This window comes from Stegostoma tigrinum, chromosome 4 (genome assembly GCF_030684315.1).
Source record: "Stegostoma tigrinum isolate sSteTig4 chromosome 4, sSteTig4.hap1, whole genome shotgun sequence".
Lineage (NCBI taxonomy): Eukaryota > Metazoa > Chordata > Chondrichthyes > Orectolobiformes > Stegostomatidae > Stegostoma > Stegostoma tigrinum.
Window position 1 is genome coordinate 59,575,858 of NC_081357.1, and position 72,089 is coordinate 59,647,946.

General features: G+C 40.7%; 1 long non-coding RNA gene across 2 annotated transcripts; it reads right to left on the reverse strand.

Moving 5' to 3' along the window:
• Positions 1-12,838: 12,838 nt before the first annotated feature.
• Positions 12,839-51,801, reverse strand: LOC125452910 (uncharacterized). Of its 2 annotated transcripts, none has more exons than XR_009445719.1 (4): positions 51,399-51,801; positions 43,977-44,064; positions 40,271-40,367; positions 12,839-13,374 (listed from the first exon to the last, which is right to left on the reverse strand). It is a non-coding gene; the product is annotated as an uncharacterized LOC125452910 (long non-coding RNA). The 2 variants fall into 2 exon arrangements; XR_007247630.2 differs by lacking the exon at positions 51,399-51,801 and adding an exon at positions 50,570-50,670.
• Between the last annotated feature and the right edge of the window lie 20,288 nt (positions 51,802-72,089).

Below are 72,089 nucleotides of genomic sequence, written 5' to 3' on the forward strand. Positions count from 1 at the left end.
GAGAAAACCAGTGTCACAGAACTTTAATAACTTTCATGTAGAGGAGTGACTTTGGCAGTGGTGAGGGAAATGCGGTCAATTTTAATTGCTGAATAATAAACAACTCGCAAAGATGGACGGGGGCTGAATTATGTTTTTTAAAAAAATTGAAAGTAGAAATTTGCTAATTGTCGAGAAGGCTGAAAAACTGACAGGTGTCTTCCTTAATAGGAGCAATTCAGGCACACCAATATAGAAGACACAATCTGTTAGAAAAACGTACAAATGCTCAAGTGAAAATGACCCAAAAATGTAACATCATGTATCAACTGACTTTGTGCAAATTGCATTAAAGCTTCTAACTACGAGTACACACAATATGGCTGGTACATCATAAAGCTTCTAAAATATAGCTTGAAGAAATTGTCCCAAGTACATAAAAGTCACTGAGCATTATACTCAAGGACACATACTATAATTTTGTTTTTCCAAAGTAATGATAAATCTCCCTTAGAACATAGAACATAGAACATAGAACAGTACAGCACAGAACAGGCCCTTCAGCCCACAATGTTGTGCCGACCATTGATCCTCATGGATGCACCCTCAAATTTCTGTGACCATATGCATGTCCAGCAGTCTCTTAAATGACCCCAATGACCTTGCTTCCACAACTGCTGCTGGCAACGCATTCCATGCTCTCACAACTCTCTGCGTAAAGAACCTGCCTCTGACATCCCCTCTATACTTTCCACCAACCAGCTTAAAACTATGACCCCTCGTGCTAGCCATTTCTGCCCTGGGAAATAGTCTCTGGCTATCGACTCTATCTATGCCTCTCATTATCTTGTATACCTCAATTAGGTCCCCTCTGCTCCTCCTTTTCTCCAATGAAAAGAGACCGAGCTCAGTCAACCTCTCTTCATAAGATAAGCCCTCCAGTCCAGGCAGCATCCTGGTAAACCTCCTCTGAACCCTCTCCAAAGCATCCACATCTTTCCTATAATAGGGCGCCCAGAACTGGACGCAGTATTCCAAGTGCGGCCTAACCAAAGTTTTATAGAGCTGCAACAAGATCTCACGACTCTTAAACTCAATCCCCCTGTTAATGAAAGCCAAAACACCATATGCTTTCTTAACAACCCTGTCCACTTGGGTGGCCATTTTAAGGGATCTATGTATCTGCACACCAAGATCCCTCTGTTCCTCCACGCTGCCAAGAATCCTATCCTTAATCCTGTACTCAGCTTTCAAATTCGACCTTCCAAAATGCATCACCTCGCATTTATCCAGGTTGAACTCCATCTGCCACCTCTCAGCCCATCTCTGCATCCTGTCAATGTCCCGCTGCAGCCTACAACAGCCCTCTACACTGTCAACGACACCTCCGACCTTTGTGTCGTCTGCAAACTTGCTGACCCATCCTTCAATTCCCTCGTCCAAGTCATTAATAAAAATTACAAACAGTAGAGGCCCAAGGACAGAGCCCTGTGGAACCCCACTCACCACTGACTTCCAGGCAGAATATTTTCCTTCTACTACCACTCGCTGTCTTCTGTTGGCCAGCCAATTCTGTATCCAAGCAGCTAAGTTCCCCTGTATCCCATTCCTCCTGACCTTCTGAATGAGCCTTCCATGGGGAACCTTATCAAATGCCTTACTGAAGTCCATATACACCACATCCACAGCTTGACCCTCATCAACCTTACTAGTCACATCCTCAAAAAACTCGATAAGGTTTGTAAGGCATGACCTACCCCTCACAAAGCCGTGTTGACTGTATTTGATCAAGCCATGCTCTTCCAGATGGTCATAAATCTTATCCCTCAGAATCCTTTCTAACACCTTGCAGACGACAGACGTGAGACTTACCGGTCTATAATTGCCGGGGATTTCCCTATTTCCTTTCTTGAAGAGAGGAATTACATTTGCCTCTCTCCAGTCCTCAGGTACGACTCCAGTGGAGAGCGAGGATGCAAAGATCTTCGCAAGTGGCGAAGCAATTGCATTTCTCGCTTCCCAAAGCAGCCGAGGACAAATCTGATCCGGGCCTGGCGACTTGTCAATCTTAATGTTTGACAAAATTTTCAGTACATCAGCTTCCTCTATCTCTATCCATTCCAGCATGCACACCTGCTCTTCAAAGGTTTCATTCACTACACAGGTCGTTTCTTTCGTAAAGACAGAAGCAAAAAACTCATTTAGGGCTTCCCCTACCTCCTCAGGCTCCACACACAAGTTCCCTATGCTATCCCTGATCGGCCCTACTCTTTCTTTGACCATTCTCTTATTCCTCACGTAAGTGTAAAATGCCTTTGTGTTTTCCCGGATTCCTTCTGCCAAGCCTTTCTCGTGCCCTCTCCTGGCTCTCCTCAGACCATTTTTGAGCTCCTTCCTTGCCTGCATGTAATGTTTCACATTCTAAAGCCTGTGAATTTCAGTTGATAATACAACTCAGTATTACTCATTGGCTATTTTAGAAATGTAGAAAATAGGATCGGGAGTAAACAATTTGGGCCTTTGAGCCTGCCTCAACACTGAATAAGATCATGGCTCGTCACCCATCTCACTACTCTGTTCCTATTTTCTCCCCATACTTTCCGATCCCTTTGGCCTAAGAACTATTTTTAACTCCTCCTTGAAAACATTCAATGTTTTGGCCTTAACTGCTTTCTGTCACAAAGGTGGCCGCAGGCTCAACATTCTCTTTGTGAAGAAATTTCTCCTCATCTCAGTCTTGAATGGGCTATCCATATTCTTAGGCTGTGATCCCTTGTTCTAGACTTCCTGGTCATCAGGAACATCCCCCCTGTGTTTACTCCATCAAACCTCTTTAGAATTTTATAACTTTCTCTGAAATCCCCTTCAATCTTCTGAACTCCAGTGAATATAATCATCACTGTATCAATTTCTCATCTAATGTCAGTACTACCATGCTGGGAATTAGTTTGATAAAACTTTGTTGCAATCTCTATACAGCCAGAACATCCTTCCTCACATGAAGGGGATCAAAATGCCATACAATAATCTAGATATGGTCTCACAAAGGCCTGGAAAATTGCAGCACAACATCCCTGATCCTGTAGTAGAATCTGCTCGCTATGAAGACCAACATATGCTTGCCTTCTTCCTTACCTGCTACACGTACATGTTTATCTCCAGCAACTGGTGCACAAGGATGCCGAAGTTTCATTACAGCTCTCCCATTCCTAACCTATTGTCATTCAGATCATTTGCCTTCTTGCTTTTGCTACCAAAGTGGATAATCTCACATTTATTCACATAATAGTTCATTTGCCATGCGTTTGCCTGCTCAACTTGTTTTGCAGCAGGACAGAATAGTCTTTGTTGTTCAAAATTTCTTCACTGCTGAGGGATCCTGTGTTTTGCCCAAGGGGTTCAAAACCTATTCGTTCTGCAATTTGCAAACTTTCAAATGATGCTTAGCCTAGCTCCCAAGATAACACTTTGTCCTTCTAATAATACTGTATGCAGCCAGTCCAACAATTTGCACAGACAAGTAAACACAGCTCAAATATTTATCAACCTGACCAACATGCAATGAAAATTGAATTGTTTTCCTGCCCCTGCCTTGTACAAAAATGCGCATAATTGAATTTCAATATCATTCAAAAAACTCTGCATGGATGACTGCACATTTTCTTTTCAAGTTGGAGTGGAGGTAACATGTCCTTTAAAAAAAATAATTTCCAAAGCTAACTGCAGATATGTACAGAACTCTTTTAGGGATTGTTGTATCATACTATGTCCTCTTTGTGTACTTGCAGCATTTAATGTTGAAAGATTTGGAATGATTTATAACCTTGACTGATTGTAGCTCATCCTCAGATGTTGACAATGACCTGTTATGGAAGAAGGTAGATTCATAGAGGTCGAAAGCACAGATAAATGCCTTTAGGCCTATTGAATCATGTTGCAGCTATATGGGACGTTGGTTCGGCTGCTTTTGGAGTAATGCAAGCAATTCTGGTCTCCCTGCTATAGGAAGGATGTTGTGAAACTAGAAGGGGTTCAGAAAAGATTTATGAGGATGTTGCCAGGGTTGGAGGGTTTGAGCTACAGGGGGAGGCTGAATTGGCTGGGGTTGTTTTTTCTGGAACATTGGAGGCTGAGCGGTGACCTTATCGAGGTTTGTAAAATCATGGGGGGCATGGATAGGGTGAATAGATATAGTCTTTTCCCTGGGGTAGGGGAGTTCAAAACTAGAGGGCATAGTTTTAAGGTGAGAGGGGGCTGTATAAAAGAGACTTAAGGGGCAGCCTTTTCGTGCAGTGGGTGGTGCATATATGGAATGAGCTGCCAGAGGAAGTGGTGGAGGCTGATATGATTACAACATTTAAAAAGGCATCTGGATGGGTATATGACTAGGAAGAATTTAAAGGGATATGAGCTAAATGCTGGAAAATGAGACTAGATTTAAATAGGCTATCAGGTTGACATGGACAAGTTGGACCAAGGGATCTGTTTCTGTGCTGTATATCTCTATGACTCTATGAGTCTGCTTCCATCAAAAACAAACAACTAATTATTCTACTTCCATTTTCCAGCACTTGGTTGATAGTCTTGTATGCCTTGGCAAGTACTTAAATGTTACGAGATCTTCTGCCTCTAACATCCATACAGGTAGTGAGACCCATCACTTTCTGGGTGAAAACATTTTTTGCCACATCTCTTTTAACTCTACTGTTCCTTACCTAAATCTATTCCCTCCTGATCATTGATCGCTCAATCAAGGGGGCAAATATCTTCCTGACTACCTTATCTATGCCCATCAGTCTCCTCTGCTCCAAGGAGAACAACCCCACTCTATCTAATCTCTCTTCATTAAGTAAAACTGTTCAACCCAGGTAACCTCCTCTGCACTCTGTAGTGCTAACACAACTTTCCTATAATGTGAGTTATAGAATTGTGCGAAATACTTTAGCTGTGGCCTTATCAGTGTTTGTACATAACCTCCCTCCTTTTAAACTACATGGTTTAGCTAAAAAGGCCAGTATCCCATGTGCCTTCTTAACTACTTTATCTACCTGTCCTAATAACTTAAGGAACAGGTATATATGCGTGGTAATGTCCCTCTGATAGTTGGTGCTTCCCAAGGTCCTACCATTTATCATTAATTATTTTGCCTTGTTTGTCCTGCCCCAAGTGTCTTACCTCACACTTAATCAGATTGAATTCCATTTGCCACTGATCTGCCAGTCTATAGCCTCCTCTAATCCAAGGCTACCCTCCTCACTTTTTACCTCACCACTAATTTTCCATCATAAGACCATAAGATATAGGAAAAGGAATAAGCTGTGCACCCCCTCATGTCTGCTCCACCAGTGTTTGTATTAATAATAATTGTGTGATCTTGTCATATTGATGGAGTTTCATGATCACAATGCTGGATCAGTAAACTGACATTGTCTTTAAATAAAACAAAAATGGATATGGTCCTCAGTGGCAGGTTCCTTCCTGAAGGATATTACTGAACCAGATGTGTTTTTATGAGAAATAATAATAGCTCATGGTCACCTTGATGAGGCTGCTTTCCAGTTGCAGATTTTATTAACGGAATTTAAATTTCACTAGATGCCTCAGCAAGTTCTGAACAAATATCACCAAAGAGTTGGGTTACTATGCCAGAACATCACAAAACCACCATCTCTCCTGAATTGTATCAATTTACTTTTATCATGTTATGTTAGTTTTATTCATTCAGAGGCTATATGTGCCATGGGCTAGGCTGTAATTTATTGCTCTGGGAAGTTAGTATACTCTCAATGCTGTTAAGGAATGAATTTCAGGATTTTGACACAGTGAAAGTGAAGGAATGGTAACAATTTATTTCCACGTCAGATGGTGTGTGGCTAAATAGGAACTTATTGATGCTGATGTTCCCAGGCATCAGTTAGCCTTGTCTACTGGGCGGTTTCTTACTTGAACGTTGCTCTGTGCTAGTGTGCATTGGTGATGGAGGAAGTAAGTGTTAAAGTGTTAAATGAGGTGCCAAGCAAGCAGCTTACATTGACCTGATGGTGTCAAGCTTCTTGAATTTTTCTGGAACTGCACTCAGTCAGGCACACTGGGATTATTCCATCCCACTCCAGGATAGGCTTAGGGAAGTCAGGAGGTGCGTTACTCACCACAAAATTCTCTCTGACCTGACACATCCAGTTCAGGTTCTGCTCAATGGTTACCCTCAAGATGTTTTTCATGGGACAGTCAGCAATGGTAAAGCAAGTCAAGGGGTGATGATTAGATTCTCTCTTTCTCTTGATCTCTGAGGCATTGTTCATAATTTCTAAATTTTGTAGGAAACTGGATAGCTAGTGCTTAACACAGTTTCCCCACTCAGCAATACCAGGTGGCACCGTCACTCAGTGGTTAGCACTGTGCCTTACAGCACCAGGTAGCCAGGTTTGATTCCACTCTCAGATGACTGTCTGTGTGGAGTTTACACATTCTCCCCCTTTCTGTGTGGGTTTCCTCTGAGTCCTCTGGTTTGCTCCCACAGTCCAAAGATGCGTATGTTTGGTGGATTGACCATGCTAAAGTTGCCCATAGTGTCCAGGGATGCTCAGGTTTGGTTTGATAAAGCCATGGGAAATGCAGGGTTACAAGTAAAGGGTGGGGGGAGGTGGATCTGAGTGATGGTCTTCAGATCATGATCGGCTGAATGGCTTGCTTCCACATTGTAGGGATTTTATTGATCTACCATGCCTATTTTACAAATCTTCCAGATTGATATGGGGATCCAGATTCATCACTGTTTTCATTTTGATTGCATGAGAACAATAATATCCAACTGAGACAGCTCATAAGATATATTCATTTCAAACACTAACACTGTTTCTCGCTTCACAGATGAGAGTCAGACCTGCTGAGTATCTGCATTGATTTTACATCCAGATTCTTCTCCTTTAAATTACAGAAGTAGCAGGAAGTGAAAAAAGAGTTAGGAGGACATGGACAGAACAATTGGATTGTCATGGCATACTCAAATACTGTACACAATGACAGACACCTCCACTGTTTTCAGAACTGACCCAAACAGCCAATTTCCTCAGCTTCTGCTGCCAATCAGGAAACATTTATGAGGCGCTCAAGCTTATGAAGTAAGGTATGCTAAACATGCCACATTACCTATGGAAAAACCTGGGCTAAAAGTTAAGAGCCAAGTTTAAATTGCGTCAGCTTGTCTAAATAAGGCAGGGACCACTTTAAAATTACATGGCCCTCTTCATAACCCTGTCTGCACTCTTGCAATGTTTGTGTAGGCCCTGAGAAAGGTGGCTCAGATGCATACTTGTTCCAGAGGGATATAACAGTAAAATAATGGTACGACCAGACTCTGGATAAATTTTCCCAATTTATTATGCTTCCAGACAGAATACCCTAAAAACTTCAAATTCGCAGATGGGTTACCCTCCTTATTCAAATGTCCTCCTTTGTTGATTGCAACAAGACTCATTAAAACGAATTATCTCCAATTCTCTCAGAGCAAAACAATTTATGTTTAAATAGAATAGACTATTTAATCTGTTCCTTGATTTAACTAAGAGTAAAGTTCTAAATTACTAAATGCAAGATTAAATGAACAGATAAACACAAATAGAAAATGAGAAGTGAGACCAAGAAAAGAAAAAGTTAGCAGATATATTAATCAGTCTATGGGTTGTTTGCAGAACATTGATAGTGAGCAGTCAGTTTTGAGATTCTTGGCTTCGCAGGTTAATCAAGATTATCTTGTTCTGTTGACTTGCTTGCTGACTGGTCTCCTGGACTCAGAGTTGATGAGTCGTTTATCTGCTGGGACGACTGCTATGTAGTTCTTGAACTATGATTTTTGCTTTATATTAGCTCTTGAACCCAAGCTAGTACACAGAAACACCTCAGCTCACAAACACTTCCAACTCCTACCATTTCTGAAATAGGTTCTTGATCTGAAACCTCAGGTTTCCTGCTCCTCTGATGCTGCTTGGCCTGCTGTGTTCATCCAGCTCTACACCATGTTATCGCTAAATCCTACCATTGTGTTTCTTGAAAACAGGAACATGCCTCTTGGCCACATTGTTGTCTTTTCCCCCATCAACTTCACAGTTGGGGATACTCACAGGAGATTACAGTACAATTTGAGCTGCATTTCATACTTTGAATATTTCTTGACACCTGCAGATATACAATTCACGTGTTCCTCTTCAGGCTGTCACCAAACTTACATCAACAGTTAACTGTAGGCTGTCCCTGCTCTTTCCAAAAAAAACACGTTGTAAGTAAAAGTTTCAATATATTCATTGGTAATCTAGTTTGTCTGACACACAGTCACGACACCAGGAAGAGGTGAATAACAGGGGAACAACCTGAGCATTTTTTGTTCAGTGGAGAATTGAGAATAAGCCCCTATGTAGCCCACTTTGCGAACTAATACTGTTTAGGTCAAAAAGAAAATCCCAGCTGACAGTGCAGTGAAGTAGTAAATATGTGAAAAATGTCTTTATTGTCAATTGCAATGTCACTGTAATTGCAATATTCAAAATAAACATTGTCTCTTTTGATTCCCATTTACTTCAAATCTTGACTGTGGATAAGTACTGTCAAAAGTTTTCAAAGCTAACAGTAAGAAGTGGATAAATTCTTGAAACAAATGGAATGTAAGCGATACAACAGGCTTAGCTTTACATAGCTGTAGCAACAAGCTGTCAAAGCAAGGAACTGCAAATGATACTTGACTTGGACAACTGACTTAGAACCCTAATCTCATGACCAAATAATTCTACCCTTACATGAAGTGGAGGAATTTGAAAATGATATCTCAACAACATTAAAAGTTGGTACATTCTTTCCCTTTGTCATTCATTAGCATGCTGTTTTATTCTTCAATTGCTAGTTTTTTGTGACTACAGTGATAAATTTCTATTTAACATTTTTGACTCTCTATAATGTGAGATTTAAGGAAATAAAGATTGCTCATTTTACTGCATAAAAAAGTTGCAATGAACACTGCATCTAATCCAAAACAAAATCAACATGTGCCTTATCAGTAAGTAATGGTTCCAACCTGTCTACTCTTCCCTGTCTACAATGGTGAACAAGCAATTCAAGTGGTTTTAGGAATCTATGTAATCCATTTAGCATTTAGAACAGGGTTAGGCTTAATCAAAATACTTAGGGCTGAATTTTCCTCAATAATCTTATCATATTTGATGTTTCACAACCAGTTTGACAGCACACTTCAGATGTTCCTTTTCTCCCCCCAGTCTTAATAGTACCTGTGTTAATTATTGCTGTGCTCTTTTTAAACTTATTTAAACCCTCTAATGTTGAATACCTGCATTTCAGTTTCATGCTGGTGTTAGGTTTTCCTCAACTAATTGCTTCTTATTCTGGGATATTATCCTCTTATTATCTAGCAGGCATTTATTTCAATTAATTTCCCTATTGGGATTGCAAATAATAATAGCCCCACCTTTGCTACACACAACTGTTACAGTTCTGGGTTAAGATAACAAAGTGTGAAGCTGGATGAACACAGCAGGCCAAGCAGCATCTCAGAAGCACAAAAGCTGATGTTTCGGGCCTAGACCCTTCATCCTAGGCCCGAAACATCAGCTTTTGTGCTCTTTGAGATTCTGCTTGGCCTGCTGTGTTCATCCAGCTTCACATTTTGTTATCTTGGATTCTCCAGCATCTGCAGTTCCCATTATCTCTGTTACAGTTCTGGAATTCTCTCACATTCAAGTTTAGAATTATTGTTTCTGTAAACAACCATATTCTGTAAAGAACCTTGGTCATTAGACATCCACTTCTGAGGCTTGATCCTGAACTGGGCCCTGAATTTTCACATTGATAGCAACTGGGGTTAAGAGAGGAGGCACAGGGATTAGTACACATTGTGGGTATTAAGATTCATAGATACTGTGCATGGATGAGAGGAATGAGTGCTGTTTTTTGCTTGCTCATGGCATAATTATGTAAGAAGTCCTACAGCCTATCTTGATGTAAGGCATGCCTTGTTCCTTTTATGCTTTGCACAAGTGGAAGAGTGAGTTTCTCACTAGGCAGTAGTGAGTTACCAATTCAGGGGAATTGTTGTTTGTGAACTGCCCTGTTAACAGCCCAACTTGCCTGATCAGTATCAGCTTTCTGTCCTACCAAACTGACCAAACCAGCGAAACATCAAGAAAATGTGACATGGGACCCGGAACAGGTATCTTGCGAGTTCAGCTCACCCCTTGCACAAATGATTTCCATCTTAGACACTGGAATCCAATATTTCAGGGCTTTCCAACATCTCAGGGCACCAGCCACATGTTCCCTACATCCGCAGACATTGGCATTAGATAGATGGCTGGCTCGAAAATTCTTCATGTTGCATCTCTATCATACACACAGGACTAGGCCAGGCTCTTCACTTGGTGTCATAGTGCACAGTCATGCTGTGCCTACTTCATAGCACCCTGCCTTGCATTTCCTTTTTCCACTTTCCCCTAAAGCCAGGGTGTCCTATTAATTCTGTGTTGCTTTGCTGCTTCGCACAGATATTAAAGAAGGATGTTCAAGTCAAGGGAGATTGCCTTTGCTTGGAGGTCCCAGCTCAGTAAGTCAAGGCCAGCCTCGAATACAAGTCCAGGGGCTTGGAAACGGTCACTCAGGGCAGTTAGAATCAAGATGCTCTCCACATAATAGTGAGGTGCTGAATATCAGACAGGAACAACCTGTATTAAATCTTTCTGTCCTCTTGGAGGCTAATTTCCTCCTGGAATGAGGGACAGAGAGAAGAGAATTAGATAATGAGGGAGATAAAAGTGGGTGGAACAGCAAATTATTTTTGCTGTCGTTGGGGAGGTGTCTGGAGCAAGTGAGTAGGCAAAGCAGAGAGTCTGCAGGGTTCATGGTGTGGGTGGCTGGTGTAGGTAACAGCAACTGAGGGAATGTATTATAGGCATTAGTGAGAGTGGTATAGCAGAAGATATGATGGGAGGTGAGTGCAGCAGCAGAGATTGAGTGAGTGTGAAGTATCAGAGAGAAGATACTTTTGCTGATGGGTTAAATTTGGATTTTGACCTTCTTCCTTCAATGTAGGGCATTCCCCCAGCTGGCTGAGACTGCACTGACCTGACAGCTTTGGCTGAGGTTGGCATGGCCTCTACTACTGGTGCTGGAGGAAGAGGAAGTCCCACTTCTACATCTCCCTGTCCAGCAGCCCCACCAGGTCCCTGCTCACAAAGCACTGATTTGTCTATTTGCCATGTCCAGAGAAAATATCAGGAACAATGCAGGGCAGATCCCCAACTGAAAGCTCTTCTCTTGGGTTCACAACAAGCTTTTGTTGATGGTATAGGTGTGATGGATGTCAGTGATTTCCAGGATATCCAGAGAGTGACAAATGTTCTTGGAATGGCATATGCTAAGATGGGGCTGGAAGAGGATGTGAGGGTTGCCATGGAGTTGCGGTAGGTAATTAATGTGGTGCATTTGGTAAGGTAAGGCACAAGAACTCGCCAGGTTTTGCAGTGAGAAAACTTCCAGAATACTTGTTATAATTTGGTTTTGGCAAAAAAGCTTGAGCCCTCTGTATTTTTTTACTGATATGCAATTATTGACGCACTTCTACCCTTTGAAAGTGATGATAAAATTGCCTGATCTGTTTGTCATTATTGTATGACAATTAAAAGGCAATTACCTGGATTTAATGAATGCTGGTCAATTAATCACAAACTGACTGAAAGAATGTAGAAGGATAACAGGTTGGCACAACATCGAGGGCGGAAAGGTCCTGTGCTGTGCTGTACTGTTCTATGTTTCTATGTTCTATGTTCTAATGTAGGGGACAGCTGGGAAACAATCTTTCCCTAGTAATTTTCAACTCTGAATATGATAACACAATAGCAGTGATTGAGGAAAGCTTTTAATAAGTTTTGATTGCATAACAGCTGCTGATGTAGAAATTTGAGTTCAATTATAGTTAAATGTGTTAAAAATGCATCCCTAATAATCATTGTACTAATATATTCATATAACAGCCAATACCTTCTCCCATTTCTGTTATATTTTTACATGTTTGCTGTAAAATTATGACCAGGATGGCTTTGTTAAAATGACTCATCATGGGTTAAAGTAAAACTTTGTTTGACAGGATATAAAAATAGAAATTACTTCTGGAGTGAATTTCTGGCACAGGCCAATTCGTTAAAATATTGGAACTTGGATAGGTAAGCTAATTAGGTGGACAATCTAATTAAAGATTGAGGAAAATTCATGAAGCTTATAGATAGTGGCTGTGCCAGAAAGATTCCGACAGATTGCTCCTTGTAAATGGAAACTGGATTCGAATCTATTGTTTCGGGATTTCAGTAACAAGATCACTGCTCGGTTTTTGTTGAGACAGTTACAAAAGGAACTTAGTATGTAAATAAATTGTTTTGTGGACTAGAGGACTTGAGTTCAATCCTATTAGGGCAACGTGTGAAATGGAATTCAATAAATATTTTAGTTCGTGAGCTAGCTGTTGATGATGAAAGCCTCCAAATTGTCATTAAAAAAATGTTTCACTAGAGTCCGTCACGGAGGACTCTACTGGCACTGACCAGCCTGATTTAAATGTGACTCTTGATTCAGGAATTCCCACCAAATTAGCAGCAGAACACTGCCTGCAAAATTACTTAACTTGCAGAAAAGTGGTAGAATGAGGATCAACCACCCAGTCCATTTCAGCGAAAGTGTTGCAATTGTAGTTTGTGAACAAGTAATCCAAATGTTGAAGAAGTAGTTAATCCTTTAACTGAAAACAATATTATGAACTGTTCATAAGCCAAAAAAATTATCATTATTTTTGTGTAAGATTGACCTTAAGAGCAATTTTTTGGAATAAAATCAGAAAAAGCTAGAAACGTTCAAGTGGTCTGGCAGCATCTGTGATGACACAATGAGAGTGAACATTTCTGCTTTGTGTCATTTCATTAGAATTTTTTTTAAAGTACATGGCCACAGCACGCAACTTCACCCATGACCGCTGTATGCTATGAAATCAAGTAAATGATTCTCTCACCTAAAATGTTCAAGTCTGTTTAAAGACAGTAGGTATACCAAATATGGTCCCCTAGGTTTTAGGAATTAAGAGTTGAGGTATAAAATGATGTCCAAGCCAGATCCTGTTTTCAGTTCTGAGGAAGAGTCACCGGATCCGAAATGTTAATTCTATTTTTTTCTTCACAGATGTTTCTAGACTTGCTGAGCTTTTCAAGCAACTTCTGTTTTTGTTCCTGTTTTCAAATTCTCTTACCAGTGGTTACTGTTAATTCAAAGTTCCTTTTCTTCTATCGCTCCCTGGGAGTGTTGCTTGCCAAATCGTGACTAAACCAGAGAATCAAATAGCTTCTGGGCCGGTATCTGAGTCAAAAAAAAGAGTAGAAATGTGTTTTAATTTGCTTTGGTTAAAATTCTTAACTTTGTTGCTGTCCAGGCTGCATGGTCTGCTGTTTATTTCCAGCGTTTTCTGATTTGAACTAACTTCAGATTGTCTCCTTTATTTTAATGCTTGGGTCAATTAAAGAAATTTGTTCAATAAATGAACGAAATTATTCCCCAAAACTGCAATTCAGAGTATCATTTCCATTTAGAAACAAACCTATTATATCCTAGGCATTGAAGAACAATTGATTATGAATTTTGTTTTTGAGAATTCATGAGGCAAAAGATAATTATTATCACTGAATAATTCAGACTGTCCAAGCTGAAACATGACTGACTGGTGAAATCAGTAGTGATAAGTCTATTCAATTCTCAATTTTCAAATCAACAATGACAGTAATTCAAGGTGGAGGTACATATTAAATATCTTTCTAAACAGTAATTGTAAAATCAAAGAGGACTAGGTAGAGCTCAACGTTGCTTATGACTATTATGATTTCAGCTGATGTTAACAACAGACAAGTTAAATGTAGGAGTAAAATCTGACATTTTTTTTCTGATATAGTGATCATTCACAGAAACATAAGCAAACAAGGCTGCAGATTTGGATTATAACAATAAAATATTTCACAAAATAAATAAAAATGAAATAAACCAAACAAAGACAGTTAAATATAACGAGGTTTTAAAAATTTGAAAGCACAACACAAAACCAAAATCCATTCATTTTGAAAACCATCATTTTACATTTACTCAAATACGAGAGAAATTTTCCTTCCCCTTCAAATCTATGGGTTTGAGTTAATTACTTCTCATAAGTTACAGTCCTGAAAACTGTGAAATGTTTTTATTTGAGTATTCACATAACTGGGATCTTAGGCTTTCTCAGTCTTTTAATAACCTGCAGGTTTCCAACTAAACACTCTGAGTCTGAAGTTCCACGGATTACATTTCTTTGCTTTTTTTCAGTTGCTCTGAAAATTTTCCATTTTCTTGGAGAGGCCACATAAGAAGAACTTGCATTCAAATTGAATCAGATATCTATTCAAATTGCCCAAATGCTTCCAATTTCTAGATTTTCTCTGACCTAAAATTAATCCTTGTTTATTCTATACTCTCTACTCTAAAATAGAGTCATAGAGATGTGCAGAATGGAAACAGATCCTTTGATGCAACTTGTCAATGCCGACCAGATATCCTAAATAAACCTCGTCCCACTTGCCAGCGTTTGGCCCATATCCCTCTAAATCTTTCCTATCCACATACCCATCCAGATGCCTTTTAAATGTTGTAATTGTACCAGGCCCCACCACTCCTTCTGGCAGCTTATTCCATACATGTACCACCCTCTGTGTGAAAAAGTTGCCCCTTAGGCCCCTTTTAAATCTTTCCCCTCTCATCTTAAACCTACGGCCTCTAGTTTTGGACTCCTCCACCTCAGGGAAACAACTGTGTCTATTCACCCTATCCATGCAATTCATGATTTTATAAATGTCTATAAGGTCCCACTGGAACCTTCGATGCTCAAGGGAAAATAACCCCAGCCTATTCAACCTATCCCTGTAGCTCAAAACATCCAAGCCCGGCAACATTCTTGTTAATCTATTTTGAACACTTTCAGGTTTCACAACATCTTTCCTATAGCAGGAAGACCAGAACCACACGCAGTATTCCAAAAGTAGCCAAACCAATGCCCTGTACAGCTACAACATGACCTCCCAACTCCTATACTCAATGCACTGACCAATAAAGACAAGCGTACAAAATGCCTTCTTCACTATCCTATCTATCTGTGTCTCCACTTTCAAGGAACTATGTACCTGCACTCCATCTTTCAATGTTTTCTCTCCCCTGTTGCAAATTCCTATAATACGAAGAAACTTTCTTTGAAATTGCAGGAGACACTTATTGATTAATAATAATGACTCCAGAAGGAATGATCTATTAAATTTTCAACTTCATGTAAATCAGCTCCCATATGCTACTAATTTGAAATAACAAAAATTAAAAATGACATTAATATAGTTATATAAGTCACATACCTTTCATCGTACAACCCAGATATATATTTGTGACCAAGGTAATTAACAATTTCACTAGCTTATAGTGGAGTTTACCTGTATCGTTATTTTATATAAAAATTATCCATACTTTGCTAAAAATTGATAGTGCATTAATTAGATTTGTGTTGGACTTGGCAAATGAGTTAACTGATCTGTGAGGATAGCAGAGTTCACAATGACAATTAATTATCTTTATCTTATTTTCAATTTAATTAAGCTATTGTTTCTCCTTTTTTTCTTGCTGGAATGCAATATGGATTATAAGAATCAAATATTTAATAACTGAGAAAATTAACATGAACTAATGAAAAAAATGCAGAAAATCTAGGGTAAATGGGATATACTTTCTATTTCACAATAAAATATCACATGTTTTCAAGTACTGGGCATAGAGACTTGTGCAGCCATTAAGTAGCCAGCATCATTCTCCATCCACTTAAACGAATTTTTATTATTGGACAGAAAATCACGCAAGCTGTCTAACAGGCATTTGCTTCCTGCAAGCATGGCTCCCTACTGGGCATTTTGTATTGTGGAAAAAGCTCCAAGATGCTTCTTTTAACAGCTATTTAACATGAATTATCATATTGTTTCATTGAAGTTTTGCCCTCCAGAAAATGAAAATATAGACATGGGCAAAAAAATGCCAGTAATGAAACATACAAATATCTGCCTGAATGATGTATATACACTATTAAATAATGTGAGGGTAAACCATCACATTTATGCTGATCATGTTGTATGACTCACTATGTAAAATAGAATTCCCCTAATGCTTAGTGGTTGTGGAGATGAAAGTGGCCCTTAGGTTCATTGTGGAATAAAGAGATGAGAAAATCTCAAAGGACAGGGGAATTCGTAGCACTCCGCAATAAAAATTTTACATTTTTTTTGTGTGGTACTTGTTTTTAAAATAGATATTAAAATGTTATAATGTTTCAAAGTGTTGCACAGCTCAATGATTGTTACGCCAGCAAATGCAAACTCCATTCGTTGGCAACAACAGCTCACAAATAGTAATGAGATGAAAAACTATTTGCTGATGGAAGAAATTTAGCGATGACAGTAAGAGCACTCCTTGAACTTCACTGGGCAGCTCCAAAGGATTGTTAGCATTCATTAAAACAGACTGGGAGATTGGTGTTTAAGTCTTCTTTTCCTGAAGAATGGCATCTCCAAAGTGCAGCTTATGACATTGCACAGAGGTACCAGCTTAAGTTAGGTCCTTAAATCTCAGAATAAGCAAAAATACAGACCCACATGTGACAAGCACAGAGATGAATGTTAAAACCAAAAGAACTGCGGATGCTGTAAATCAGGAACAAAAACAAAGTTGCTGGAAAAGCTCTGTTCTGAGGAAGGGTACTGAGCTTTTCCAGCAACTTTGTTTTTGTTGTGACAGAGATGAATATCACTGCTGAAACAAAGCAGAAGAAAATTAAATTTATGTTGAAGTTCCTTAGCACCAAATGAATGAAGGCATCTGCAGCACCCTCTATCACAATGTTAGATGAAATTAGTTTTCAAGCACAAAACTGGTGTCAAACTTTGAATGTTCCTGATTATGTGCAGTTAAGCATTGTGCTACAAAGTGAATTTACTAACTGTATCAGTGAGGAATTGTAACACATTTTCTTAAAACTTACCACAAAACCAAATATTCTGCAATTGGTTTCAAAAATTCTTTTTGCTCAGCTATGCTTACATTCTTGTGTATGGTTGCTATTCTCTCTGGGTGGTGTTGCAATTTTTCACACAATATTAACCCTACCAGTAACTGGAGAAGATTTACAAGACAACCATGAGATTAAATCACTTTAATGGCATGTTTCCAGTATTCGCTAGGTTATTCCACTGTAGGCATGAAGCTGTTAATTTCCAACGTCTCGACAAAAAGCCATAAAAAGAACATCATCCATAGATCGCTAAGAAGTTAGACTTTATATCAAACTGTCAAACTACACTTTTGAATAGACTGGCAATAAATATCTTCTGGCTGTGTACCAGATTTCCAAATTGATGGGAAGAAGGATGACTTTTAAATATTTTTATATCCACAGTGATAGTTCATGGTCATTTTTCACCGTTTTTTATTGAATTTCCCTTCTGACTGAGAATCAAGAATCCAGTTCTCCATTTTGATATGAAATAACTACCAGAATAGTCCAGGTATGTGGGAATGAGCTCAGTGGTAAGGATGATGGTGGGAAATCAACTTGAAGACATTGAATTGGAAACTCAAACTCTTCATGTTGTTTCCACACATTCCCAACATCGACTGACACGATGGTGGTACATCACAATTGGAAAGCTATTAAAGTAATTCATTGACTGAATTATTCAAAGAATTTTCAATTTTGCAAACAATATTTGGGGAAGTACAGGGTTTCAGAGTCTAGTCTGGTAAAATGAGGTGGCAAGCAAATGAAATCTCAGTGCTGCCTTCATCTGGAAGCCATTGAGAGAGCCAACATCTTTTTCCAGGTTATGGAAGTCGTGGAGCATGGATTTGGGCAATCAGACATAGTGGCAAGAGGAAAGGTGCTGGCACTGCCGCATCTGTATGGAGGCACCTGAGCAGAAGAAATAGGTTTGGTGAGAAAGGTGTATGTTTAATTAGATGGCCATGGAAACTGAGAAAGCCTGTCTTCCCTGGGTTTCATTCATTACAGATTCAAAATCCCATTGAAGAGCAAGGGCAGAGAAAGGAAGCAAGGTCCAGACAAAGACAATGAGAGATTGGCAATCTCAAGGTTAACAGAGGGCCTAGGTCAGGGTGGGTTGAGGAAAAATGGAACAAAGGGCAAAATGGCCTACCTTCTCAATTCAGAAAAGGATACTCTGCAGAGTGAATCCACCTTTGAAAACTCAGTTACCTTCAAATATCTGACAACGTTGTCTCTGTCATGGTGACAGATCATAACACTAAAGCACTGATAGACGTATCGTTATCCACTGGGAACAGCAGCATATTTTGAGCCTTGATATTCTCAGCATTGTACCAAATATTAACCTTTATTTTAGGAATATGTACAGTATCCCAATTTAGCTACCTTGCAAGCCAATGTGAATATTAAGCATGGGTCATGTTTCTGTACTAGAACAACTTCGCTAGGTTATTCCACTGTAGGCATGAAGCCTATCTACAAGTAAACAAATATAAATCTTTATCATATAACACAAAATTCGAATCCCCTTATAAATTACTACTACACACACACAACACACACACACACACACACACGCACACACGCACACATGCACACACACACAATAAAGTGAAAAGTGTAGTTAAAAACAGGAAAGTCAGTTCAGTTGTCTTTCGTTCAATGACAAAATGATCCACCTTTGGTGAGCCAGACCCTTGATGTTTTATTGTTTTTCTCTGTAAGCTTACACTGACTTTAAGAAGTATAGAGTGACCAATCCACTTGAAAATTTACTTTCATGCATCAATTCAGAAGATACTGATCACAGCAATGGCTGCAGGAAAGGTAATTGGTTTGACACAAGTTTAAATTGAGTTTTGCTTTACTGCAGAGAACGGTCACCTTCTGTTGGGGAGAACAACAGTATGCACTTCTGTAGTTTTCACACACTATATCTGTGACTCTGTAACTTGTTTCCAGTTCCAAACTGTTCAGTCAGCTAAGAACTAATCTGCTTCACTTGTAAAGAACTCTATAGCTACTGTCAGAATTTTGAAGGATAAGAGGAGATATAATTGCTAAAGAGAATTGACAAAATAGATGTGGAAAGGATGTTTCCTCAAGAGGGGCAATCAAGAATGAGAGGTTATGCTTTTAGGACATGCACTAACAGGTATAACACAGGGAAGAGGAGAAATTTCTTCTCTCAAATGATTGTGAATTTGAGGAACTCAGCACCCCAGAGTCCAGTGGGTGCGAGGACAATGAATTAATTTAAGGAGTAGATATACAGATTTTTAATCAGCAATGGGCTGAAGAATTATGAGGTACTGGCAAGAGAGGAGTTGTAACCAAAATGCAGTTCGCCATCGTTATATTAAATGGTGGGGGAGCCTTGAAGGGCCTACTTCTGCCCCTAGTTCTATTGTTCTTTTGCTCATGATCATTTGTTTGTTGTAAAAATCTTTAGCCACAAAAAGCAAAACTCTCAAAAAGTATTGAATATTTTTGTTGTGAAATTATGCAGCCATCCTAGTAAATCCCTGTTTTAAAAACAGTGTTTCTCCTTAAAGTCCACAATCTTTAAAGACACAAAACAGAATGGTTCTTATAATACATCATTTTTAATTCATTCAGTATTTTGTAAAAAATGACTGCTACAGCCAAAGAACGACTGTAGATGTAAATGTAATGACTGTTGCACAGAGTGCCATTTGAACCCATGGAATTTCACACCTGAACTGAGGGACATTTCAGAAAGAATGGTTGAAAAAGATGAGCTAACAAAAGATTGACTATCCCCTACCTCCTCCGTCTCACACCGCAGTAGGAAGCTATCTCCTACAGGCACAGATATCACACAGTGTGGATTTGGAGCAACATAGCAGGCCAGGCAGCATCGGAGGAGCAGGAAAGTTGACGTTTTGGGTTGGCGCCATTCTTCAGAAATGGGGTGGGAGAAGGGAGCTCAGAGAGGAGTGGTGGGGCTAGGGAAGATAGGTGGGATGGTGATAGGTGAGTGCAGGTAGGCAGCGGTGGGGATTGGTCAGTGAGGTAGGAGAGGCGACAGGTAGGAGACAAGATGGACTGATGGTGTCAGGTCAAGGAAGTGGGGTTGAGAGGGAGTGTTGGTCATGGAATGAGGCCAGAGTGGGGAGATTTTGAAACAAGTAAATTCCACATTGAGACCATTGGGTTGCAGGGTCCCAAAACGGAAAATGAGGTGCTGCTCCTTCTGTTTCCAGGTGGCATCATTGTGACACTGGAGGAGGCACAGGGTGGACGTGTCATCCAGGGAGTGGGAGGGGGAGTTGAAATGGTTCATGACTGGAAGGTGTTGTTGTTTATCATGAACCGAAAGTAGGTGCTCTACAAAGCAGCCTCCGAGCCTCTACTTAGTCTCACCACTGTAGAGGAGGCCACAGCGGATACAGTAGGCCACGCTGGCAGATGTGCAAGTGAACCTCTGTCACATTTGTGTTTTTCCCATCCAGGGTTTAAACAATTAACAGGATTAAAAACTGTCTGATTCCTGGTCTGTGAAAAAAGCCATTTGCACCTCCGCACTGCAGGTTAAAGAATGAAAAGGATAGTCTTGAGGCATGTGTATTGTCATCCAGTCTCTATTGAAAAGTACCAAGGCAAAAGAATTTCAATCGACATGTAAAATCATTGAATCTTGAAATTGACTACTCAATTACCATGCTATCAACACTATAAAATGTAATAGCTGTTCTTCATGAACAACTTAAAAACTGATCTTTTTAAAACTTTATCTTTTTTTAATTTTGATTTTTAGACTAAATTTTTGTTTCTCTTGTGAGAGTATGGGCATTCAATTATCCTCTTGCCTTCACATTTAGTAAAAATGAAGCTTCATCTTTGTTAAATCAAGAAAGCCTGGTTAAATTGATTCCTTTCAAAAGATGAATTCTTTAAGGCTGTCAGAAAGATATCTTAGGATAGACTAATTTGTTACAACCACTGAAGAGGGCAGGTGATTAAAAAATAGAAGGCTGTTCATCCTTCCTTACACAGGAGCTTAATGATTTGGGATATCCCGCCTGGAATCAAATTCGGGAACCTTGTTTGGGAACAGAATGTAACAGTTCCAAAGACTATTTTATAAAGAGGCCATGTGAGCCATGATGGACGATGAGCTGAGCTTCACAGCATGTGTTGACTAAAACTTGGCACTTACACTAAAGATCACCATGGTCCAAAGGCTTAACATCTCCAGATCTTGACAAGCAGATACATGTGGGGCCTTTGCTGATAATTGATTCTCAAGATGATGGCCAATGCTTATTGAAGAATAAGCATTGGCCATCATTGGCAGCAATGAGCTTATGGACACAATGATGGTATGGGCCTCTGCATGTCCCTGGCATCCACTGACTGGCCAAGATAACAAAGTGTGGAGCTGGATGAATACAGCAGGCCAAGCAGCATCTCAGGAGCACAAAAGCTGATGTTTCAGGCCTAGACCCTTCCGAAACGTCAACTTTTGTGCTCCTGAGATGCTGCTTGGCCTGCTGTGTTCATCCAGCTACATACTTTGTTACATTGAATTCTCTGGCATCTGCAGTTCCCATTATCTCTGACCCACTGACTGGCCTCCTGGTCCTGGATCTCCATGAGGGTTACCAATCTTTCCAAGAAGGCTGCCATGTGATGGGACATGGTTTATCTAGACCTGCTTGGAAGTCTCCATCATCCATGCTTGGGTACATATAGCTTCTGGGGATATTAACAGCTGTCTCCTGGCCTCTTGTTGCAGTTGTAGCAATTGCTATGTGGCTGACATATCCAGGGTTTCATCACCAGTCTGGAGGTCAGCAAGGGTCTAGCCTCTCAAAGTTCTCTTACTCTCAATATCCTCAGCTGTTACAGACTTTGTCAGATATTTGGACTCTTCTGTGATATATTCATCAGATTGTGTCCTTGAATCTAAACTTGAATAGAGGGCCGCCATAGTGAGAATAACTGCGTTCTGGAGGGCATGGTGGAATGGTGTGATTTATGTTATTTATGTCTCCCTCCTTATCCTAAGAAGTCGTCAGCTGTCCCATCAGCCTTTCCAACTCTCCCCTCTGCAACCAGACCTTCATGACAGACTGAAGAGTTATGGGCTGTCACATTTCGACAGTCCTGACTGTGGACATTCATGGGTCCAATGAGGGGCCTGTGAGCACTATGGTTTGATTTGTCAGATGTGCCCTTGTGCCCTTGTATTCAGTGCTCACTCCTTTGGATTGACAGTTCTGTTTCACCATCAACATGCTGCCTTGTCAGCTCTAAGACCTCCTCTTGCCCAGGAGTCAGGATGGAGAGCTAAGCTATCTCTCTACTGATTCTCTTCCTTGAGGAAGTAAGCTTTTTTTTTAATTCAAGCACAAAATAGGACACTGATAGTCTGCACTGATAGCTTAGCTGCTATCCTGGTGACAATCAAGATGTCCATGATGGAGCCTCTTGCTTACATCTGCTCTTGAAGGACATTGTGGGATTAGCACGACAGACAAGCCCCTCTCATTGAGATGCAGCCATATGTCTGACAGGATATGATACTGTTTAATCCCATTGTCAATGACTGACAGGCCACTCCCTCTCTCACCCTCTCATGTTGCAAGCCCCAAAAGGAAAGAGTTATGGAGTAATCACTTTGGCGAGGTGAATACAATCATTGATGCAGTTGTGGTATTGCTTAGGAATAGCCCTCTCCTCTGCAGCATCTGACTTCTGTGAACTCCATGCAGGCCTGTTTGATTAATTGGCCTATTCACCTCATCCTTCCTTGCCCTTGCAGTCTGGAGACAAGACTGAAAGGAGGCATCTTTGGTCTGTGAGGCCAATGAGGATTTCTCCGGCCATTCACGATGTAGGTTTCATTAGTCCACTTGGCTTCTCAGGTGGTCTCCATAACATCCAGTGCTGGCAGCCCGTTAAAGAGAGCAGCAATAAATCCTGTGGTGTCACCTGACATGACCTCTGTTACCTCCATCTCATCTCTGTGCCCTCAGTGATGAGCAGTTATGTGGCCAGGATCTCATTTGCAAATGGCAATGAAGTAACGCTTGCTTCTGCCAACACAAAGTGTGCTACTAGAGTACAAAATGTAGGTCAATGTCTTCAATGTGAACATTCTGAGTTGCTTGCATTGTCTTGTGCTTTATCTAACTCTATCTCTCCTCCATCTACTTTCATTTTCTTTCTTCAAATCTACTTCATTTTCCTGTCCACATGTTTTTTCCTTTATTTTAATTGTTTCTTATTATGTCCTTAATGTGATTTAAGATTTCTTTCTTTCTTTGCACAATGCTGCTTTCTTTTCTCTGATATTCATAGATTTCTGTGTCTGGCTCCTTTTCTTAATATTTTTATTGTTCCAATCCCAGACCAGGTGGTTAAGTTTGTTATAATCTGGTTTAGGACAAGTGACATATTTTAAAGAGAAGACAAGGTGGGAGATCCAAGTGGCTTACTAAGAGACTATGGCTACAAAATTCCATGGTTTTGAACAAGCAACTATAAACATTGCTACACAACATTGGAACAATAATTCAATCTATAGATTATAGACAAAGTATATTCTAACACCCAAAATTAATTTGTGGTAAATATGAATAATAGACTGTGATTTAACATCCCATATGCACATCAAAGGGTAAATACAATCAGGCAGACTTCACAGATCTCTCAGCAATTTTTTTCACTTCTTAATTACATATCAGATCATCAAATCTCATTAAAATTCACATGGGATTGCAATTCTTCACTTTTGCCAGTTGCCTTGTGACTCCCTCCCAAGAACCATAGACTGCATTGACTGGTCAATCACCATCCTTACTTAGACCAATGCTCCTTTGAACTCTGAATACTGCAATCCACTTACTCACATGCACAACTCCAATTTGTGCTTCACAAAGCTTGCGCTGTATCTGGATTTTTCTGAGCCCTACTCCAGTTCACTTACACAAAGCAAATACTTTTTATGGGTTTTGTTCACTCACATTCATGGCTGCTCTGAACTATTAGTGAAACTCGGCTTCTGCTAAGTCTCCTTGTTTCCTGAGTCCCAGTGCCAACACTTAGCTTCCTACTAATTCCTAGAACTCCTCCAAGTTTAAACACAGTGACATCCAACCACTCTTGGCTTCTGACTGAGCCCCAACCTGTGTAGATTCAGTTTAGCTCAGTTGCATCTTTAATAGTACAGCTAACAGCAGTACTGTGTAACATAGAGCCTGTGTCTCTCTATCTCTTTCACCTACTCCCTGACTTTTCCAACTGCGTGTAATCTTTAAACTCCCCCCAGCCCCGAAATACCCTGTGTAATCAAATATCAAATATAGATAGAATATAGGACAGTATAGTACAGTACAGGCCCTTTGGCCCACGATGTTGTGCCAAACAGTGATTAATTGAAAACTTTGCAGCAGACTTTCACTAGTACTGGGACAGAACTGAATGTAGCCACCCAGCAATTCTTGAAATTGTCAGTTCCACGTATGTTCTTATTCGCAGATTAATGGCTTATACAGTACAGTAATGTCTGTAAGACGAAGGGTTCATCACACCATCACTCATTCTAATTTACTGTCTGCTGAACTCTCAGCTCTGCTTTCGTGTGATATCACATTATTTCCAAGGTTAGAATATCACCATGTCATTCAAAGGATAGTAAATTTATTGGACTTGACATATTTAGAAATTGAGTTATCCGTTCCTTGATATCTGACCAATGAGAAATGAAGGTGGCTTTTGCAGTGGATGGAATAGTGATTTAAGTAAATGATAACTCATCTGTGGAGATAAAAAAAAGGACAATATGTAAACAATTGATTACTTATAAGAACAATTGCTGCAGCACTGATGACAGACAATGTAAGTGATGTGTAACAGTTGACTATTGTACAAAGGTCTCACCACTTGTGAGCTAAATATTTTTCTGATTGCAAACTACATGCTTAATATGAATTACATTCAAGTACTCACATTTAAGATTTACCAATTAGCACCGTTCTGGGACAATGCATTAAAGGAAAAAATGTAACTCAGAGTTACCATAATCCTGTGCAAATACTTCATCCTTTGACATAATGTTGAGGATTTTTCTAATCTTATCTTAGGACAAATTACTTTGGCTCAGTGAGCCTTAAAACTGCCCTTTCACCCTTTGGCAACTTGAATTTATGTTTTCCTCTAAAATCATGTTTATTTTGATGATGCTATGGGGCTCAGTAGTTTTGAATGGATCATGTTTCATGCATATGATCTTTCTTTGAATGTTGGGAAGAATGAATGTTTGAAAAAAAAGGCACTTTGGTACTTCTAGCATTTCACTGAAAGAACTATTTCTGGTTGGGAGAAAGAAGGAGATTGTTGTTTCTTCCCTGAATCTATTTTATTCAATTGCTGCCAAACACATTAATTTGCATTCATTTACATATATTATCATATTAAAGGTGCTTGTCGGAGTGATAGATTTGAAAATGATAACCATTGTCGTTTTGGGTATCTTAATTTACAGATGGTGGTGAATTGGATTGTTGATTTGTCAGGTCTCACACTCTAGCTGAAAATGCAAAATATCACCTTAAAAATATTAGATTTCTGGATATATTGACCATTTTAACCATGAAATGGATCTAGGATTTTAAAAAAACTGTGTTAGGGTAGAATGCAGAGGAGTTACTTTGTCTGCTAAATAAGTGATGCAACAAATTAAGATTGTGTCAGACACTTCTTTTCTTATCAATGGTCTTACATAACACCAAGCTGTATCATTTTAACTGAGCATATCTATTGCAATGGATGTTTCATTGTGCTTTGGAATTTCAAAATTTTTCTAACACTTGCCTATTTGCAGATAAACTGAAAATTGAGTGAGATCAGGAATAATAGTAGCTCAGAAGCCTGGTTTATTTGACACAGAATACAATGAACAGAATTCAGTTTTCATGATGAGATTAGCCTATTTCCACGTAATAGACAAATTATAAAATATGTAATGAAACTCACTTTATGCCTAGCACTCCTAAAGGTAACTGACCATTTTTCCTTTGTTACAGGCTATGCCTGTGTATGTGTCAGCCTGCAGGCTTCCTCAATTTCTCTGACTGGCACAGAAGGAAAAGAGGCAATCCTATGATTCCTCCCCAACTTTGACTAGTAAGGTCTAGCCTAATCAGGGCTGTGTAGCTGCAGGAGTTCAGTGAAAAGGGGATGGGTCAATAAGGCCATGAGGGGAACTAAAAAACAGGAATAGAATTTTAAAGCTGAAATATTGCTAAAAGCAGGAACCAATATGTACTTCTTTAAGTACTACGTGAAAGAAATTCTATGACTTAGAATGAAATGCTACCTGCTTGATGAGAGAATTTTAAGAATTTTCTCGTGGGACATGGATGTCGCTGCCTGCCCTAGTTGTCCTTGAGAAGGTGGTTCTGAGCTGCTTTCTCAAACTGCTGTAGCCCACGTACTGTAGGTAAACCCACATTACCATCAGGGAAGAGATTCCGGGGTTTTGACACAGCAGTAGTGAATGAACGTTGATGTATTTCCAAGTTAGCTCAGATCATGCATATGTTTTGTTCAGCCAAATACATTACTGAGAAACCATTCTATCACAGGCTTGAAATACTGATTTTCAAAGGACTGCAAGATTGATGTACAGTATGGATAGGAATTCAAAATTGTGGCCACTGATGTCATCTTGGAATACTGATGTCACTCTGTCAAGTATTGAGATTGAAAATGATTGTAAGGCAGATCATAGCACTTCATCTTATTTCCTCACGGTGCAGTCAGTGTTACAGTCCCCAGCTATTTGCTCTGCCAATATAGCTGACTTTGCCCAGGGTCAGGGCACCATTGTACACGTTTCACATTGATAGCACCATATCATATTGCAACTGACTTTATCAACAGAGACGTCTTCCATTCCATGAATGTGTGTGTGATCTGTGATCATTGTTAGCAGTCTGGGACATATACTCTGAGCTGTCATGACTATACCCTTGATAACTCTCATGTTCATGCTTCACTTTGAGGGCTACTGGGAGTCAAGGACTGCGATTTGTAACTATGGCTGATGATCCGTTAAGCATCCCCCAACTCAAACTGACTGTAGATACAATACCGACCATTCTTCAACCAAGGCCACCATGGACCAATTGACACAGCTGCTGAGGATGAAGTTCTGGTGCTTGGGTTCAGACACAGTGTATTGTAGAATGCTGTATAGAACCGAAACAGGAAAAGAGGGGACATGATAAATGCTGAAGAGTGGGGAGAATGCTAATTGTCATCAGAGCAAGAAGATGAGGATATTGAGCAGGAACCTTCTGCATGATAGAGTGCTGCAACGTCAGGCACAACATGAGTGCTAGCAGAAGACATTAGCCTTCAATAAGTGATTTTGAAACAGTAGCTCTCCCAGTGGCAGCGTTCTAAGATGGAATGACACTAAGTAATGAAAAACTGTGCAGCTTGGCACTTATTTAATGGCAGATAGAGCGGCCGTCAATCAGGTACATAAAGTATCAATACATTTACAAATGTGCAACTGTATTTGTAATAAAGTGACAGCCGTGGTCTTATCTGCCCAAAGCAGCTTTTCTTTTGGTCTAAGATAACAACGTGCAGAGCTGGATGAACGCAGCAGATCAAGCAGCATCAGAGGAACAGGAAAGCTGACGTTTCGGGTATAGACCCTTGGTGTCCTCTGATGCTCCTGCTCCTCTGATGCTGCTTGGCCTGCTGTTTTCATCCAGCTCTACACCTTGTCATCTCAGATTCTCCCGCGTCAGCAGTTCCTACTATCTCTGAAATTTTTTTGGTCTTATTCTCACTGTGAGCGCTGTGAATGGACAGCTTCTGGCTGGCAACATTTGATCTGGTGCTGGGCTGTGCTTTAAAACTGATGCTGGTACTGTGAATCCAGGAAGTGGCAATCATGTCCACCATTGCTGGGCGTAAGATACCGTGATAGGGGTGCCATAGAGACATTATGCATAACTAAAATGGCAATAGTGTGAGAAAATGCATTAGTGCTAACAGAGAGAAATCCTCCCGGAAATTCACTGGAATTGACACTTAGCTAATTTTTGGTTAGTTTCAGGTCTAAGACTGTTGTAAGGTGTACCCATGTAAAAATTACATCCTGTTCAAGACAGCAACCTTTATTCATTAGACTATCTTGGGGCTTTCCTCCACTACTTTTGACCATCAGGTCCTGCAGAATCAGCCATGAAGTGGGATTGTCCATGTTGATTGGGCACTGCAGGAGTTGGGATATATCATCCTGCTAATGACATTTGGTTTAATTTCAATAAGTTTCTGATGTGAATTGACATTAGCCCTCTTATTATTTTTTGTTACAGAGCACCGGCAGGGGCTGCTTAACCTGCTTAGTGTTTATTGAAAAGGGGATAGTGGCATCAGCTATGCAAACACATGTTGGTAGGAGTCAGGGTTTCATGCTCAGATAAAAGGCAGCACATTGTGCAAGGTGGGGACATGGAAGCCTTATCTATAACTAGGCTTGGTTTGTCAGCCTTTTCAATGTCCCACTCAACAGGCTGCAGCTGGGAACCTGCCAGAGTCCTTGTCACACCCAGCAGAGGGGACATTTGGTGTACCAGTGTGAATAGCCCTGAGCCTGCTAATCGTGCAGAATTGTCAACCCAGGTACTATTTAGGAAGATAATGAATTAAATGATGGAAATAGCTACAGTTTGGCTGTTGAGGGCCTGGGTTTCTGTGTGAGGGCGAGAGGAGAAACCTTGCTGCTTGTGCAGGGCCCACAAGGAATTCAGAGACAGGCAAGGTTTCAATGTCTTCCTCAGCTTTGTCTTGCTCACTGCTGTTGCTGCTGTAAAGCAATAAACAGTGTGTGGCACTTCATGCATTGCAAAAAACTTATATAGTGCCACGGATGGTGTTCTCAGACTATGATTCACAAATTCAGAAACTGTCTCCTCACCTTTACCTGTATTTAATAGGAACATCATCCAGACCTGAAACTGTTACTCTTGTTAGGAATGTTGCAGCATGGAGGTGGAAACTGCATAGCTTGGATTTTAATATTTGCCCAAACCTGTTTGAGCTAAAAGTAAGGTCTTCCTCTCTGCCTGAGTCCTCACAGCAAGAACTAGACTGTTACTCTATAAATGAAAAAGCCCTGGGAAAAATTGATGCATAGAGAGATCTGGGTGTTCAGGTCCATTGTACCCTGAAGGCGGCAACTCAGGTCGATATAGTGGTCAAGAAGGCATACGGCATGCTTTCATTCATCGGACGGGGTATTGAGTACAAGTGTTGGCAGGCCATGTTACAGTTGTACAGGGCTTTGGTTCAAAAACATGTGGAATACTGCGTACAGTTCTGGTCGCCACATTACCAAAAGGATGTGGATGCTTCGGAGAGGGTGCAGAAGAGGTTCACCAGGATGTGGCCTGGTATGGAGGGTGCTATGAAAGAGAGGTTGAGTAGATTAGGATTATTATTAACATTAGAAAGACAGAGGTTGAGGGGGAACCTGACTGAGTTCTACAAAATCATGAGAAATATAGACAGGGCGGATAGCAAGAAACTTTTTCCCAATTACTAGGGGGTCAAGATTTGAAGATGAGGGGAAAAATTTAAGGGAGATATGCATGGTAAGTTCTTTACGTAAAAGGTGGTGGGTGCCTGGAATGCGTTGCCAGCGGAGGTGGTAGAGGCAGGCACGATAGCGTTATTTAAGGTGTATCTAGACAGATACATGAATGGGCAGGGAGCAGAGGGATACAGGTAATTGGAAAATAGGTGACAGGTTTAGGTAGAGGATCTGGATCGGCACAGCCTTGGAGGAGCGAAGGGTTGTTCCTGCGCTGTAATTTTCTTTCTTCTTTCTTTCTTTCTACTCAACTGTGTGATGTTTTTAGTATTATGTACTTGTCTTGAGAGCAAATATTTCGATGATTCATTGCTACTTTCGTTCTTGCCCCCTTTTTTAAATTCTTCCTTAAGATGAAGCATGAAGAAGTAGTAATACAGTTCAGATAACACCTAATGCTTTAGTTACGCTTTCAATTTGTGGCTTGTGTCGTTTTGAAAAGCTTAGGGCTCTCTGTGGATTCCTAAACCAGTCAACGTCAACTGCATGTGCCTACTCAGCAAAGGTACACCCGTCACACATTAGTTCTCATCACTTCACAAACTTTTGTGGTTGAGAGGCAACATGCTAGCTTTTGCTGTTTGTAAACTATTGTTCTACATCCCCTGGTGCTTATTAAAGGAAAATTGGCAAATCAAATCTCCTGGGCATCTGTAGTAAGAATAGATGGTAAACATACCGTTACTCTAAAACATCAACGTAAGATAAAGCATGCAATGATTTCCGAAGGTGGTTTTATTGGCAAAAATAATGCGCATTCATGCACAATATAAATGGAATATTTTTGGTTTAAGTGTTTTTCTTATGCATCACCGTGTTGAAGCACACTTATTTCAAGTGTGTTGATAGGACAGATGATCATGAGCAAAAAAGATTACTTGAAACTACCGAAAAGATGTTGTTAAATATGAAAGGGTTCAGAAAAAAATCACAAGGATGTTGCTGGGATTGGAGGGTTTGAGCTATAAGGAGAGGATGAATAGGGTGGGACTGTTTTCCCCTGGACTGACAGAGGCTGAGGGCTGTGACCTTATAAAGGTTTATAAAATCGTGAAGGGCATGGAGAGTGTAAATAGTCAAGGTCTCTTCTCCAGGGTAAGGAGGAGGGGTCCAAAACTAGACAGCATAGGTTTAAGATGAAAGGGGAATGATTTGAAAGGGATATGAGGGGCAAATTTTTCACACAGAGGGCAGTGCATGTATAGAATGAGTTGCCAGAGGAGGTGATGGAGGCTGGTCTAATTACAACATTTAAAAGACATCTGCATGGGATATGAATAAGAAAGGATAGAAGGATACAGGTCAAATGTTGGCAAATGGGACTAGGTCAGTTTAGGATATCCAGTAAGTGCAGACAAGTTGAACTGAAGGGTCTGTTTCTGTACTGTACATCTCTATGACTCTATAGTTTATTTTAGTTGGATCAGCCCCTCAATAGTTGGTGTTATTTGGAATTTGATACTTGCACTGTAATATATTAAAACTGTGATTAATTAGCAATGTGAAATGAAAGTCAATGGTATTTAAACCATATAGGGTTAATGCAAAATTTTCTCTATTACATCTGCACATGTTGAAATGGGTGCTAATCCTCAGCAGGCAGGAGTTCCATCCTATGACCTTACTGTGGAAGGAAACACTTTTGAGACTAACCCTCAAGAACTTACAAAACCATGTCCAGCTGAAATCTGCTTTGCTTGTCTATTTATTTTTTTTGCCATGGATAGATTCTCAGTGACCTGGATGGGTGCTGCAAAATCCTGTACATATTGCAAACTCAGCATTCCACTCTCTGTAGGGAATTAAGAATAATAAAGTCTTCGTGAAAAACAAACATTCTATGGCCACAATGATATAGCACACATTTCTGCTAAGCATGCAAGGAACTGTTTGAATTTATTCAACTATCGGGGAAACTTGCAAACATCAATGTATAGTTCATCCCTCACACAGCTAAGGTGAAATCATTCTATTATCGAATAAATGAAAATCCAATTTCAGTAAAAGTTATGAGATAAAAGAACAATCTATACAGTTGAAATGAAATGTAACAAGGAGATATAATTCCTACTAATGAAAGGTGGCATGATAGCATGGTGGTTAGCACTGCTACCTCACAGGACCAAGGACCCAGGTTCAATTCCAGCCTTAGGCAACTGTCTGTGTGGAGTTTGCTCATTCTCCCTGCATCTGCATGGGTTTCTTCGGACAGTCCAACAGTTCACAGGTTAGATGGATTGGCTGTGCTAAATTGCCCATAGAGTCCAGGGATGTGTAAATCCAGTGGGTTATAGGGGAATAGGTCTGGGTGGGATGCTCCAAGAGTTAGTGTGCACTTGTTGGGACCAATGGCCTGTTTCAACGTTGTAGGATTATAGTTAGTGCAAAATCATCAAAAATGCTGACATGAATGATATTAACACAAATGTTTATTATTTGTTGCAAAGCCATAAATATGTTCTTCAAGATTTATGAACAGAAGCAATCTTTCTCTTCTATTGCAAAATAATTCCTGAAAACATTGACAAATGTCTGATCCAAAGAACGTTTGGAGCAAATTATAAAAAAATTCTGATGTCGGAATCTGTAACTAAATCTATAAACAGTAAAAGATGAAAAGCCAGACATTGTAGGTGCCAAGTATAAGTCTTTAAACGTGATAAATTAGCTCATTGATTGGTGTCTCTTGACAGATGCTGTACATGTTGCTGGATTAGATTGTGCATTTGCTTTGAAAACATTGTGTTAACTTCTAACTCTTTTAAATTCAAATAGGGATGCCTTCCCAGAGTTATGAGCATAATTAGAAAGGCAAAAGTAAATTTCTGATACCATAGAAGCTAAATATGTAAAATCATCTTTTTGTTCCTGTTATAAATATTGACAGGAGAATTCCAAGTGCATAATTCCAAATCTGTTGTGTAGAACGTAAGTTTCATGTATTAACAACTTATTAATTGTTTGGATGCTCTGAACCTTTGGGAACAGGCCATGTGCTGAGAAACGGTGGATTATTATGACCGAAGATGTTAGGATGCAAGGTCAACGCTTTCATTTTGCAATTGATATTCTGATGGTGGCTGGAATGACAGACAAGCACCTCACACTACACCATGACAAGTAGGCAATGAAACTCAGTAGTCAATTGACAGCAATTTTATACCAGGGCTTTTAGGTTTTTCTAAAGAATGCACAGGAACCGTGGTTTTAGAGCCTTGTCTTAAAGAAAAGAAATAGCAGAAACAGAGAAAGCTGTAGCCACAGAGAGTAGGAGAGCAGAATCTTGGGACTAACAGGTGAGATCAATGTCGGAGTAGGGGTGTCGGAGAACAGCAGATTGGGAAAATCCCTTGAGTGTAATTGAGGGCGTCCTCACGTGAGTGCATACAGTCAGAGGCTCAGGCACCTTCAGTTGGTACTCTCTCAGAAGACTATACCTCACTGGGAGGACAGTCCCCCATTTGTACACAATATGGGAGAACAGACTGAGCCATATGGGAAATGTTGACCACCCAATGCCTGCAGTACTGATGGTCAGCATTGTGCTTAACTTCCACATCTGCAGTTTTTACAATCCATCAACTGGAAATATTTGTGGGATCTCCCCCTTTGCTGCTCTTGAAACTGTTCAAGAATGCCAGTCAATTTTTCACAACTATTTGAATACTTAAGCTGCAAGAGAATGCTTCAGCGCCACTGCTGGATTGTGCAGGCTGTCATCCACTGCAAGGTCTTTAAAGCATCCACTGGGGTCTTCACTAACACAAAGTCCTTCCGTGCTGTACACATAACTACGCTGTGACCACTGCAGATGTGTAAAGGGTTCCTGGTAAAACCCCACCCGCTTCACCCCAACCATCCTTCAGGAGCAGATATCAGGACACAAGAGCTATCCCTTGAAAACATGCTTACTTTTCCTTTGAGGAAAGCAAGAACAGCCCAAGTGATTATCGAACAGGGCATTGTCTCCTGAACATGTTCTTCAGGTGCTTTGATCCATCTGGAACTGCATGTCAGGGCCTCACCAAACCTATTGTCCCCCAGGACTGGGATTAGCCAACCTGCAGACAGGCTTTTCACCAAGACGCCTGCAGGGCAACTGCGAACTCCCAGACAGCCTGTCTCCTTGTGAGAGTGCCTCTCATAGAAGGCAATCATTAACTGATCCAGTTGCTGAGCATTGGGCAGATGAGTTCCTACTAAGAGCCACAGTCATGTACTTGCTCCAACACCCCTCTCATCCTTATCCTATGATCCCAATCCAAGGAATCCCTTCACCTCTAAGCCTCACATAATGTTGTTCTTCATCTTCTGCAATCCTGGGACTCCAGGAATGTCCTTCTGGTAGTAGCCATGGCCTCCTCCATGTCTGCACGGCCTCTAATTTGTCAACAACACCTACTGGGCCAGACTTCTGCCTCTGGGGTCATGATGCAGGAGAGTGCCAGCTGGAGACCTCGCTACTGCATGATCAGCTTGTGGTTCAGCTATCCTTCCCTGGAATAATCAATGTACATCTCTCACTGATTTGCCACTTAAATAATGAGAGCCCAATTGCCTCATTAAGATTCTACCCACTGAACCTGGCGAAAATAGCCTGATGTAGATTTGTGTTTGATGCCTCTAAAAGAACAGTCTGAACGTGCATAAAATACTCCATGTAGCTTTAGTAACTGAATATTATCTTGAAAATCTGATTAGAATTACAAAGAACTGCACAGTGCACGGCAATACCCAGAAGCCTTCTTACGCTATTATGTAGATCTGGTTAGCAGACTCTTCCACATCTGTAACTAGGCCTTGGAGAGAATTTTGGATTGCTTGAAATTACTCCAGTTCTATAGTAATATTAATATTCTTACATGTGAGATCAAAAACCCTAGGAATTGCAGATAAAGAATATAAATTAATTTTCCAATTATTCAGTTTATGTCCCTCCACGAGCACCGTCAATCATTTCTCAAGCTGATTAAAATTAGAGAACGAAGAAATTACCTCTTTTGGACAGTGACAGCTTGTGACAGTGATATGAAAGATCTGGAATACTTCAAACACAATAAATTTTGCTTTCCTCCTTCCATACAGTTTTCACTTCCATTGTCATGGATCAGTCTGTCCCATGAAGGCTATCCTGCATTGTTGCACATTCTACAGAAGAATCTTTTAATTGATCTGCCCAGCAAAACTTTCTTGCTTCCAGTTTAGCATGTTACTGGTCTAACTGCTGTGCAAACTTTCTATGCGTATGGGTGCTGCAAAGTAGTTTTATGTCAAAAAAATTCTACAAACCTGCTGAGTGTAGGTTCGCAATAAACAACTGCACCTCCAGGTCACGAACCATTTCAATTCCCCCTCCCATTCCTCAGATGACATTCCATCATGGGCCTCCTGCAGTGCCACAATGACGTCACCTGAAGGTTGCAGGAACAGCAACTCATATTCCGCTTGGGAACCCTGCAGCCCAATGGTTTCAATGTGGATTTCACAAGCTTCAAAATCTCCCCTCCCCCAATTCATCCCAAAACCAGCCCAACTCGTCCCCACCTCTCTAACTTGTTCTTCCTCTCACCTATCCCCCCCTTCCACCTCAAGCCGCACCCCCATTTCCTACCTACTCACCTCATCCCACCCCCTTGATCTGTCCATCCTCCATGGACTGACCTATCCTCTCCCTACCTCCCCACCAACACTCACCTCTACTGGCTCCATCCCCGCCTCTTTAACTTGCTTGTCTCCTCTCCACCTATCTTCTCCTCTATCCATCTTCGATCCGCCTCCCCCTCTCTCCCTCTTTATTTTTGAACCATTTCCCCCTCCCCCTTTTCTGATGAAGGGTCTAGGCCCAAAACGTCAGCTTTTGTGCTCCTAAGATGCTGCTTGGCCTGCTGTGTTCATCCAGCTCCACACTTTGTTATCTCTTATGAGATTTATAGGGTAGTTTATTGGGTATAGAGGAAATACTTATGTTTCTTCAGGCTCATATGCAGTGTTCTACATGACAGGACATCATTGATTCAGGCCTAACATCTCTTTTAAACTGCCCTGTTTTCTAAAGTCCCAAGAAATATAACTGTAGTTAAATATTGAGTAATTATTACAATGAAGACAGGAGCATCATTATAATAGTTAATAAGTCATCCTATTCCCCAAAAGTAGCTTGAGTGCCTCGTCTTCATCCCAACTCTATTTAAACTATACGTCAAAACGTTCAACATTAGTTGCAACTTGTTCCAGGTTTTTTGTATATCAACCTTTGCAACAATCCTCACCCAGCCATTCTATTGACAATTAAACATATTCCAATTACTTCAAGAGAAAGTGACTGCTTACAAAGCAAGGATGTGTATTGCATTGAGATAACAACCTCAGCAACATTTTTACGTAGAGTTGGATTGAACCTTCATATTTACGTGTGCAATTTGTTCCAGGATTACAACGGACATAATGATATCCAAGATAAAGAAGATGAATTTATTAAGATCAGAGATAATGGGAACTGCAGATGCTGGAGAATCCAAGATAACAAAGTGTGAAGCTAGATGAACACAGCAGGCCAAGCAGCATCTCAGGAGCACAAAAGCTTTTCATCCAGCTTCACACTGAATTTATTAAGATGTGTCTTTAGCATTTGGGGGCCAATAAATATTATCTCCTATACTTTTGACTTACATGGAAGATTTAAGACATTTGCTTTCATCTTGGATAATACACAATGTGGAGCTGGAGGAACACAGCAGGCCAGGCAGCATCAGAGAAAAAGGGAAGTTGACATTTCAGATCAGGACCCTTCTTCAGAAATGGGGTTCCCATTCCCATCAACTTTCCTGCTACTCTGATGCTGCCTGGCCTGCTGCCCTCCTCCAGCTTCGCACTGTGTTATTTCTGACTTCAGCATCGGCAGTTCTTACTATCGCTGTTTTCATCTTGGAAGCTGCTCTTGAATGATAAAGAGATGAAACCTACCCACCACAGTTGTATACAGAATGGCAGACATTTTAATGAAAACCCTTTACAACATAAATGATAGATGCCAAAGCTCTGAGGTAACAGTAATATTTTAAATGAAATGAAAACAATTCCGAATGGTTGATTCAATACACTAAAATAGCTCAGGTCACAGGGCCATTCAAAAATAGTTAAATTGACAAAAAGTGAATTTTTTTTGGGTGGAAATAAAATTACATTTCATGCCAGATACAAAAGGATTTCTATATGATTTGAAAGGCTGTGGTTTGATTTATCTGTTATATGTTCATCACACTGATTTTTGAATTAAGTGGATTTTTGTTACTCACTATACAATTATTAATTTATAAAATCCCAAGTGGTGATTGCAAACCTTTAGGTCTTGGAGTCACAGAGTCATACAGTATGGAAACAGACCCTTCAGTTCAACCAGTCTAAGTTCCCAAACTAAGCTAGTCCCACCTGCCTGCCCCTGGCCCATATCCCTCCAAACATTTCCTATTCATGTACTTATCATGAATAGTACATTGCCTTTTAAACATTGTAATTGCACCCCATCCACCACTTCCTCAGGAAGTTCATTCCACACGCAAAGTACCCTCTACAATAAACAAAAATGGCCCTTGTCTTTTTTAAATCTCTCTCCTCTGACCTTAAAAATGTGCCCCTTAGTTTTGAAATGCCCCATCCCAGAGAAAAGACACCTACCATTAACCCTATCCACACCCCTTTCTTCTGGCTACACTATTTCAACCTACCAACACACCAGAAACTGTGTACCTTTAAGTTGGCCTTAAAAGAGAAGTTATCGCAGCATCTTATTTATTTACTCATTTGGAAAATGAATAAAGAGATTATCTAGTTATCAATAAATTTATAGGCAATTTGTATGAACATTTGCATTTGAGTCAATTATCATACATTATTGCCATTCATTTGTAATTTACTCAATAGATGTTAAACTAGTTAGAACCAAAAATCTGATGGGACTGACTGATGTGTGCTCCAGTACTATTTTATTTTATTCACTTATGGGAGGTGACGATGATAGCAGTTTTTGCCCATTGCCAGTTGGTCTGAAGAAGATGGCAGGGAGCTAACGTCTGGAACTGTTACAGCCAATAAAGTGTCAGTATACCCACAGTTCTGCTAAGGAGGGAGTTCGAGGATTTCAGCCCTACAACAGTAAGGGAACAGTGATATTGTTTCCAGTCAGATGGTGGATAGCTTGGAGTGGAACTTGAAATGATAGCTTTGCCTGCATTTGCTATCTCTAAGTGACAGAGTTAGTGGGGGGAAGCTGATGTTAGAGCAGCCTTGGTGACTTACTGTAGTGCACCCTGTTGATGATACTCATTGCTGCAACTTAACATTAATGATAAAGGGAGCGAACGATAAAGAATGGGTTACCAATCAAATGTTGCCCTGGTGGTGTTGAGCTCCATGTAAAACTATCCAGAGGAGTGGAGACTATCCCACCACACTCCTGAATTATGCTTTGTAGATGATGGACAGACATTGGGGGTCACAAACGATGAGTTACCCACTGCAGGAAACCTATCCTCTGACCTGTCTAATTCATTTTCTGATCATTGGTAACTGCCAGGTTGTTGATGATAGAGGATCCAGCAAAGGTAATGCAATTGAATGTCATGAGTTGATGGTTTGAATCTCTTGGTAGGGATTGTCGTTGCCTGGCATTCATGTGGCGTGAACATTACAAATTATTTTGATTCCATTGCATATGGTACTTTGATTATAGCATTCAAACATGACTGAATGAATAAGGAGAAAGTGCGCAGTATACAAGAGATAAACATAGTCAATGTCAATTTCAAACTGATAAAGCAATCTACCAACCACATATTACGTACCTGGACCAATTATTTCTTTTCAAAATGAATCTAAGTGAAATATCTCTCAGTCAGGCCAATTGTGTCACTCAATAGGCAAATACTCTTGTGACCTGTAGGGCAATATTTATGATTGGCATGTGTTAAGAAATCAGTTAAAATATGTGAAGTTTATGAACTGATGGTACAGCCATTAGCAGGGTGAAAGTTTCAGAGATAATGGGAACTGCAGATGCTGGAGAATTCCAAGATAATAAAATGTGAGGCTGGATGAACACAGCAGGCCAAGCAGCATCTCAGGAGCACAAAAGCTGACGTTTCGGGCCTAGACCCTTCATCAGAGAGGGTGATGAAGGGTCTAGGCCCGAAACGTCAGCTTTTGTGCTCCTGAGATGCTGCTTGGCCTGCTGTGTTCATCCAGCCTCACATTTTATTAGCAGGGTGAAAGTTGTTCCTTTTTTGATGTGAATAGGAAATAATTTTTGTTTCTGTTATTTATTAAAATCACAGATAAGACCAGGTCCATGACAATAACAAATATTGACTAAATTTTAATTATCTGTGGAGTGCAAAGGTACAATAGTGACATTGGAACTGAACTCTCACTCAGACTTTAAATCTCACCATGGTAATTTATAAATTGACTTCAATAAATATGGTATCCTGTCGATCTGTGCCAGAAAAAGCACATAAAAACTGACATGAATCAAAAAAAAATCCAAATGCTTCGCTAATATCCTGGAGGAAACTGCCTTCACTTACCCCGGTCTGGGAAGGTCTGAACCCAGTTTTACATAAAGGCCTTAAAATTACCTTGGCACAACAGAAAAGTAATGGAGGCTTTGGCTGGGGTAGAAAGATGGTATCTGCTTACAATCTATAAATCAGCAGACAGAAAGCAATTGAAATCATTGAGAAGATAATTGACAGTGATTTAAAAGCCATTCAGAATTTTGAGAATAATGGCCAGGCAAACAAAAGGGATGCTGCGAAGGGCAGATGCCCACAGAATTTAAAGAGCAGCAATGGGGAGATTGCTCTCAAGGTTTGCTCGACTCAGCAGACCTTCGCCTGAACTTTTTGATTGAATTGCAATGAAGGAAAAGGGCCAACTAATTGCTTTGGCTTCAAAACCACTTGAATAGTTACTCTACCTGGCAGAGGTCTCATTGGAAAGGGTCTACAGGCATGTAGGATGGAGTGGTGGTTCTCTAGCTATGCCAATGAGCATTGGAGGTGTCATGGCCATGCAAGCATTTCCTCCAGTGAGGTAAAGGGAGGGGAGAGTGTACAAACAGTCAGCTACTTCTGGGCCATTTGGAGACACAGCCTTGTGATGGAGAAGTGACAAAGGGCCACAGAAGCAACAGAGAGAAGAGGCTAGTGCAGCAGCTAGAACACTTATTGGTCAGGGTTTACATTAAGCGATGTGTTAACTCTTATGTCCATTTAGTTGTGTTGCTGAAGATTGTTTTTGTCATAAGTTTGGACACTAAAGGAATAACTGTTACAGTAGTTTTTGAGCAGGTGCTGAAGGAGCTATCCCATAATATTATAAAATCATATGATACTGGGCATGATGGAAGAAAGTTCTGGAGATGCTCTGCTTTACCATACTTCTGCATCTAGATTATAGATAAACATGTTCTGAAGAAGAATTACTGAATGCAAAACATTAACCTTGATTTCTCTTCACAGATGCTGCCAAACCTGCTGTGTTCTTCCAACAATTCCTGTTTTTGTTTCTGATTTCCACCGTCCGCAGTTCTTTGTTTTTCTGCATAGAGATTAATGGTTTATAAATAACTAGTTTAAAATAGCATTATTGATCAATAACACAGATTTCAGAAAATAACAATATCTTTAAGACGGTTAGACGATAGCATTACATTTAATGTTCTAGTATGAGAGGTCTCCATTCATCAGTAGTTAAGCAAATATACCATCAATGTGCTGCTCAATCTGCAGTTGGCTAGTTAGTTATGTATATAATGTAAAAGAAAAAAACACTGTTAAAACCATTTTCCATATCAAAATGGCCTTACCTGTATCCAAATGCCAGTCAATTCCATTACCTTGCTTCTTGGAAAAGGCGCAAAAATAAAAAAAAACAGGCAAGTATGAAGCTATCACTCAGCGATAGTAGAAACTGCCGATGCTGGAGTCTGCGATAACAAGGTGTGGAGCTAGAGGAACACAGCAGGCCAGGTAGCATCGAGAAGAGCAGGAAAGCTTATGCTTCTAGTCTGTTTTTTTTTGGTGTGGATGCCACCAGTAGACATAAGCCTGCTATTTTTAAAGCTACAAGGAAGAAAAAGACTACAGGAGCCAAACAAGAATAAAAGATAATTCCCAAATAATTATACTGTAATACATGCCCTTTGCATTTCACATGGATGATATGCACAGTGCTACAGGAAAGGGCAATGACATTCTCTATCCTATCAGGGTAATTGCAGCCAACTTATGTCTGATATCTCACACTGTCTCTATCTCTGCTACTGTACAAATCTCTATGGTACACCACATTCACCAGCACTCTCACTACTGCCTGCAACATCTTCCCTCATTCATTATAAGCTACCCCAAACTGCAACACCACTAATCCTGCATGTCATTTGAACCATCTATTCACTGGCATAGGACATCTCCCTACCTGTAAATCCTTCCAAAAATAGCACAATGGAATTAGACATATACCAGAAAGGCCTCAGAGCATGACTACGCAGGTTATTTAAATTATTGTATTTAGTTTCAAAGTCCTTATGACAGATTAGGACAACTATTCCAACATGGAAAGGAAATTTCTAACTCTATTATTTGGAGAACAAAGGTTCCATGCTGATCTATTTGGCAAGTATTTCATTGTTCACACCAACCTCAAACCATTGGAAATGATCTATCGTAAGCCTCTCATTAGTGCACCTCCACAACTGCAACATTGATGTGTGAAGAACCCCGAGTAAGGTTCCAAGACGGGTGTATGGACGACAATTCCTGATGCTCTGAGCAGATTTCCAAGTCTGACTAAGAGCAAAGATATTCATCAAGTCTCAAAAGTGAATGTTGTCAAATTGAGTTTGAAGACAGCTTCTGCATCATTCTCTTTTGTTTTGGTCACTGCCAAGCAGAACAGATTAAGCAAGATATGACTGATAATGTCCATCTGCAACAGCTCAAGAAGGTCATCATTGTTGGGTGCCTGAACACATTCAACAGGCCCCTGAGCAAGCATGTTGTTTTTGATCATTTAGAGACTAACTGAGACTCTGCAGGGATGTAAGTTTGAAAGGCAAACAAATGACAAATCCACAATCTCTATGTCAAGATATTCTTGACCATATACACAAAGGTCAAAAAGACACGAACATAGAAAATCAAAACAAGCGATTGGTACAAGAATCTATCAACTGATCAAGTTGTGTGAAATATGTCAACTCCATCAACCTTGGCAATTGAGAGAACCTTTCATTCTACCTAAGATTCTTTCAGAGCCAAGGTGCAAGAGTGCAACTTATAATTTCCATGATTACATCCTGATTACTGATTATTTTACCAAATTTTCTGTTGTGAGACAAATCAAACACACCAGTCATGTAATAATTGTTGACACATTAACCACCATGTTCAGTATTGTTTCTGTTCCTCACTAAACCGTGTCTGATGATGATCTTCAGTGCATAAATACATCCTTTCAAGCCATGCAGGAAATGGGATATTCAACACATCAGCATGATTTCTGAGAAGTGGCAATCGCTCACAGATTGCCATGTTGGTCCTTCATTTTTACAAGGAGAAAGAGTTCCACATTTCTCATATGTGATTCTGATCAGGATTCCTTCAGAAATGCAGAGCCACATTTTAAATCTGACAGGCCCCCTACAATGCAGGACTGTTGTTCAAAGACAAACCGTGCACATTTTCCACAGCAGTCCATCGTCATGTTCTATGAAGTAAAAGTCCAGCCACTTTGACAGCTTGTGTGAATGGTAAGTACAAAGTAAGTGTGAGATTTGGGTGCCAGAAGGGTAAGGTCAAAGGTAGGGTGCCAGGTGGGTCAGGTACTAAGTGGATAGGGTATAAGGTGCTAGGGAAAAGACTGGCAAGGGGACCAGGTAAATTATGAAGTGTTTAGAGGAGATCAGAATGGGCAGGAGGTATTGAGTCTGGCATAGGAAGGTGGATATTGGGTCCCAGGGGTTTTGGGCTAGTGATGGAGGAAGGAGACATGTCAGATCCTCAGTGAGCCTGAGTCACGTTTATTCATAGGAACTTGGGGGCGAGTCAGGGTTTTCATGTCCAAGGGCAAGGTACAGAGTTTTGAGACAAGCATTGGGGGATGGTGAGGATGGGGGTTGAAGGAGAAAGAGGTGGTGTAGTTGGAGGTGTGTGAGTTATGTTGAGATGTCAGTTGATTACCTATGTGGGAGTTAGACTAGATGTTTAATAGTCTAGCTTTTTCTAAGTAACATTTTCCCCTCACTCAATATCAGCCACCCTAATCCCCAACACCACTAACCCTGCATGTCATTTGCACTGCCTACTCACTTGCCTGGAACATCTACTCACCTGCGTTCCTTTGAAAAAAAATCTCATTGGAATTAGATGTGTCCCAGAATGACCTGGGAGTGTGACTACTACAGGACATTTAACTTATTGTATTTGGTTTCAAAGTTCTTATGACGGATTATTCAGCTGCAATGGAACTCTCCAAAACCTAAATGGATACTTTCAGAAGGTTGCACATGCAAAGGAATTGCCCATCAGAATTTTCAATTTCGCAGGCAATTCTCATGGATTCTGCCACATTGGAGAGTGCACATATTCCCCTTGTGTAGCTTCTATCTATGCTGCAGAAACAATTATCTGACCATCGGAAACTTCAGACCATTATCTTCTCTCCTCACTATCCTGAATCTAATTGTCTTGCTGAAAACACTGTCCACATGACATAGTCTATGATTACCAAATGCAAAGTTACTTGTCAAGATTTTTGAATACCCATTTTAAATCTACCTATTACCCCCTGATATTACTCTCCTTGGCATCTCTCATACTTGGAATGCAGATTCATGCAGTTCTGTCCTCTCAAACTCTTGTCACCCTCCCACATGTATGCATTGTTGGAAGAAGGGAGAAAATGGCACAGAGCATGATCAATGATGTGCAGGCAGTTATTCCAAACTGAACCTGGACAAAGCGTCAGAGTTTGAGAGCTTTGTAGAAATACATGCCTTTATGGGAAGATACTACGATGTTGTGTTCAGCACAGGGCATGAAACATTGTTGCAAACAAAAGTCAAACATTATGGAATAACAGATGAAATCTCTGAGTTATACATGACCTGCTCTCTATCTTACAAGATGATAATTCTAAAAATCTTACCAGGGAATTCCTTGGTCTCAGCTTGAAGGGTTTCCTTGGTGTGAAGATGTGGAGAGGGGCTTGGTATAGTTTGATGAAAGGATGGTGCCTAGGAAATGACAGATATCACAATGTGACAGCTGTCAGCTGAGGATTTGTTGCAAGCTAGCCACAAATGAAATAGTTTTTTTAACATCACAACAGGACTAGAGACTTGGAGGGAGGGTCTCCATCACCCACTTCTAATTCTGTATGTGTGATCCCTCCAACTCAGGTATAATTCTAACCACATTTGACACTTCAAGTCCCTTTGAAGTGGCTGAGCAATGCAAAAATTGTTGTACTTCTGCGGACAGTCGGTAATGGATAACAGAATATAAGAAATAGGAATAAGAATTGATGATAAAATCCTCTGAGCCTGCTCTGGCATTCAATAAAATCATTGACGATCTTTGACCTCAATCCACTTTCCCAAATGATCCCACATCCCTTGATTCACTTAGCATCCAAAAATCTATCAATTACAGTCTTGAAGATACTTAACAACTGAATATTTACAGACCCCTGGGATTGAAAGTTCCAAACATTCATTGCTATTCAATGTCGAATTTTTTTCATCTTCGAAGTAGCATTAGTCAAATTATACTCAGACTATGACCAATGTTCCTACTAAACTGTGTGAATGCAGAAAGGCAGGCATTTCAGGGGATCACCCAAACAGTTCACATATTGTCTCATTTAGGGTAATGCATAGCCCAGGTCACAATTAAAGAACCAATCATTGAAATGAACAACCTGCATATAACAAAAAAAATTGAATATACCCTTTAAATTTAGACTTTGCAGCCAGTGAGGAAAGTGTCCTCATTTACCGTATCAGAGCTTCTAACAACTTCACATACTTAATCACCTCTTATACCTGTATAAATGGGTTAGTAAATTTGCAGATGACACTAAGGACGGTGGAGTTGTGGATAGTGACGACGGATGCTGTAGGTTGCAGAGAGACATAGATAAGCGGCAGAGCTGGGCTGAGAGGTGGCAAATGGAGTTTAATGCAGACAAGTGTGAGGTGATGCACTTTGGTAGGAGTAACCAGAAGGCAAAGTACTGGGCTAATGGTAAGATTCTCAGTAGTGTAGATGAGCAGAAAGATCTCGGTGTCCATGTACACAGATCCTTGAAAGTTGCCACCCAGGTTGACAGGGCTGTTAAGAAGGCATACAGTGGTTTAGCTTTTATTAATAGAGGGATTGAGTTCCGGAACCAAGAGGTTATGGTGAAGCTGTACAAAACTCTGGTGCGGCCGCACTTGGAGTATCGCGTACAGTTCTGGTCACCGCATTATAAGAAGGATGAGGAAGCTTTGGAAAGGGTGCAGAGTAGATTTACCAGGATGTTGCCTGGTATGGAGGGAAGGTCTTACGAGGAAAGGCTGAGGGACTTGAGGCTGTTTTCATTAGAGAGAAGAAGGTTGAGAGGTGACTTAATTGAAACGTATAAAATAATCAGAGGGTTAGATAGGGTGGATAGGGAGAGCCTTTTTCCTAGGGGGCATAGCTTTAAATTGAGGGGTGAAAGATATAGGACAGATGTCAGAGGTAGTTTCCTTACTCAGAGAGTAGTAAGGGAATGGAACGCTTTGCCTGCAACGGTAGTAGATTTGCCAACTTTAGGTACATTTAAGTCGTCATTGGTTAAGCATATGGACGTACATGGAATAGTGTAGGCTAGATGGGTTTGAGATCGGTATGACAGGTCGGCACAACATTGAGGGCCGAAGGGCCTGTACTGTGCTGTAATGTTCTATGTTCTATGTTCTAAACTCTGGAGTGTGTAGCCTATTTCTGCACAATCATTCCTCATATGTAAACTCTATTCTCCTAGAAAGGCCAACTTCATCCAGATAACAAGAACAAATCACAAAAAGCAAAATTGATACATCAATAGAAAGTTACTACAGTTCCTAGACACCGGGAAAAGTGACAGGTTTACACCAAAAGCCCATGGAGGCTAATTTGCGCAAGTTTCCCCAGGGAATTCCTCCGTGATGCTCTTGTGGAATTTGTAGCAATGGAATGAACATAAATCCCTTTCAGCCCTTCTCAGAATTTTGAAATTCAGGAATAACATTCCCATAACCAAAATGACAAGTTGCCAAATCACTTGAAGACAGTATTGTACACCTTTGTTACATTTTTACAATATGTGTACAGAATATATGCAGAGATGGAGCACAGATCCCCAATTTACCGCTTATGTCTAATGCTTTGAGCAACATGCCAATACTATATTATCAAACTTGCTGATACAATTGTCTGCAGGATTCTCGAAGAAATAATTTAAATTGCAACAGGTAAACTGATTGCATCTCAACATTGGTGCCGGGTTCATCATGGTGGGTTGCAATCAGGCTCAATGCTTAGTGGTTCTTTGGTTAACACTGCTGCCTCACAGTGCCAGAGACCAGGGTTCAAACCTAGCCTTTGGTGACTGCCTGTGTGGAGTTTGCATGTTCTCCCCATGTTTGCATGGGTTTCATCTGGGTGCTCCAAATTTCCTCCCACAGTCCGAAGATATGTAGGTGAGGTGCATTTTCCATGCTAAATTGCCCCATAAATGTTCAGGACAGTTAGATTATGCATGCTGGGTACAGGGTTATGGGGAATAGAGTGGGGGGGGGGGTGGATTTCAGTGGAATGCTCTTCAGAGGAAGTGTAAACCCAATGGGCCAAATAGCCTTCTTCCACATTGTAGAGATTCTTTGGTCATCTGGATAGGTTTCCCAACCACCACGGGTGCCTCTTCAACTGGAGAAAGAATGTGGATAGATGCTGGCTCTCCTTCTATTCATGCTTTCTAATCTGTAAGAAGAAACTGTCTTAAGGGCAATATTTAGTGAAGGTGACAGAGTCTTACCCTCCAGTTGGAGAGCCAAGGAGAGCCGCACAAAAGCATTTTCCGTAAGGCTGCTTCAGTAAATGCACATCATGAGCTTAACTGGGAAGGGTAGGGCCTTCTCTGTGATCAAGGACCCCAGGTATAGAAATCCAACCGACCAAGAACTGCTGGTCAGTCAGTGACTGGCAGCTCTTTGCTGTACAGAATCACCAGTGAGAGGCAGGACTTCTGCCAGTGTTACACCCAATTCAGGCATAAGATAACCTTGGACCCTTGCAGAAGTGAGTGATGGTAGGAAGGGGTGCATTTTGTGAAGACTCGGTAACATGAGGTTGGCTCTAAGGCAACCCACTAAATAGCCACATTGTGATTATTGTCTTGGAAACTGGTTCCCAGAGGGTTTAGTTGCTCAACAAAGGTGGTCTGCACTGTGAGATATCTCTAAAAAAAAGAAAACAGGACCAAGACACAACTATGCACAACACACATTTGACATGACTTGCAGAGACTACAATAGCTAAGAATTGTGAGTAAGGCTTGTGGTGGAAGTTCTCAGCCTTTCTCACATGAGAAGCTATTATGTTAAAGGTTACTCAACTATATATGCTTATATGGCGATTTACTGAGCTCCTGCTTCTGGTGTGGAACCTCAACCAATTAGAAAGCTGCTTAGAGAATTGAATCTGAATGTTTGTTTGGGATTTCTTCATTCTGCACTCCTGACCAGCAAGGTTCTACATCAGATCTACAGTCATATAAAATTACCCTGCTGACTTAGTGACAAAGCAGTAATCAGTTAAAGGTAAAGCTACCTTCATATAAAATTAGTTTAAATCCTACTGTCATTTATTATGATCTTATGACAGACTTGACCATTCTGATGTATTTACAAAAATATTGTTTATGAGGAAATGGAGTTCCCTTCATTTCATTAATTCTAATCAGTGAGCACACGGAAAACATAGCAAATTAACTAATTCTTCAGCAACATGTTTATTTGAATGATTGTTCTTATCAATGAGATCTGGATAAACATTTGGTTTTTGTTTTAATTTGATGTGTTACAGCATGTCATTAACTACAACAATAGTGCATTCAATTATTATTAGTTAAAATATGCTGCAATATTTTAGTTTATGAAAGTACATGTAATGATACTCTGGTAAGTTAGAACAAAAGCATGCATTGTGCTTTCTTGTTTTCCACTGGAAGGAGGAGGAGATATTTTTGAAATAAATGTTTCAGTCTCTCAGTTTTGTGCCGCTGTGACCTTCACTCCCATGTCATGAATCAGATAAATGGTGCAGTGTGAATTGTTATCACTTGAATCAGCTCTGAAAGTAGTACTTCCACCACCTGTGGGACTCTAGGTAAAGCTGTGATCCTCAAGTAGCAAGCCAACATATTCACTATGAGCATAAATTTTCTGAACAATTGCCAGACTGCATTAATTTGATGGCTTTCATTATGCTTCAGAGGTTGTGGTCAGAATTTCTGTCACCTATGCAAAATCAGGTGAGCTAAATATGTGTTGTTGCAAATGCATGGGATAGGGAACATATAAGTTTAACACATGCCCATCCAATATCTCTACTTCTGACCTGCCAGAGGGCCCCACTCATAGGTGTCCATATAAATTGGAGCGCATCTCAGAACTAATCAGCCAAAAATGTTGGAAGGATCCAATGGAAGTGTTATGACTAAAGCAGAGTGTTTGCCTTTCTAACTACTGAAGTTTTAAGGTCTACTTATGATCGGCCTTCGCTGATAGAAGGCTGGGATTCATGCATTTAGATTTTTGCACTCCCCCTCCCAATCCTTGGGCGACATGTCCATCCTGGGCCTCCTCCACTGTCACAATGACACCATCCGCAACCTGGAGGAGCAACATCTCATATTCTGCCTCGGGAGTCTACAGCCTGATGGCCTAAATATAGAATTCACCAGTTTTAAAATCTCCCCAACCCCGACCTCATCTCAAGTCCAACCCTCCCTCTTATCCCCTCCTCCTTAACCTGACACAACCTGTCCACCTATCTGCCCCAGCCATCCCACTGATCAATCCCCACCATTCCCTATCTGCGTTCATCTATTACCATCCCACCTACCTTCCCCAGCCCCAGCCCTCCTCTCTATTTATTTCTGAGCTCCCTTCCCCCTCACCATTCCTGAAGAATGGTCCCCACCCAAAACGTCAACTTTCCTGCTCCTCTAATGCTGCCTGGCCTGCTGTATTCCTCCAGCTCCACACTGTATTGTCTCTGACTCCACCTTCTGTAGTTCTTGCTATCTACTTAAGATTCTTCTCAACAAGTTAGCAATATCAAGGATTGATTCTCTGCTTAGAGGTTTGGCCTGATTGACAGCTTGACCTCCAGTTGTGCAAGAAAACAGACAGTGGCAGTCACAACAGCAAGCTTATCTGTGCCACAACAGGACTGGACTGTGGGTGGAGGAGAGCAATGCAGATTGACTGAAGGTGAAAGGAGGCAATTGAAGGGGGATCAACCACAGAAGTAGTGCAATTGTATAGGTGAGAACTGTTGATTCCAGAAGCAATATTAAGAGTGTTGTAAAGAACTGGAGGTAGGGGGTGGGGCTGATCTGAGTCTGACTGGGTGGTGTTCTGGGCATGGAAGTGATTTCAATAGACTCATGGATATGGCTGGTAGGAGAAGGATGGTCAAACCTGGAGGGTTTTAACATCTGAAATCTAGATCCTTACCTTGTTGTTTGGTCTTCTGATATGTGAAAAAGTTAGTTGAAACAATTAAAGGTCTAAATTGAATATCTATGAGTCTCACAGCCTCTTTGTGTTGGTAAGTCACCTGCCCACCTTCAGGCTCATTCCAAACCAGGTCAGAAAACAGATTACTGAGACTTTACCTCCCACCCCATCATCTGACCCAAATCTGCTTGCATTTTTTTAAGTTAAAATTCTGCCGCTAACATCCAAAGTGAAATTTTTCTTGGACCTAAAGCAGTAATTCAGTCAAGAACTTTGTTAAAATGAATAGACTACAAGAGCTTTTCTACTGCATTTCCAGTGTTGTAAGAAACATTCAAGTAAATGACCAGTTATAATCAGGTCAAACATCTATTCCTATATTATGTTTGACTCTTAAACAAATTTAATGTGAAATTTTGTCTAACAGGATTTCTGTAAAATGAAATCTTCTAAATGTTAGCAAATTAGCCTCAGATAGCCATGAAAAATACAGTCAACCTATGTTTTGGCAGCTTGCCTTTCACAGTTGGTGTGGGTTTAATCATGCAGTCTCTCCCCTACCTGACTCATCTGAAATCCCATTCTCTGCCCAGTGTGCCAATGAAAGGGAATTGCCAACATTCAATAAGAGAACCGACGGCTTTTTCATGTGATTCAAGTGTGCTAGGAAAGATATGCTGGATGCAAACTATCTCATACCAATAGACTTGGTTTGTCAATAAAGCTCCTCCTGCAACTGCATTCTATTGCTGTCACTACAAATAAAAACCCTTGTCTTGTGGTCAAGCATTGTTAAATGTCCACCTTTAGTGTCTACTCCATGTAAATGTGCCAAAGCTGTGGAAAGTAAATGATACATCTAGCTGGCATACATTGGAGCTCTGTGCTGACATTGCATTTCTTTGCAAGCGTGATTTTATCACACACATTTTAATCAATCAAACTTGCCATTTGGGCAGCTGGAACAATAAAGAATCCCACTGACCTGGTTTCATTTGCGAATCACAGTTTGCTTCAGGCTGTTCTTTTTGTTTAATTTGTCATTGCTGTCCTGGTTCGTATAAATTATGCTACTCACAAAGCATGTGACCCATTTTTCTATGGTAACCCAATGTGATACCAACATATTGTGTAACCAAAGGCAGCAAGATTGTATTGTATTGCCCTAAACATCTAACAAAAGTTAGAAGAATGATTTTTGTTGACTGCTCCGAATGCATTCGAAACTGGAGGAATATTGAATCCACTTTTTTCACCCTGTGAAGTTGTGGGTTTCTGAAACCATTTCAGTCAAATTGAACTAATCATTTTCTAACCTGCTGACAACTGAGCATCAAACAGTCGTTCAATAACTTTTGAATCCAAAAATAATTGATGTCATATGTGTCAACATGTATTGTACTGTGGTGATTTAAGAAAAGGTTATTCATTATTAGATGAGTTCTAATTATAATGTTTGAACAAGGAGATCAAAATATACCATTTGCATTGTTAGTTTGGTCTGAAAGTTAATATTTTTCTTTGTTAGACCAAGTGGGGTGTCCTCAGAGCAGACTATGATTTGAAAATGTATTTAAGCTTATTTATTGCCCTCCTCTTACATTTTGTGTTTAATTTACAAAAATAACCAGCAGTTAATTTTTGCACTTTAAGCAAAATAAACAGTTTGCTTATTGCATAACTACTGCTGAAAGTTAATTAAATAAAGAAAGTAACAAATTACTAATAAAAGTAATAAAGTACAATTACAAAGACTTAAAACAGACACATAAGTTACATATCAAAATGAAAATGAGATCAATCTTGTGGCTTACTTGAAAACTCGCTAACCAAAGTGAAGGGTGTTGAAAACTAGAAGTTAGATTTCAGCAGCTGCAGTGCCTTCGGTAGTCAAATAGCTGGACATATCTCCCACAGCAAAATCTGGGATTGTTTTGTTTAGTTCCACTTTTATTTCACTGCAGGTTGTGGGTGTTGGTAAGCTTCATTCAGTACAGCAGTTCATGATACCGTCCTCTTGTATCCCTGCTTCAAGAAGTATTTTTCATGTTGCTCACTGCCAGACTTTGAGACAAACAAAAATTTAAAATTGCTACTATCCCAAAACTGTCAACCCATGCATTCCATGTTAGGAATAGAGTTAGCATGGATCTGGAACACAGACCCATTGGCCGTCTTTAGGTTGGGTGAATTAATTTTTTAACTGTGTCAGCCATTAACTTGTACGAACTTCACCCTGTCTTAGGAAGTATACTTCACACCTTGAATAAACAATTGATAAGGAGTTTCTATTTAACCTTAGAAATGAGTATTGAATTTCAAAAGATCTTCCATGATTACTTCTGGAGGCAAAGACAGTCTGGGCCCAAGAGCAGCTGAATCCAGTAGGATAATCATGTGACTCAGATCATGTGATCATGAGAGATGCTATTATTGCTGGACTGATAATCCAGAGACCCAAGTATTGTTGTCCGAGTGCAGGTTCAAATCCTGTCACAACAGGTAATGGAATTTGAAAGCAATAAAAATCTGGAATTAAGGGTCTAATGATGACTGTGAAGCCATTGTCCAAAAAAACCCCATCTGGCTCACTAATGCCCTTGAGGGAAGGAAACTGCCATCCTTACCTGGTCTGGCGTACGAATGACTCCAGAGTGACAAAAATGTGGTCAATTGTTAAGTGTTCTCTGGGATGGGCAATAAAGCTGGCATAGCCAGTGATGCCCCCATCCCATGACTGAATGAAAAGAGACTTCAGGGAATCGCTTTGTAAAGTTCTTCGTGTCCATTTTAAAAAGTCTAACAAATTATTTATAAAATATACAAGTTAAATTACTTGCCAGGTGCATGGGGGAAGAACAAAAATGGCAGAGAGGCAATATGCCTGATGCAGCAGAAATATAAAGGACATGTTCTATTTAAAGCGCCAATTGAATTGTTCAAAGAAAGAAACAACCTGATAGGCATGGGCGGCACTGGGGACCAAAACAAAACATTCAACTCGAAAAGTGAAATTTCTTTGTGGTTCCTGAGAAGATGTAGAGCAGGAGAGACTGCAACTGAATGGCTCTGAAACCTGAAGTTTAAGTTCAAATAGAATACCAATGCTAATCCAACGTGGTCTTTCTAGTGCACAATGTTAACCATATATAGACTTAAATTACTTCAATGGAGGGTGGTTTATGGATTTCTCAAAGAGTAACAGAACAAATGGAAAATAAATATTGAAGTCATTTTTTCAGTACTGTTCGTGTATCTTAATCTATCCACTATTGGTCTGAAAGTAGGGTGGATTAGTCAATCTAAAACTTGTAGCCGACAGTCTTCACTGCTTCACTGCCCGTGAAGTAGAAATCAATCCTCTTTTTTTCAGTAATAAACATAGAAAATAAAGGAATCTGTAAAAGGAACATTCGAAGATCAGCCATTGTACCAGACTTTTGGAGGGAATCCAATATACAACAGCACATGTGTTTATACTGTGAAGCTCACAAACCACATCCAAAATAATCAGTATTAGTGTCGATAGAAACATTCCAATCAACGCTAAATCTTGGATTACAAGAAAAATAAAATTCAGTGTGTAAAGAAAATCCTCAATTCCTGCAACAACTCAATACATGCTATAAAAATGCAAACCTGTATCTTAATAAAGGCAAAATACTGTGGAAGCTGGAAATCTGAAACAAACATAGAGAATGCTGGGCAAACACAGCAGATTTGTGTCATACAGGATGCAAAAGATTGGAACTATTTCTCTCTCCACAGATGTTGCCAAACCTGTTGAGTTTCTCTAGCATTTCCTGCGCTTGTTGAAAACATTGTTTTAATGGTGCATATTCTCTCTTCTATAACCAGGGATCTCCTCAATCCAAGAGCAAATAGCTCTGTGGAGCAACTTATTCTGAGCGCTAGCTTAGCACTTCTAAATTACTTTCTCATTACACTGATTTTTCACTCTTGGTTATCTTTCCTCTATAAGAATATGTTCTGAATTATTTTTCTCCGTGTTTTTATAAAACTTAATATTTGAATAGGAAACTAGTGTTAATTTTATGCTTTAAAAATTGCAAGAATGCTTGTCCATCAAATGAATGTATCCAAACTGGCATCAGTGAAAAGTGGCCTTCCAAATTTTGTATGGCAATCCCATTTCCTTTGTTTGAAATAATGGGAACAGCAGATGCTGGAGAATCCGAGATAATGAAGTGTGGACCTGGATGAATATCGCAGGCCAAGCAGCATCTTAGGAGCACAAAAGCTGATGTTTCGGGCTTAGACCCTTCATCAGAAAAGGGGAATGGGGAGAGGGTTCTGAAATAAATAGAGAGAGAGGGGGAGGTGGACCGAAGATAGATAGGGGAGGAGATAAGTGGAGAGGAGAGTATAGGTGGGGAGGTAGGGAGGGGATAGGTCAGTCCGGGGAGGACGGACAGGTCAAAGGGGCGGGATGAGGTTATTCGGTAGGAAATGGAGGTGCGGCTTAAGGTGGGAGGAGGTGATAGGTGAGAGGAAGAACAGGTTAGGGAGGTGGGGACGAGCTGGGCTGGTTTTGGGATGCAGTGGGGAGAGGGGAGATTTTGAAGTTTGTGAAATCCACATTGATACCATTGAGCTGCAGGGTTCCCAAGCGGAATATGAGTTGCTGTTCCTGAGGCCACACTGGGTACAGCGGATGCAGTATACCACATTAGCAGATATCCAGGTGAACATCTGCCTCATGTGGAAAGTCATCTTGGGGCCTGGGCTGGGGCTGAGGGAGGAGGTGTGGGGGCAAGTATAGCACTTCCTGCAGTTGCAGGGGAAAGTGCTAGGTGTGGTGGGACTGGAGGGGAGTTTGGAGCAGACAAAGGAGTCCCAGAGAGAGTGGTCCCTCCAGAAGGCAGACAAGGGTGGGGATGGAAAAATATCTTTGGTGGTGGGGTCGGATTGTAGATGGCAGAAGTGTGAGGGGATGATGTGTTGTATCCGGAGATTGATGGGGTGGTATGTGAGGATGAGAGGGATTCTCTTTTGGCAGTTATTTCGGGACGGGGTGTGAGGGATGAGTTGCGGGAAATGTGAGGGACACAATTGAGGGCATTCTTGACCCCTACGGGCGGGGTGGGGAGGGGGGTGGCGGGAAATTGCAATCCTTGAAGAACGAGGAAATCTGGGATGGAATGCATCATACTGGGAGCAGATGCAGCAGAGGCAAAGGAATTGGGAATAGGGAATGGAATTTTTTGCAGGAAGGTGGGTGGGAGGAGGTGTATTCTAGGTAGCTGTGGGAGTCAATAGGCTTGAAATGGACATCAGTTTCTAGATGGCTGCCTGAGATGGAGACAGAGAGTCCAGGAAGGTGAGGGATGTGTTGGAGATGGTCCAGGTGAACTTGAGGTTGGCCCTGCAGCGCAATGGTATCAATGTGGATTTAACAAACTTCAAAATCTCCCCTCCTTCCACTATATCCCAAAACCAGACCAGCTTGTCCTCATTTCCCTCTCCTGTTCTTCCTCTCACCTATCCCCTCCTCCCACCTCAAGCCGCACCTCCATTTCCTACCTACTAACCTCATCCCGCCTCTTGACCTGTCCGTCCTCCCTGGACTGACCTGTCCCCTCCCTACCTCCCCACCTATACTCTCCTCTCCACCTATCTTCTCCTCTATCCATCTTTGGTCCACCTCCCTGTCTCTCCCTATTTATTTCAGAACCCTCTCCCCATCCCCTTTTTTGATGAAGGGTCTAAGCCTGAAACGTCAGCTTTTGTGCTCCTAAGATGCTGCTTGGCCTGCTGTGTTCATCCAGTCCACACTTTGTTTGAAAGATATTTTTTGCATGGAAATTGAACACAGAGAATTCGAGCTATAAAACTGCGTATCAAAGTGTTCAGACAGCTAGCAAAGCATTGCTCCTAGACCAGCACTTAACACTGGGTCTCATCATTTTGGTAATTCAGTCTGCAATGTGCTAAAATAGAAGGGTATTTGGACTGTAGGAATGAGAACAGTTTAAACCTCCTGCTACACATCTCTGTGGGGGTGCTGCTAAGGATGTTAGCTGCCAAAAGAGGTCCATCTGTGAAATCCCAGTGCCACTTTCTGAAGGTCACTGGTTTTTATTTCAGTGCGGCCAGGGCAGTATTTATTGTTCATCCCAAACAGACCTTGAGAAGGTGTCGATGAGCCACCACTCTGAATCATTTCAGTCAACGTGGCGTTGGTAGATCCTCAGTGCTGTGATCAAGGGGTTCTCTGAAGGGACAGCGATATTGTTCCAAGGCACTGCTTGGGAGGGGACCTTGTGGTTGGTAGTGTTCCCATGCGTCTGTTGACATTGTAACGTCAGGTAGTTGTGGTAATGTATTTTGGAACTGAGATTTTTTATTACATACGTTTTACCACATAGCATATACCACAGATAGCCAGGTTTTTCTCAAGTCGGATATAGAAAGTTTATTCACAACAGTAGCTACTTACGAGACAGTGGCTCAGTGGTTAGCACTGCTGCCTCACAGCATCAGGGATCCGGGGTCGATCCTAGCCTTGGGCGTCTGTCTGTGTGGAGTTTGCACGTTCTCCCTGTGTCTGTGTGAGGTTTTTCTCCAGGTGCTCCAGCTTCCTCCCACAGCCTAAAGATGTGGATTGGCTATAAAAAGTTGCCAGTAGTGATCAGTGTTGTGTAGATTAGGTGGGTTATGGGGCGGGGGGTGGGGGGGTGGTCTGGATGGGATGCTCTGAAGGTCGGTGTGGATTTGTTGGGCTGAAGAGCCTGTTTCCACACTGTAGGGATTCTATGATAACAATATCACAGGCGGATACACATAATCTGGGTTCTACGCTTACTGATATTCCTGTACATTACATACATGGAGCTGAACGACTGAAGCCACTGACTTTGTGACAGAGAGCAAGTGACTGAAGGCAGGGGGATAACTTTATACAGGAACATCAGATGTTGAGACGTTGTGTAACTGTCTTAAATGATCAGTGCATGTGTGATCTGAAATCTGCTTCAATGAAATAGGAGCTACCAGAGGTTACTTGGCAAGATGCTACTGTATGTATTGTGGATGGTATAAACTGATCCACCATGTGTCAATGGGGAGGGAAGGAACGTTTAATATTGTGGATGAGGTCCTGATCAAGTAGGCTGCAATGCTAGGTAGTATTGAGTTTCTTGATAGGAGCTGTACTAATCGAGACAAATGGAAGTATTCCATCAGACTTGTGCCTTGTAATCGGTGAATAGGCTTTGTGAAATCATGAAGTGAGCCAGACTCCATAGAATTCTTGGTTTGGACCTGCTCTTGGAGCCACAGTATTTACATGACTGTCAAGTTAAGCTTCTGCTCAATGGTATTCCCTAGGATTTTAATCTTAGGTGATTCAGTGATGATAATGGAATTTAATGTCAAGAGGAGTTAGTTGTATTCTGTTTTTGCTGCAGACAGTTTTATGGCCTGCACATTACATACCAATTCTTTTCAGATCAAGCTTGAATTGCTATATAATTTGGAACTGAATATAGCATGAAAGGGATAAAGAAGGAAATGAAACAAGGTCTAACAAGCTAACACAAAAAAAGAGAAATTGGAAGTCTTCTGGACTCAACAATGAGTAAAATAATTTTAGATTAGAATCGCCACTTCCATCTCAGTCTATGGGCTGAATTTTATCAGAAATTGACTATTTTGGTGAGTTTCAAAGAGCTCTTCCTGTAAGCCCTAATGAGTTTTCCCATGTTATTATCTGCAGCTTGCCTTATTAGCCATGCACCATACCTCTAAGGTATGTCACCCATGCTGTCATCTGCTCAGCAATGGCTGACATATTCACCAGTGCTGGAACCTCCCAGGATTCCTAGTACCACCTTCAAAGGGAACACTAAATATAGACCAAAAGATCTGCAGAAGCTGTAAATCAGGAACAAAAATCAGAAGTTGCTGGAAAATCTCAGCAGGTCTGGCAGCATCTGTGAAGAAAAATCAGAGTTCAGGTTTTGGGTCTAGTTTAACCGACATTTTCCTAGCTACCATTGTTCTGAGGAAGGGCCACCGGGCTTGAAATGTTAACTCTGATTATTCTTCACAGATGCTGCCAGACCTGCTGAGTTTTATCAGCAACTTCTGTTTTTTTTTCGAAGGAAACACTTCTGAGGACACATAGGTGACATGGCTGATGCTTCATTACAAATACAGATTCATAAATGTAGTGCCACTTAAGAATCAAGCAACACAGATTATTTGTCTTTGGTGTCATCCCATTTTAGGGTGCCAAAAACCCAGTATAGATTAACATCTCATTCTTTGATGTGAGAGCATCACGTATTGGAAAGCCATCAAATGACTGAAAATGTTCACTTTGATTCAACATAAGTAAAGATAAAAACATAGAAAATCTTATTAGCTTTCGGGAACAGGAACTGCTTGCTTTTCGAGCCACAACAAATTTACAGTCAATATGTGATCACTGCACCCAGCTCACATCTACTGGCACCATGTGTCCATTAAGTCCTGCCTAGCTTATTATGCCTGATGCTGACATGCTCTGTCATGAAGAAGATAATGATTCTCCTGCTTAATGTCCTCAGCCATCTCCTCAGAAGATTTCTGCTGCGCTTCAATTTTTCAGAATCCATCACATCCCCTTTCTGTCTGCTTCAGTGTGCAGAGCACAACACTCTAGGATTATGAAGCACGCACTTATCTATCTGTGTTGCATTATATTTGTGTCTATGCCACCATGATATGGTACTCAGAATGCAATGCATGTACAGTGTATAGTGCAGTGCACCTGAATGAAGGCAGCTATGTTGGCAAGATAATAAAGTGTGGAGCTGGATGAACACAGCAGGCCAAGCAGCATCTCAGGAGCACAAAAGCTGATGTTTTGGGCCTAGACCCTTCATCAGAGAGGGGGATGGGGAGAGGGTTCTGGAATAAATAGGGAGAGAGGGGGAGGCAGACCGAATGTGCAGGTGAACCTCTGCTTAATATGGAAAGTCATCTTGGGGCCTGGGATAGGGGTGAGGGAGGAGGTGTGGGGGCAAGTGTAGCATTTCCTGCGGTTGCAGGGGAAGATGCCAGGTGTGGTGAGGTTGGGGGGCAGTGTGGAGCGAACAAGGGAGTCACGGAGAGAGTGGTCTCTCCGGAAAGCAGACAAGGGTGGGGATGGAAAAATGTCTTGGGTGGTGGGGTCGGATTGTAGATGGCGGAAGTGGCGGAGGATGATGCGTTGTATCCGGAGGTGGTGTGTGAGAACGAGGGGGATCCTCTTTGGGCGGTTGTGGCAGGGGCGGGGTGTGAGGGATGTGTTGCGGGAAATGCGGGAGATGCGGTCAATGGCGTTCTCGACCACTGTGGGGGGAAAGTTGCAGTCCTTGAAGAGCTATGGTATGTAGCCCAATGGTATCAATGTGGACTTCACCAGCTACAAAATCTCCCCTTCCCCCACCGCATCCCAAAACCAGCCCAGTTCGTCCCCTCCCCCTACTGCATCACACAACCAGCCCAGCTCTTACCCTCCCCCCACTGCATCCCAAAACCAGCCCAGCCTGTCTCTGCCTCCCTAACCTGTTCTTCCTCTCATCCATCCCTTCCTCCCACCCCAAGCCGCACCGACATTTCCTGCCTACTAACCTCATCCCACCTCCTTGACCTGTCCGTCTTCCCTGGACTGACCTATCCCCTCCCTACCTCCCCACCTATACTCTCCTCTCCACCTATCTTCTTTTCTCTCCAGCTTCGGTCCGCCTCCCCCTCTCTCCCTATTTATTCCAGAGCCCTCACCCCATCCCCCTCTCTGATGAAGAGTCTAGGCCCAAAAAGTCAGCTTTTGTGCTCCTGAGATGCTGCTTGGCCTGCTGTGTTCATCCAGCTTCACACTTTATTATCTTGGATTCTCCAGCATCTGCAGTTCCCATTATCTCTTAGCTATGTTGGCAAGGCTGACTGTCCTAGCTTCAACACTGGCGTTAACATGGAGAAATGGGATGATGTGGTGGGATCTGGCTCAAAATTGCACTGGTAACAGCTTTGATAAATTGTGCATCAAGGAATATCTGTCTTTGATGCCATCCCATCATAGGACTCTAAAAGCCCAGTGTACCTCCCCAGTGGATATTTGCAAGTAAGCAGTTGCATAAAAAATTACTGCAGCTGTTACTGTTACACTGATTAGGATAGAATGGCCATCAAATCTTCATATTGCAGGTCTTCCTCCAGGAGTTGGCATAGTTCTGAGAGTATCCTAGGAAATCCTCAGTCTGTGGCAACACTGGACCTAACTCATCTGGAAGGATGCTTTCTGATGAAGGGTCTAGGCCCGAAGCGTCAGCTTTTGTGCTCCTGAGATGCTGCTTGGCCTGCTGTGTTCATCCAGCTTCACACTTTCTTATCTTGGATTCTCTAGCATCTGCAGTTCCCGTTATCACTCATCTGGAAGGAAGGCTATTGAGGACAACAGACGCTGGGTCTCCTCTACCTCTTGCACATCCTGAGAGAACTTTCAGCTGCAAGTTCTTCATATGGAGTTAGTTCAACAATTAGATTGATCTGGACCTTGATGCCTGATCAATTCCTGCTCAATTACTGTCTGCCTTTGTCACTTTGCAGCCAGTGATAATATGCACTGTTGTTGTTGGATGCATTGATTACAGTTTCAAAGAACATAGGGAAGCTGGTGGGCATGGGTTCAAATCCCACTATGGTAGCTTGTGAAGTTTGAATTTAATACAAGTCCAGAATTAGACGTGGCTATGTAACTACAGTAAATTGTCATTTATTAAAAGTAAAAGATCTCATTCACCAATGCTCTTTAGAAAAGGAAATCTATCACTCTTACTTGATCAAGCCTACATGCGGCTCCAGACCCACAGTCATGTGATCATTTCTGAATTTTCACCGAACGTGGCCCTAACTCAGTCTGTGGGCAATGAACAATGGGCCATATATACTGGCCCAACCAGCAACAGACACATCTCATGAATGAATTTAAAAAATCAAAAACAGAACAGATACTTAACAATGTAGCAGTCAGCATTTGTGTAACACATAAATTTAAATTTAGTATCATCTTCCTTCCAGTTGGACATTGAGGAGTCTGACAAGGAGTGCCATGGAATGTGTCTACATAGATCTTTGATCTTATTCACATGAATACAGCAGACGTGAGGTCAGACAGAAAGCGTAGGAGATTGTAAGTGCTCTGTGATTACTGATATCCTGTCCTCCCATCCCACCTACATCACACGTTAAAAGCAAAATTACATATGAGACCATGTTGGTGAATGCTTACTATTCATGGTGAGAGGAAGTCAGCCCCTTGTCCTTGAGCAATCTATGAGACCTTGGATTGATTTTTTGAATAGTGGCCCACAGATGCCACTTTTATTATATCCTGTGACCACTTCTACCTCACAGAGATGATTATGATCATTCTGTAATGACCAATGACATTGTCAAGGTTACTTGTGATCTAGATATGTATCTCGCACTGTTGGACATGTATCTAAGTAGGTGCAAAGTAGTGAGCAATAAGAAAGCAACTGAGGTTCCCAGGGATGTTTCCTGGTTAATTCCATTAAATCAGCTCTGGTCCCTGCCTTCAAAATGTCCTGACAACAGCATCATAAAAAAGGGTGCCGATGTGTTGCAAAGTGCACCATTGAAATGAATGACTGTACACTAAGCGGGTCAGTAATGTGCTTTGAGGCTGTGTTGAGGCAAGTAAGTGTCCAATTCCAACCTGTGTGGGATTGCCTCTACCTCACCATGTTAAGTCAATGTTACACTTATAACACGTGCTAGCAGTGCAGATGGCAAATACACTGCATATACATCAACCAAATGGCTACATTTCAAGATTCCAGTGAAGAGAGAGACAGCTTTCAATCAGTGGATCCTGACACCGTAAGTCAAGGGTAGCTTGCAACACCAGCCCAGGAGCTTGGACACCATCAGTCAGACTCTGCAGCTGTTAGAGTAAGGGTCTTATCCTAGTAATAGGTGAGGAGCTAAGTGTTAGGCACCTGACCAGAAATCCTGGATCTTTTTACCCTAAAGTGGACCTGTCTCTCATGGAATAAGAGAAAGGGAGAGATTGAATGAGAAAAAATGATGGTCGCCCAGCTGTTATTGCTCATGCAGATGGGGAGAATATCGTGAGGTGCTCAAGTAAATGTATGAGAAGCACAAAGAGGGTTGGCTAGGTTACAGTCAGTGAGTGAGGGCGTTGCAAGCTATAGTGAGGTTAGGAACATATTCACTGGAGTTCAGAAGAATAGTGAGTGTGGATCTCACGGAAACCTATAAAATCCTCACAGGGTAGATAAGATAAAAGTAGGAAGGATATTCCTGATCACCAAAGAGTCCGAAACGGGGGGGCACAGTCTAAAGAAATGGGTTGGGCCATTTAGAACTGAGATGAGGAGAAATGTCTTCACATGGATAGTAGTGAGCCTGTCTAATTATCTGTCACAGAAAGCGACAAAATCTTCTACAACAAAAAAAATCTTCAAGGATATAGGCATAGTTTGCAGGGCTAAAGGGATCAAAGGATACGGGAGAAAGCAGGAACACAATGCTGAATTAAAGAATTAGCCAAGATCCTATCAATTAATGGAACAGTTTCAGACACTCAGACCCCTGTTTCTATTGTCTATACTTCTGTGGTAGATCATGAGCCTTGATTGGAGATGGGTGCAGTGGAAGTCACAGAATGAGTGTGAGGTAGCAAAGAGAGCAGAGGAGATCAGTGGCCTTCTTCCTCCATAACTAGGCACTCCACTGGATGATGGAAACAGTGCAGACCCAGGTGGTAATTTCAGACCAGGTTGGCCGTGCCTGGTGGCATGATCTGCTTTGCCATTTCTGAGGGAAGAGGGTGGTTCTCCTTGGCATCAATCATCCACCAAGACCTCCAGGTTCCTGTCCACAAAGCAGAGTGCCAATTTCTTTCCATCTGAAATTTACGTGATCCAAGCAGACCAACTCCAGACTGACATTATTTGATGCATGATTGGGCTTCAAGTATGGTGTAGAACCAGGAATTCTGGAGATCCTGGCAATGCTGAGTACTTCCTTTTGTGACCACAGAGAGAATACAAAGTGCAGGGCATCAGATGGATGGGGTGCATGACTAATGAGGCCAGTTTTGTAAAATGTCATGAGTAATCTCATTAAGCTCACAGAGCGATAGAAATTACCGGAAATTAAATTTAGCTGATTCCTGGTAAAATTCATTTCCATTGTTTATAGGAATGGTAGGGCTTTTCAATGGTTATGATTCTACAATGATCCTACAGGAAGAAAATGAGCAAAAGATTTGTTTACAACAACATTCCTTGGGATTGCTTTATCTTGATAGAGAATAGTCCGGGAAGTCTGTTTGGAGAAATTCACATATGAATGTTTGGTATTCTGATCCTACATTTCTGCCTGTGTTAGTTTTACGTGATACTTACCGTCAATATGGAACTGGGCCAATCAGATTTTCAATGCTATTAACTCTGGAATACTCATAAAGCTCATCTGGATGAATTTCTAATTCCTTATTAATTTTAGTGTGGTGAGTTATCATTCTGCTGGCAGTGATACAATCATTCACAACCATGGGGAAAATGAGATTACCATTTGGAAGTTAGAAATGTTTCCACTGCCTTAGAAATGTGAAATCATATAATTAATAGCTGTGAAATTTTAAGAAAAAGCCCTGATATCAAACTGCTGTTCTTTGTCACTTTATGTGTTACATCATGTGATAAGTTCCAGAATCTGTTGATTAGACAAACAACTGATAATCACATCAATATGAGGTCAGGACTTGCAAGTACCAAAGGGATATATGTGAAGAAAAAACACTTTTAGCTTGATCTGTAGAGGACTCGCTCTCTATCTCTGTTGCTGATCAGTCTTCTCCCAATGCATGTAATCAGGAATCACAAGCAATGAATAATCCAGCTGAGAAAAATGGTGAGTTGCAAACGAGGCATGATTTTATTATTTAGCAAATTAACACCACAATGGTAATACTCTCCAAAGTATTTAAATTGTGTTTTTTTCATTCCAGATGTCATTTCAACCAGTTTCAAACTTATGGTCAACATAAGGAAGGGAAATCACTGCACAATGGTGTCAATTTGCTTTTGGATAGAAAGAATTGAAAATCTAAACCTTGCTTTCAATCTAACTGCCCACTAAAGAAACATAACTGAACAGTTTTTCTAATTTACAATGGATTTCACATAGCTTCCCCTCTCAAAAAAAATTTGTGTGAAAAGGCAACTTGCATTTACCAACCTAAAGGAAACATAGACTCTGTGAAAATAGGAGCAAGAATACACTATTCGGCCCATCAAACTCGCTCTGTCATTCAATATGGTTCAATAGCCTACATATCAAAACCAAACTCCCTGTACCCATACCTCTCGGCATCTAGGGAAACCTAAAATAACTGTCAAAAATATAATCCTGCCATTGCTGTAACTAATATGGCAATTCAACAATTACTATCAAGGAAATAAATGAGGAAAAGTGGGAGGATTACTTTGAAGTCGCACTAGAAATCCAAGATAGCCTTATGGAGCTGGGATCTGATTTCTGTGAGTGAAGCATCTCACCATGGCAATAAAGAATGTATGGCATCAACTCAAACAATTGTTCGTACCTTGGGGAGGACATATCTGAAGAATACAGTAAAAAGATGCATTCAAATGTGGTTTAACCATTAAAGAATCAAACCAGAATTTTATTACCATGTTCCTATTTCTAAATGATTCACAAAGATTTTGCAGCTATTATGTAGATGGGAAGAATGCTGTGAATTTCAGCTCCACATTAAGAATTGAACACATCATTTACTTAAGATGACTTTGCAATGTCAAATATTAGCTTGTTCAGAAGAGCCATTGAATTACTGGTTCCATGGCCGATCTGGATTTGATCACTTCAATTTAACCCAACCTTAAATGTGTTTGCTTTATTAGATGCTGCTGAAATGATATGTTGAGTCCCTTGTAACCAGTGGTTTTAATGCTTTTATTGTTGTTGCCTCAAAATTGTGTAACCCACGACCCATCAGCACTGTGGGAGTAGATCCATACATAGACTGCAGTAGTTCACGTAGAGGCTCAACCAACTGTAACAGTTACCAATAAACTGAAAGAGCAGTGATAGCATAGATACGAAGTTGGTTAAGAGATGGAAATCAGAAAATAGTGGTGATTGATAAATTTTCAACAAGCAGTAAAGAATATGTTAGTGTCCCCATGGGAATGGTAACAGAATCACTGCTCATTCTGGTTTATATAGATGATATGGACTAGGATAAGCAGAGGGGGACTCCAAAGTTTACAGAAGATATAAAACATGATACTGAAATGTAATAAATAGCAGAGATGACAGTAACAGATTTCAGAAGAACATGGACTGCTGAAATGTAAAGATACAAATGAAAGTATTTAAGTGCAAACTGATTTTTTTATTGGAAAGTTTTGGAGAGGCAACGTGGAGTCACACAGCATGGAAACAGACCCTTCAGTCCAATTGGCCCATGCCGAACATAGCCCCAAACTAAACTAGTCCCACCTGTCTGGTCCTGGCCCATTCTCCTCTAAACCTTTCTTATTCACGCACTTATTCAAATGTCTTTTAAACATTGTAATTGCACTCACAGGCATCACTTCATTTATGTTTTACACTCTGTGTAAAAAATTTGCTCCTCATGTCTTTTTAATATTCCACTCCTCTCAGCTTAAAATGTGCCCCCTACTCTTGAAATCCCTCATGTTAGGGAAAAGACAACTACAATTAAACCTATCTATACCCGTCATGATTTTATAAACTTCTATAAGGTTGCCTCTCAACCACCTACATTCCAGCGGAAAAGGTCCCAGCCTATCCAGCCTTTCCTTATCATTCAATCATTCCATACCTGGCAATATTCTGGCAAATCTCTTCTGATCTCTCCCCTGCTTAATAATATGTTTCGTATAACTTGGTGACCAGAACTGGACACTATATTCCAAATGAGGCCTCATCAATGTCATGTACAACCTCAACATGACTTCCCAACTCCTATACTCAAAGGACTGCACAGTGAAGGTCAGCGTGCCTAATGTCTTTTTAACCACCTTTTGTATATGTGATGCAAACTTAAAAGAATTATGTACCTGTGCCCCTATGTCCCTCTGTTTTACAACACTACCCAAAGGCCCTACCTTTAATTGTCTAAGTCCTACTCCTGTTTGTTGTACCAAAATGCAACACCTAGCCAGATTTACCGGATTGAATGCCACCTGCCATTTTTCAGCCTGTTGACCCCATTGATCAAGATCCTTTTGTAATCTTAGAAAACCTTCTTTACTGTCCACTGTTTCACCAATTTTGGTTTGTTCTGCAAACTTAACTATGCCTCCTGTATGCTCATCAAATTATCTATACAAATAACAAACAAAAGAGGACCCAGAGCCAATGTCTGTGTAAAGCTACTGGCGACAAGCCTCCAGTCCAAATAACAACTCTCCATAAACTAAACTAATTGGTCTAATTTTGAAGAAAATATATGGGCATAGAGACGAAGTGTCTGTACTGAAATCTTTGAAGATAGCAGGACAAAGTAACCGATTTAAAAAGAAAAGCATGTGGGATCTTTGACAGGGTAAGATGGACATGCATGAAAATAATTACAATAATTAAAATACTGCAGATATTTGGAATCTGAAATAAAAGCAGAAAGTGCTGAAGAAATTCAATAGGCTTGTTGGCATACGTGGAGAGAAAAATAGAATTAATGCTTTGAGTCCAAATATGACTCTTCAGAACCAAAAGGGACTGGAAAATAGTGGTTTTTAAACTGTAGGCAGAGGGGGAAAGAGAAAGAGCTAATGGAGTAGATTATGAGGATGCCCAGAACAAATGACAAAAAAAGAGTGGTGAAGAAAAGATGGAGATAGAGTAATACAGCATGGAAATGTGAAATAGGTACAAATTATTGTTATGAAACAGATAAATGGGGCCACCCTGCTGAGTTTCTCCAGAAAAAGAAACATTCCATTTTTGTTGCTGATTCCCAGATCCGCCATTCTTTGATTTAACTTGGTTCAACCGATCCTGTATTGACCAGAGTTTAAAAGAACAAAAAGTTGATCTGATTAAAACATATAAAATTCTCAGAGTGAAATAACCCCACGAAGGACAGTATCCCATCACCAAGCCAGCCTTCATTTAAGTGTGCACAGTACAGCACATAACACTGACCCAGTTAGCACAGAGCCAGCTCTTAGAATGAGCAGAACTTCTCACACCCCTGTTTATATCTGTCAGCCAAGGCTTCCTAATTGGATCAGATTAACTGCCCTAGTCAGGGAGCTCATATTCTATACTGGCTGACCTCATTCCAATAATTACAATAGGGTTGAATAGACTAATACACAAAAGATTTTTTTTCCCTGATTTAGAGCTGAGACACAGTCTCAGGATACAGGATAAACCACTTAGAACTGGGATGAGGAAAGATTTCTCCACTCAAGGAGTAGTTAACCTGTGGAATGCTCTTTATCAGAAGGTTGTGGGGTCTAAGTCACCGAATATATTCAAGAAAGAAGTTACTTTTTAACTTTTTATAATATATTTTAAAGGAGTAAGGGGATAAAGCCTAATGTTAGATTGAGATGGATGATCAGCCATGGTCAAATTGAATTGTGAGTAGATTCAAAGAGCGAAATGACCTATTCCTGCTCTTTATTTCTATGTTTACATCCATTGGTTCTTAGGGAGTTATTGTTAGGGACTAAACGTAGCTTCGTCCAAGATAATAGAATGTGAGGCTGGATGAACACAGCAGGCCAAGCAGCATCTCAGGAGCACAAAAGCTGACGTTTCGGGCTTAGACCCTTCATCAGAGCTCATGTGCTCCTGAGATGCTGCTTGGCCTGCTGTGTTCATCCAGCCTCACATTCTATTATCTTGGAATTCTCCAGCATCTGCAGTTCCCATTATCTCTCTTAGCTTCGTCCAACCCTGGTTCATGTTAATGATGTGGGCTTGGGTAGGCTGAGAGTGACTTCAAAGTTTATGGAAGATAAAAAATGTGATAACGAAATGTAATAAAAAGCAGATGACATAGGGATGGCTGAGCAAATGACTAAACAGCTAATGATCTCAAAAATATCAGACCCCTATTCCTAAGTCTCCCTGTGATCTCAAGCTAATATTTTTCTTCATAATATAATTTGCACCCAGTTGTTACCATGATATAAACTATGCAGCCTCTTCTCATTAACAATCATTTGTGGTTTTCTTCTATCACTATAAATCAAGTCGGCCCTTAGATTCAGTGAAAGAAAGAGCTGCTGACGATAAACCAGCCCAACCATTGGCTGGTAGTGGTTCATATTGCAGCTCACACAACATAGACTTCATTACAAACCATTTGATCTGAACATGGACAAAAGAGCTGAGTTCCACATGGAAGGCAACAGTGACGGTTCTTGTCATTGTGGAAACATTTGATAAGTGTGGTACCAAGGATATTCCAGCAAAATCAATCAGTGGGAATTGCAGGAAAGCGTTCCATTGATTTCTTTTTTTCTTAGCACAAAGAAAGGTTTTCAGTTCCAAGGAAGGGTCACTCAACCCAAAATCTTAACACTGATTTCTCTTCACAGATGCTGCCAGACCTGTTTTGCTTTTTCAGCATCTTCTACCTCTGTTACAAAGAAAGTTTATTGTGGTTGTCAAATGTCAATCATTTTAACCTCATACACCACTACAGGAGTTCTTTATGGGTAGTGTCAGAGGTCCAAAATTGTTGACCTGCTTGTTAATGGCCTTCCTCCCAAAGTAAAGGCAAAAATGAGAATGTTTGCTGATGATTGCATCATGATCATTTCCATTGACTATTCTCAAACACTGACAGAGTTCATGGCCGCACAGCAACATTCAGGCTTTGTCCCAAATCACTACAGTTACCAATTAAGCTAAATTCAAATGCAATTTAAATTTTGCTATTATTATGGAGTCAATACAAACACACCTGTTTGATATTTGATAAAAAGAAATGCATCATGGAGCTGTATCCCTGATTGGCTGAAAATCTGACCTCTAAAGCTAGTTTACAATCATACTCATTGCTGGGTTAAAAGATGAGATTCTCTTTGGCTAGTCACCATTGACTCACCCATTTACTTCAATTGAATGAGCTTATTGCTCATTAATCGAGAAGAGGATTTGAGACGGCAGGAGGGTGGAGGTGATAGCCTAGCGCTGTTATCAATCGTGTATCCAGCAATCTAGTCGTGGTCTGGAAGACCTGGGTACAAATCTTGCCATGATAGAATTTGTTTTCACTAAAAGTCCAGGTCAGTTGGAGGAAGTCTACATTCCGGACAGAGAGTCTCTCAAGAGCCTGTGAAGTAGCCCAAAAACAATTGAAAGTCTCCCCAAGAGTGATGATAAAAAAAACAGGTGGACAAACATGCCAGATTGGGACATGTCAACCAGGAGAATTTGTGTCAGCACTCCCATCATTATCAGCTAAACCTTTAAAAGTTCAGTGGTCTGCACAGCATAGTCATGAATTTTGGGAGAATTAATGATCTAATTAAGATTAAGGCCGGGAAAAACAAAGGTTCTGTCCTGTCAACATGACATAGTAAGTCAACAAGTAAGGAGGAAACAAGAAAATGCTGCTGTATCCCATTGCCACCAACCCAGTAATGGAGATGAATGAGAGGGAGATGTGTGTGAGGCACACATTGAACTCCTTACTACCAAACTGACCAAATCAGAAATATTAGCAAAAAGGACACTTCATTCCAGCAGTTTTGTATAGAACAATAAGCACACGTAATGAAGCTCCTCATTGCATTTAAATGCAACACAAGTCAACTATCCTCTTGGCTAGGCCCAGAAATGCTGCCCCAGGTTTGGGAGGACATTAACCACATGATGGAGTGCCAAATAATTGAGCCTAGGAGGAAGACCTGGGGATCCTCAGTTGTGTTCTTGTCAAGCTGGATGGTTCCACAAGTCTCTGCATTTACTGATGAAAACTTTCTCCTAATTCTACCTAGTATCCCAGTTGGAAGATTGTATGGGAAGGGTGAGTGATGTAACCTCAGTTACCAAAGTAGATTCGTTCAAGTGATACTGGGAGGTTTCTTCAACTGTTGATGTGAACAAAGTCTCCACCTTCATTATTTCAAAATTTTATACCAGTGTCAAATCATGTCAGATAGACTGTAAAATTACAGCTAAGAATTATAAACCCAGATTATAAGGCTCTGGTGAGATCATATCTGGTGTACTGGAAGCAGTTTTGGTCCCATTTTTAAGGAATAATATTATTTCATTAGGAACAGTTCAGAGAATGTTCCCCCGGATGATCTCCAGTATGGTTGAATTGCCTTGTGAGCAAAGGCTAAATAGGTTGGGACTTTACTCATTGGAGTTTCAAAGAATGAGAGGTGATATTTTTGAGACTTATAGGATGCAGAAGAGGCTTGACAGGGTAAATGCTGAGAGGATGTTTCCCCTCGTTGGAGAGTCTAAGACCAGAAGGCATTGCCTCAGAATAAAGCGGAAGCAATTTCAAACGAAGATGAGGAGGAATTTATTCTCTTTTCACCCCACTGCGTGTTCTCTCAGACAGTTTTGAGCCTTTGGAACTCCTTGCCACAGAGAGCTGTGGGGGCAGAGTCCTTGTGTACATTTAAACCTGAGATAGGCAGATTCTTGATCAGTACAGAAATCAAGGGTTATGGGACAAGGGCAGGAAAACGGAAGTGAAACCATCAGATCAGCCATGATTCTATTGAATAGCAGAATAGGATCGAGTGTCCGAATTACTTGCTCCTCTTCAAATATTTTATGCTCTTATTATCATCTGTGAACATATTGACCTTTTAACTCCAACATGTTGTTGTGAATGAAGACTCATACAACCAAGATGACTTTAGATGTAAGTTTAGTGGCTCACTGGAGAGGAATTTTGTAAGAATGATGGAAACTTCAAAATGAAAGTTGCACAAATAAGAAATATAAAGAGGCTAACTATCAAATACCCTCTCGGCAAGAAACTATCCCTTGAAGATGTGGTTGTGTTTTACCGTTCCAGGGATATACAAAAAAGAAGACTAAAAAGCGAGTTCCAACCTTGATATGTGTCTTTTTTAGTGGTCTAATCATCGAGCTGGCTAGATTGCAGGTTTGAGAACAGACATTAAAAACCCCTGTAATGCAGGTAAAGAAACTCTCACTCTGTGTTGTCAGCCAGCCACTGTAGAAAAGAACTAGGGCAAAGGAATTTGAATCAAACAATAAGGGTAAGAATCTTGAAATTGATTGCTCAGCTATAATGTCTCTGTTACTGGTAACATTCAATGTAACAGTCATGCTGTCCTATTACCAGCTTATCATGGAGAGGGATCTGCATATCCTTTTCTTCCTTTTCATCTTTCTTTTGAGTTCATTTCTTATTTCCAGTTTGCGTGTATATCTGTGTTGTGTTGCTATTTCTTCTCATGTTCTGTAACAACTAAATTTATTCTTTTGTTAACTCAAGAAGACCTGGTTAAATTGGGTCTTTTTAAAACTTAGATCCACTTGGGTCTGAGTGAAATATATCCACAAGGGAAAGGAGCTATTTTTAAGTTAACCATGTTGTGACCAACTGAGGAGCACATGAATAAAATTGGGATCTCGTTCATTTCTCCTCACCCAGAACTTTATGATTTGTGGCATCCTATCTGGAACTGTAAAAATTAGGGAACCTCAGTCAGGCTAGTTGTGTACATAAAGTTATGTTTTTGTTATAAATTGTTTTATTTTTCCATTGATACAGCTATTAATTAATTTGCAAGTTGTCTTTGTTTTAAGTTTGTTTCAGCATTGCTCTATCTAAGTCAAACCATAAATAACTTATTTGCCCAGGAAAGCAGAAATGTTTCTTCTGTTCCACCAACAAGAGATTTAGCTATTTCACAACTTCATTCTTAACATTCTTAAGTCAAATATGATCTAACACTCTTGTGAATACGAAATGTGAAAATGTGAACCACGTAACATTTAGGTAATCCATTCCATGACCTCACTATGGCCCCACAGATCTTAAAATAGCCGAGGAATATTGTTACCATGTAGAGAATTGCAATATCCAATCTGTGCACAGAAAGATTAACAACAGTAATGTAAAAACTGACCAGATAGTATTCAATAGCATTTGCATCTGGATAACATAATAACCACAATATTGGAAATGCCCTAATGAAAATGAGTTGGAGTTGATATCCTAATTTGGTTCAAGTGTATACATCACCTACAGATGCAATATAAATGGTGCTGATTACATGCAAGAATGATATTATCATTTCACACTGTATGCTAGTGCTGATTTCCCGAAACAGATGAGATAGAAACTTTAACCCTCAAAACACCTGTTGAACAGTTGCCATGTTTACAGACAAATGGAGCTGTTCTTAATTCAGCAGTCTATGGGTTACTGGTATCTCTGCCTGATATCTGAT